Here is a 72,089-nt window from a genome sequence, read left to right on the forward strand (position 1 = left end):
TATTGCAATATTATACTAAAAACTTACTTTATGATCCTCACTCCATCCAGATTCTCCAGGTGAAAATTTTGTAGGGTGAATGGGAGGATGTGCCTTGTCATCATGCCCACCGCTACTTGGATTCCTCCAGAGTCCCGATGAAGGATCCAAGAGTCGTTGAGCATGTGCGCCCCACACAGGATGCCCCTGTTGTTCTTGTACAAGTATCTAAAACCATCCAAAACACAATCACAGCCAAAAACAAAGATTAGATACCTTTGTGGATTTGCTAAATTAGAAAGCCATTATAGATTAACAAAAACACCAAAACGCTATCCATAATTATAATCAAATTGAATATAAAAAAAGTATCTGGATCATTAAAAGAGTATGAAATAAATGGCACCCTGTCAACTAGAATGTGGTAAACAAGAAAACTTATGTGAAATACTGGAACGATAACAATATCTTTACACAAAGAAAATGATAACTCAAAGTTTGTGAAAATAATAAGTTTGTCAAAGGTAACAACATGCAAGAGGGTGTATCTAGAGTTAATATCTTCTTGATGACACCAAGAACATGACTTTGATTTAATAAACAACACTGTTGTTTTGGTTACTATGTTTACTATTATAAAGTATAATCATGTGGTATTCATATCCTTCAAGTTGCTTATGACATAAATTATCAATATTAGATAAGTAAGACTGCAAATTGTAAAAGAAAAACTTAAAAGATGAATACCCACATGTAAGTCGGTCCTTGTTGAAAAGGAATCAGTTTCCGTACGAGGATAACTGATAAAACCAGATTGATACAAGTCTTCTGCAACCTACAAAAAGAAATTATGCAGTAAACAACATGAAAAGGGATTTATTTTAACAGAAAAAACTGAAGTACCATTTAAGTCTTATAATTCAAACGAAATATTTAGTATACTTGAAAACTACCTCGTATAAAGAAGAAACTAACCTTCATAGTTTGTTCAGAACTCATCCTAAAATAGCGTGATGCTCGTTTCTCAAGCTCAATAGTATTTAAAGGATGTGGAGGATATTTTAGCTTCTCCTGTTGTCTAACTTTTGTGACCTGAATTCAAACAAATATATAAAACTTGATTTTAGCTTTAGAAACTTAGAAACTCATATATTCAGAGGACATGCATATTTTACAACTTACAGTTGCAATGGGCTCTTTAAAACACATCTCATAAAATAAAACTGCACAGGTATAATCAAACAAATGTCCACGCCTGTAGAAAACGAAATGAATTAAATCACCAACACACATATCCAAAATAAATAATAATAATAATAATAATAACAACAACAACATGAAAAGACGACAAGTAGTAAAAACTTTACATCCAATTAAAGTTAGCAGTGCCTTCATCAGTTGTATGAGAACACTGAATCTTCCAGAACTCTTCAGGTTCGTGTGCTTGTATTTCCCAGTATCGTTCGACAACAAATCCAAGTGTAGGAAACTGCAACGCACAATAATCTCACAGAATTATAGATATTGTTATTTGAATTTCACTTTTGTAATACATTGAATTCCTTCTTAAAATGCCCGTATACCTGACAAGGACCATAACTTAAAACAAGGTTTCTACCGTCTGTAGAAAAATTAAAAACAAACGCGCCTTTCAGTAACATTGTTTGAAATCTCGTGAAGGAAGCCCCAATTCGGAGGTCAATTTCCTGCATATGGCTCCAAATTAGTCCAGTAACGTAACTAATTAGTATATATCTCGATTTCAGCCTATGTACTTATGAACGGGTTGAATCAGGTAATGCCTCTTACAAGTCAAAAAGGTAAATTAAAATAAAATGGCTTCAAAAGAAACAGAACATGTTCAAGAAACTAGATTATTACCAAAAAAAACTACAATTTTCCTATTGTTCGACACTAATTACTTTTCTAAAGTTGGAGCAAAACTGTTTTGCATGAACCCGTCCCAACTCGACCTGTTTCAACTTTCAACCCATACTCAAGTTACAAGCTTTAACCCAACCCGCTCATGTTGCCACATTTAGTAAGTAGTAACTACTATTATAGAAAACAGAAAGTAAGGTTTTCAAGAGAAATAAAATAGGCAGACAATATCTAAATATAATGTGTCTTAAAGTCCATAATTATCATGCAAACATATGTAAAAACAAAAAAAAAACATTGATTAGCCAATTAGAACGTCATGGGAGTACTCACTTGCCTAACATCCACAGCGTCAGAAAATAACTGATTAGGCCGTGCAAGTTGTTGGGCAGCTTGATGGATTTCCCTGCCAATAAAAATTAAAATTTGTAAAACGAATTAAATAATTGTGTAAGGATCAAAATATGACCACAATAGTCCATACCTATCAATTAAAGAAGAAAACCGAGCCCTCCAAATATTGAGGTGAGAATTGGCACCTGAGCAAACTTCTACAACTTCATACGCAATGTTTTCCCCTTCTCTATCGCAATCAAGCCACAAGACAAGCCACTGGCATTTTCTGGCTTCTTCTTGTAATGTCCTTCTAATGTCCAACTTGTCCTTGATTATCAAATTCACAGGAATATGAAGTATTTCAAAAACATTAAAACTGAATACAAAAACAAAAAGGAAAAAGAAAAACACTGAACATAACAAGTATAAAATGAACATTGACACCATTGTTAGAAACTTAGAATTCTTTAAGTTAAACTTAACATGACAGTAAGATTACATCCTAACCTCATACTGCATAGAAAAGTGTTAACAAAACTATTGTTTGTTGATAGAAGAACACTAAATTAAAAATGTTATTTTATTCAGTACAAGTCAGTGAGTCACTAAATCATATTGTTAAACAAACAAAGCCACATTTTAATATTTAGTGTCAATCAAAGTATCCTAGTGCAAAACTGATGTTTTAAAACCAATTTTATCCGAGCCTTTCCAGTTATTCTACCGGTTTTCTTCATGAACTTAAAATACATTAAAGAAAAAACAAAAACAAAAAACCTAATTTATTAAGCAGTTTATAGCACAGCTTCCATCCGAATAAAACCATAAAAACTGAATAAAAAACAAAAGAACAATGGACAGAACAAGCATAAAAATGAATAATTATTTCAGTTCAACTTAATTTGGTGCCACACCAATGTTATAATTGTTAAGTTAACCTTAGTGTGACAGCAGGATTACATCCTAACCTCATATTGCATAGAAAAGTGAACAAAAATATAGTTTGTTGATAGCACAATTCTAAATTAACAAATGCCATTTTATTCAATACAAGTCATGTTTATTTAAACAAAGCAAAGCCACGTTGTGATTTTAAATGCCAAGCCAAGTATCCTGGTGCATAACTGATGTTCTAACACAGATTTCACAGGAAGATATATATCATTTCAAAGACATTAACACAAATATAAAAACTAAAAAAAAAACACCGAACATAGCAGGTAGAAAAAAAACATTGACTTAAGGATGCATAATTAGTTCAGTTCCACCTTATTTGGTGCAACACCATCTTAGTATAATACTTATAGTCATACTGTTGTTAATATTCTTAAGTTAAACTTAGCATGACAGTAAGATTACATTCTAACCTCATATTGCAGAAAAAGGTGTAGAAAAACAAAACTATTGTTTGTTGATAGCATATTAGGCTATTAGCAGAACCATAAATTAAAAATGTCATTTTATTCAATACAAGTCTAAAGTTTTCAAACTTAAAAAAAAAAGCTGCATTTCGATTTTAATTGCCAAGCCATGCATCCTAATTCAATACTGACAAGTAAATAAGTATAATCCTTCATCTAAATTTTAATTATTTACCGATTTTCTACATAAACTTAAATTCCAAAAGTTACAGAATAACCATTTGACCCCAAAGTCAAACCACCATAAACACAAAAACAAAAACCCTAATTCATTAAACTGTTATTATGAACAAAATAACATAATTAAACAAACCTCGGGAACGTGTTTGCGAATCGGAGCTTCGAACAGATCAACGGGATCGCAAGAATGCCATTTCCTATACCGATCAACGAACTCGATCTCCATAAGGTGTCCGGTGACGGAAGAAAACATCATTTGGAAAGGCTGGCCCTGAATGATGTAATTGAACTCGAATATTTTGTTGTAGCGTGACCTGCCCTCTCGCATTCTTAAACCCTGGTTCCTCGATAATATTCCGGATACCGTCTTCGCAACCGATGGCTTCTCAGCTACATTCAGAACCCTAATCACCATTTCGTGGCCGGATAATTGATGTCCGAGTGACTGCAAATGCAAACCCTTGTGGGTTTTGGGGGTTTATTGTTTTAAACCAGTACCATTTTATTTTCCCGCCTTTATGTTCAAATAACCAGCATTCACAAAGGGGTAATATATTTTTTACTTTGATTGAAATTTAATTTTTACTTTTCCTAATACATAACTAATAGGACAAAGGAGTAAATGGTTTTTAAGTGTTCTGTTGTTTGAGATTGAGAAACTGAAATTATCCTTTCAAGTGGTATTCCAAGTAAGCAAAATGTAGACATTTGTGATGACTAGATCCGTCATCTGAGATGGCTGGATCCAAGGTCACTCCCTTCCGTCACATTAATTGTAGGTTAATATGAAAGCCTCCATCTGAGATGGAAATATTGAACTTCGTATTTTTAGTTTTGGCAAACTCACGAATTTGCGAAGTATAATGAAAATGATTTGAAATGTTGTTGGTATGTAAGTTGGAAATGAATCACAGTGAAAAGTTAGAAAAATATGACTTGACATGTATGCATAGGGTGTAAGATGATATTATTACATATGTGTTAAACAATATATTTTCATTCTTTGTCATGTATAGAATAAGTCACGAGTGATAAAACTTTTGAAGAATGCAACCTCATAACACTATCTTACCATTCTTCACTTTCATATATTAATCCAACATCTTTCTCAACTTACTATCATTTTTCATTCTCATCTAACTTTCCAATAACCTACACACTCCTTTATCTAAGTTAAAAATTATCAGTCAAAACAATGGTCCGCTTATTGATTATCTTTTATATTTGTATGTTTTTAAAGCTCACACTAGCATGCATTTAACGTCATCTTTGCATTTCTTTAAGAAATACACCGCTCGTAAGTTTGTAAAAAATGAAATATGAACAGTGAACTTCATTCCCTCCATCGTAGACAAGGGTTCCATTCATTTTAATAGCGTGTATCGAAGTTGTTATCACTAGTGTAAAAAAATAAAAGTCAATGATCAATGTAATTATAATATGTTATAAAGCACCGACGCTTTCACTTTTTGGATGACCACTTTTTCAACGTACGATTTTATCCATGTTTTTGGATGACCATTTCTTCAAAGCAATCATATACGTTTGTTCCCCAAATAGTCACCTCAATAGTAGTTTGAAATAGTAAAGTTTGTACTATAAATATTAACGCATGTAATAATAATGAAGACCATCAACAAAAGTTACTGAATAACATATTCCATCTTCTCTTATTGCATATTGCTACAGATAGTGGTGATCTCTTTATTATCTTCAAATTCTCACATTACCCTAATAATCTTGTTATAGTTAGGGCTAATATTATAACACGTTATCAGCACGAGCCGCTTATATCCTAACCAAGAAAGGTAATAGACACAAAGGTATCTACATAAGCATCATAAACACTTCTTTAATTATGTACATTAGATATATATCTATGCATATACATATACTAACTAATATACTGAGTAATAGCAATAATGTGTATAAACATTGTTATTAAAATTTGATAACTATTCTAACTTTTATTTATATATGCACACTAATATCTCATTTAGAAGTTAGATTTATTTACACTAACAATTCTATTCTTATTATTGTGCATACTAATTATATATATTTTATAAAATAAACTGTATTTAATATCTTATTTATTATCTTACTTTAAATAATTAATATTATATATTATATATATACACACACACAAACGGTAATATAACCGTTATAAAAGGGTTATAAATTTTCACTATAAATAACCAATCATTAACCCCATTTCATTTACAACAAACATTCTTCTTATTAAATTTATCCAAGATAAAATTCTCAAAATGATTCACTCGGTTTTGATGTTGGTCACTATAATGCTTATACTACTTCTCATTCTAATTTTTAATCTCCCATCTGAAGATTTCGTCATTTTCTTTTTCTTTTATATGTTTATAGCTCTACCAATATATTGTATCTCATTGTTGATTGATATATATGGATTCTAATATTTATCTTATTATTTGCTCTATTATGTTTAGCAACAAAATGTCAAATATAGCAAAACTCGAATTCCCTGCACTCAACATTTCTGGAGAAAATTATATGTCTTTGACAGCAAATGTCAAAAGACATTTAAAATCTATGGATGTGTTAGACGCAATCCAAGAATACAATGATTGCTCTGACCAGGATAAAGCAAGAGCTGATGCTTTCATCCATAAACATATTGATGAATTACTACAGCATGAGTATTTTAATTATGATAACCCATATATGATATGGGAAGATTTGAAAAGCAGATTCAGTTATCTAAAGGAAGTTTTACTTCCTACTTCTAGAGATGAATGGAACAGTCTTAGGTTCCAAGATTTTAAGAGGGTAAATGATTACACCTCTGCTTTATACCGAATTTGTTCAAAGCTAGAATTTTGTGGGTATCCCGTAACAGAGGAAGAAAAGTTAGAGAAAACTTTCTCCACGTTTCATGCATCAAATATAAACTTGCAAACACATTATCGTTTGCAGAATTTTAAGAGATACTCCGATCTAAATGCATTACTCCTTGTAGCAGAGAAAAATAATGAATTATTGATGAAAAATCATCAATCTCGTCCCACAGGTTCATTAGCCATACCAGAAGCACATGTTGCTCACAAAAGTTCTCATAAAAATTCTGATCATAAATGGGAACAAAGTAGAGGACGAGGGCGTGGACGTGGACGTGGTCATTTTGACAAAAGGCATTTTAATGATCGTAAGCATCCATTCAAATGGAACAATAACTCTTACGGTCGTGGTCGTGGCCGTAGTCGTGGTCGTAACCAGAGAGCCAATAATTATCATGTCCCACACAATACCATTTCCAACCACCAAAATAAATGGAATGAAGCTGGTAGGTCCGAAAACAATGGCACTTCATGTTTTATATGTGGAGTATAAACCACTGGGCAAAGGCTTGTCGCACAGCTCCACATCTGTGTGAACTGTACCAAGCCTCTCTAAAAGGAAAAGAGAAAGAAGTGAACCATGTTGATAACTTTAATAATATCAATGCTGAGCTGAGCGTTTAAGACTTTTGGGTAGAACTTTGAAACAAAGTTGCTTGACTACTATAATTAGATGCAGTTATTAAGTGTGTTCTCATTATCTTTAATTATGTAGTTTCTCTTTCATGTACTACTTGTGTTTCAATTAAATAAAGTTCTTATTAAAATATCATATGTCTTCGTTATACACTTATTTTTTCTTTCTTAATATTTTTCAAGATTTAAAATGAAAATCACCGGAGCACAAGATCAAACAAATGAAGAAGATATATGTATAGCGGATAGTGGAGCCACGCATACTATACTTAGATCTAAAAAATATTTTTATAAACTGAAACCAACAAAAGGGATCATCAATACAATATCAGGTCCTACAAACTTGATAGAAGGAGTGGGAAAAGCTAATTTAGCATTACCAAATGGTACAAAGCTCAAAATAGAAAATGCTTTATTTTCCCCAAAATCAACAAGAAATTTGTTGAGTTTCATAAACATATATCATAATGGATATGATACTCAGTCAATGACTGTTAGTAATGAAAAATATTTGCATATCATAAGCAAAGATCAAATATTGGAAAAATTGCCAATGCTCCATTCTGGTTTGCATTATACATATATAAATGTGCCTCAAGCACATATGGCAGTCAAAGAAAATTGTTGCGATTCTGGTATTATAAACTTATGGCATGACAGATTAGGCCATCCAGGATCCACAATGATGAAAGGGATCATTGAAAATACACATGGGCATCCACTGAAAGGTCAAAAGATCCATAAAATAGATAAAATGCCTCAATGTACATCTTGTTCTCTTGGAAAATTAATTACAAGGCCTTCGCCATTAAAAGTCGATAAAGAAATACCAATGTTTCTTGAAAGAATTAAAGGTGACATATGTGGACCAATTCATCCACCATGTGGACCATTTAGATACTTCATGGTCTTAATAGACGCATCCAGCAGATGGTCTAATATCTCTTTATTATCGACTCGTAATGTTGCTTTTGCAAAATTTCTTGCTCAAATTATCAAATTACGTGCACATTTTCCGGATTATACCATTAAAAGAGTAAGGCTTGATAATGCGGGAGAATTTACATCACATGCTTTTGATGATTATTGCATGTCTGTGGGGATTGTTGTAGAACACCCTGTTGCTCATGTACACACACAAAATGGCTTAGCCGAGTCGTTGATCAAACGTCTACAGCTAATAGCTAGACCATTAATAATGAGGACAAAACTCCCTGTTTCTATTTGGGGCCATGCAATTATGCATGCTGGATCATTAATCCGCGTGAGACCAAGTGCAAATCATAAATTCTCTCCCACACAACTTGTTTCTGGAAATGAGCCAAATATCTCTCATCTTAGAATTTTTGGTTGTGCTGTGTATGTTCCTATTGCACCACCACAACGCACAAAAATGGGTCCCCAAAGAAGGTTGGGAATATATGTTGGATGTGAAACATCTTCCATCATAAGATACCTTGAACCTTTAACAGGTGATGTATTTACAGCACGTTTTGCTAATTGTCATTTTAACGAGACAATGTTCCCGACATTAGGGGGAGAAATGAAAAAGCAAGAAAGAGATATATCATGGTGTGTGCCATCATTGTTACACCTAGACCCAATATCAAAACAAAGTGAGACAGAGGTTCAAAAAATAATACATCTACAAGAAATTGCAAATCAGTTACCTGATGCATTTACTGATATAAACAGGGTCACTAAATCTCATATACCAGCTGCTAATGCTCCAGCTCGAGTTGAGATTCCAAGCAAGCAAAACCATAATAATGCACCTCATGAATCTCAAAAACGTTTAAAACGTGGAAGGCCAATCGGTTCAAAGGATAAAAATCATCGAAAAAGAAAGGGTTCTGAGAAGGATACTGACCCTAAGGAAGGAATGATTGACAAAACCTTCCCTCGGGAAAGAATAAATGATATAACATTTTCTCAGGAAGAAATAAATGATTCCAATAAAGAATTGTCAATAAACTATGGTAAATCACATATAATGTGGGATCGAGATGAAATGGAAAATATTGATGATATATTTTCTTATTCTGTGGCAAGCGATATCATGGAAGAAAATGATGACCCTGAACCAAAATCTGTAGATGATTGTAAAAATCGACAAGATTGGAACAAATGGAAAGATGCTATGCAAGCTGAATTAAACTCACTAAACAATCGAAAAGTTTTTGGACCTATTGTCATTACACCAAAGTCAATGAAACCTGTAGGATATAAATGGGTTTTTGTGAGAAAACGAAATGAGAAAAATGAAGTTACAAGATATAAAGCAAGACTTGTAGCTCGAGGTTTTTCTCAAAGGCCAGGAATTGACTATGAAGAAACGTATTCTCCTGTCATGGATGCTATTACGTCTAGATATTTAATCAGCTTAGCAGTCTCTAAAAATTTAGAGATGCACCTTATGGATGTTGTCACAGCTTACTTGTATGGATCACTAGATAGTGACATCTATATGAAAATTCCCGAAGGATTTAAACTCCCCGATGCAATAAGCTCAAAGCCTAAGGAAATGTATTCCATCAAATTACAAAGATCCTTGTATGGACTAAAACAATCTGGAAGGATGTGGTACAATTATTTGAGTGATTATTTGATAAGCAAAGGATACACAAATAATCTTATTTGTCCATGTGTCTTCATCAAGAAGACAACATCAGGATATGTGATCATAGCTGTGTATGTTGACGATCTAAATTTAATTAGTACACAAAAAGAAATTAATGAAGCAATTGCTCTTTTAAAGAAAGAATTCGAAATGAAAGATCTTGGAAAAACCAAATATTGTCTTGGTTTACAAATTGAGCATATGCATAATGGAATACTTGTGCATCAGTCAACTTGTAACATCCCGACCAAAGGCGGATTATACATCGGGGCGCCACATATTGTTTCATTACTCGTGACACTATTTGGGTGTCAATATTTAATAAATACATTCATTCGCGCACGCGCAAAGTAAACACAAGATAACATAAAGCAACATAATTCATTATATTATAAGGCAAAATATTCGAACAACAATAACTTGTCGTGATACATTTTAATCTAGGTCCAAAAGTAAAAACGTCCTACGTGTCCACAAGCTCCAAATGTAGCTACAGCAAACCTGAACATGTGTTAAAATAAAACGTCAAACACTTGCGTGTTGGTGAGAAATCAAGTTTAATACAATACATAGATAACAATAAATCTGCGCGCAACACGTGTATGTCTGGTGTTTAACAAGGGTGCAATCAGATTGTGATCAAGCCTAAATAGATCATAGCTCATAGTTCATAGTTCAATCCGTGCTCCCATTTGAGCACAAAAACAAGAAAACATCTGTGCAAGTGTAAACAAAGAAAACCGTAAACGATAGGTCTCCCGTGTTCATCTAATGGATCCATGAAAACTTCGGAATAGGCCGAACAAAGCGGTTAATGATGCACACACACAAATAAACAGCCAAGTAAACGTCCTCAACACATGGGATACTGCGCGACTAAAGTTCATAAATAAGTTTAAGACTCTAAGTTTGTATGAACACATGAACATCCCAAAACATTGAAAATAAAAAGGGATTAGGTACGAGATTACTCACTTAATCAACGATGTGAAGATAGGTAAAGCAAGAACCAAACAAGCAAGGTTAACCTATAATTAAAGATTATTGTTTTAATGATTTGTTTTAATGTCTTGATTATAAGTTAGCATAATTAATAAGTAAATTATTATATATAATATATATTACCGGAAAAGCAGGACAGAACAGGGAGGAAGACGGAGGCAGAGAGTGAGGCGGCAGAGAGAGCAAGGAGGAGGTTAAATTAAGTGTTTGTGTGTGATGTGTTAGAAAGAAAATAAGATTATTATTTATAGGGAAACCCTAGGGAACACAATCCCTAGAAAAGGGGAAAAGATCTCAAAAAGCAAAAGATTCCAAAAGCAAAAGATATCAAAAGATATGGCAGCTGCAGGGGGCAAGGAAAAGCTGACAGGTAACAGTAAAAACATGGGCGGGTCAGATAAAGGTACTGGTCAAGCATGGAAAAGCAGATCTCCAAAGATAATGTCAGTCACTTTTTCTGCCAACCAATAGGGTTGGTGCGCATGCTGCGCCGAAAGTAACTTTTCGGACATAAGGCAGGTTAGGTCAACAGTACAGAAGATAAGACAACACAAAAGCAAACGGCTAGATTAAACAGAAGAAAACTCAAAGGGTTTAGCGCGAGAAGGCTTGAGCGCACGCGCGAGGGCGAAGGCTGACAGAGCAAACCTTAGCGCGCCGCGGGAAGAACTATTATCCTTAGCGCGCCGCGAGAAGAATTACCATTCATAGCGCGCCGCGGGAAGAACTTCCGTTCTTAGCGCGTCGCGAGAAGAACTACAATTCTTAGCGCGTCGCGGGAAGAACTACCGTTCTTAGCGCGCTGCGAGAAGAACTACAATTCTTAGCGCGCTGCGGGAAGAACTACAATTCTTAGCGCGCTGCGAGAACAGTTCGCCTCGCGTATCGCAGGAACAACTGGTCTTCGCGCAGGCTTCCTTGCAAGGAGTCTGGCGCGTGGAGCTGCGCAGACAACCTTAGGCGGGAAGAAACAAAGGACAAGCAAAGAGTTAAGAGAAAAAGGGGTTCAAGGCGTAAGGGCGGAACGACGACAAGAGAGAGAAAGAGGCGGGACGGCAACAAGAGGGAAAAGAAGGCGGAAAGAGAGAAGAAGAGGGACGGGACGGCGGGAAGGAAAAGAGAGGAAGAGGCGGGAAGGAAAATATTATTATTATAAAAAAATAAAGTATAAGTATAAATAAATATTAAATCATAAAAGAAAGAGATCGGATCGGAGAAACGGGTACCTGGGTCGGGTCGGATCGGGTCAGATGTCACAGTCTCCCCTACTTTAAGAAATTTCGTCCCGAAATTTATCTCGAAGTAGGTTGCGCAGAGAACAGGTGCGGGTACTTGATCTTCATTTGATCTTCCCTTTCCCATGTAAACTCGGCTCCGCGCTTGGACTCCCAGCGAACTTTCACGATAGGGATGCGACTGCGCTTGGTTTGCTTAACCTCGCGATCCATAATCTCAACAGGCTTCTCAACGAAATGCATGGATTCGTCAACTTGAACTTCATCAAGTGGAATGTGAAGGTTCTCGTCAGCTAAACATTTCTTGAGATTGGATACATGGAACGTTGGATGCACATTACTGAGCGCGGGCGGCAGGTCAAGTCTGTAGGCAACTTTTCCTACACGCGCGAGAATCTTAAATGGTCCAACATATCGAGGAGCAAGCTTACCTTTCTTCCCAAAGCGGACAACACCTTTCCAGGGCGACACTTTGAGGAGAACAAGATCACCAACTTGAAATTCGAGAGGCTTTCGCCTGCGATCTGCGTAACTCTTCTGTCGGCTTCTGGCAGTCAGCAGATGATCACGGATCTTGGCGATTTTATCGGTTGTCTCTTGAACAAGTTCGGGTCCTGTGATTTGAGTTTCACCCACTCCGCTCCAACAAATCGGGGAGCGGCACTTACGACCGTAAAGTGCTTCATACCAATACTGGAATGATAGCTGTTATTATAAGAGAACTCGATCAAAGGCAGGTGCGAATCCCAATTACCTCCAAAATCAAGAACACAAGATCGGAGCATATCCTCAAGAGTTTGAATAGTTCGCTCAGACTGTCCGTCAGTCTGAGGATGATATGCAGTACTCATGTCCAAGCGAGTTCCTAACGCAGATTGGAGAGATTTCCAAAAGCGGGATATAAAACGGCCATCGCGATCGGATATGATGCTCAAAGGAGTACCATGACGGCAGACAATCTCTTTGACATAAAGCTGCGCGAGTTGCTCAACACGGTAGTTTTCACGAATGGGCAGAAAGTGAGCAGACTTAGTCAAACGATCCACTATTACCCAAATGCTATCATGTTTGCTTGCTGTCAAAGGTAACTTGGTAATAAAGTCCATCGCTATACCTTCCCATTTCCACGTAGGAATTTCTGGTTGTTCGAGCAAACCAGATGGGCGTTGGTGTTCAGCTTTTACTTTAGAACAAGTCAGGCATTTAGCTACGAACACAGCAATATCCTTTTTCATACCGGGCCACCAATAAGTAATGCGCAAATCCTTGTACATCTTATCAGCGCCGGGATGAATAGAATACCGAGATTTATGCGCTTCACTCAGGATATCAGCGCGAAGATTCTCATCAAAGGGAATCCAGATGCGATTGAGATAGCAGAGAATTCCACTCAGATTAGGGACAAAGTGCGCTTCCGCGCCACACGCTAACTCGGCGCGAAGGTTACCATTACTGATGGATGCGCGCTGCGCGTCACGAATGCGCGATTCAAGGTTGCTTTGGATCGGCGCGAAGTGAAGCTGCGTGCGCGGCAAGATACAGTTAAGCTGGCTGGGTTTTCGGCTGAGCGCATCGGCTACCACATTAGCCTTACCAGGATGATACCGGATCTCACAATCGTAATCGCTGATGAGTTCGTTCCATCGGCGTTGCCTCATGTTGAGTTCCTTTTGATCAAAGATATGCTGAAGGCTTTTATGGTCAGTGTAGAGGATACACTTAGTACCATAAAGGTAGTGTCTCCAGATCTTCAAGGCAAATACCACTGCGCCTAGTTCGAGGTCGTGAGTTGTATAATTCTTCTCGTGAACCTTGAGTTGCCTTGATGCGTAAGCGATAACCTTGCCTCGTTGCATAAGAACACAACCGAGACCTTGGTTGGATGCATCGCAATACACGACAAAATCTTCATTACCCTCAGGTAGCGCAAGAACAGGAGCTTCACACAACAAACGCTTGAGCGTCAGAAAGGCTTCTTCTTGCTTCGAGCCCCAAATATACGGTTTACCTTTGTGCGTTAGAGCTGTTAAAGGCAAAGCGATCTTTGAGAAGTTCGAAATGAAGCGCCGGTAATAACCAGCTAAGCCCAGAAAGGAACGGATCTCGGTAGGAGTGGATGGCGTAATCCAGTTCTCGATTGCTTCAATTTTGGATGGGTCGACATGGATACCCATCTTGTTAACAACATGGCCAAGGAACTGTACTTCATCCGACCAAAATTCACACTTGGAGAGCTTAGCATAAAGCTGCTCGGTTCGAAGCTTTTGCAACACCAACCGAAGATGTTGCTCATGCTCGGCCTTGGTCTTAGAATAAATCAGAACGTCATCGATAAACACAATCACGAATTTATCCAAGAAAGGCCTACACACCCGATTCATTAGATCCATGAAAACGGCGGGTGCGTTGGTTAAACCGAAGGACATGACCAAGAATTCAAAATGGCCATAACGAGTTCGAAAAACAGTCTTCGGAACATCTTCATCGCGGAAGCGCAACTGGTGATAGCCAGAGCGGAGATCGATCTTGGAGAAACAAGAGGCACCTTGGAGTTGATCAAAGAGGTCGTCAATACGCGGTAAGGGATACCGGTTCTTAATGGTGAGTTTGTTCAACTCGCGGTAATCGATACACATGCGAACGAACCATCTTTCTTTTTAACGAACAACACCGGAGCACCCCAGGGCGAAGAGCTAGGGCGAATGAATCCTTTAGCGGTCAACTCTTGAAGTTGACTTGCCAATTCTTGCATCTCAGCGGGCGCAAGACGGTAAGGAGATTTAGCTACGGGGGAAGCACCAGGGACAAGATCAATACGGAACTCGACTTCACGAGCGGGAGGGATACCAGGAAGATCATCAGGAAAAACTTCAGGGAAATCACGCACAACAGGGATATCGCGAAGCTTCTTTTCTTCAGCAGGTTTAACCACATGGGCTAAAAATGCAATACACTTCTTCCGCATGAGTCTTTGGGCTTCGGCGCAAGACATAAGCTTAAGACCACTGGAGGGTTTTTCGCCGTAGATATGAAGATCACCATTTTCTCGAGGAATGCGAATCAACTTCTTGGCGCAAATAACTTCGGCGCGATTATTCGAGAGCCAGTCCATACCAATAATAACATCAAAACTTCCAAGAGGCATGGGGATGAGGTCGATCAGAAAATCATTTTCGTTAAGGTTAAGCGTGCAATCTTTAATCACTGAGTTAATTAAAACAGTTTCACCATTAGCCAATTCAACTGAAAAATTTTCTTTTAAATCGCTGCGCGGTCGCGCAAGCTTCTGCTCAAACGCGCGAGAAATAAAACTTCGATCGGCGCCAGTATCAAAAAGTACAGAAGCATAAAATCCGTTAAGCAAAAATGTACCATTAACTACGTCATTATTCGCTTGCGCTTGGTGCGCGGTTATATTAAAAGCTCGTCCGCGCGTCACTTGGTTCGAAATCTGGTTCACCGGATTCGCTTGCGTAATCTGAACTTGTAGTCTCGGGCACGCGTTCCGGAAATGACTGGGATCACCGCAGTTAAAGCACGATCTGGGTCGTGGGTTTTGGTAGGTTGGTTGTGGGTTCTGCGGGTAGACTGGTGGTATTGGCGCAATAGGATTGGCGGGAGGGACTCTACAGTATTCGGCTGAGTGACCAACGCGGCCACATCGGTTACATTGTCGACACAGGGTTTGAGTTGGGTGGTGAAGTCTACAGGTTGGGCAAAAGGGTTGGTTTCCTGTGTAAGGTTTCTTAGTTGGCGGGGCAGGGAGTGCGGGATTGGTTAAGGCATAGTTGTGGACTATAGGGGGAGTTGGGTAGGCTGATAGTGGGTTAGGCGCGTAAACTGGGGGTTGGTAGGTGGGTTGCTGGACAATGGGCGGGTTGGTAAGCGCATAGGCTTTGCGCCTGCGCTTGAGGTTGTTACGGTTTGAGGGTTCTGGTTTGGTTTCTGTTGGTTCAGGGGCAGTCTTGGTGGGTTTGGTCTTCTCAGCTCCCCGCAGGAACAGGGTTCCTGCCCTGACATGGTTGTCGCTGAGCACAGCGGCCAACTCGATGGCGTCAGAGAGGGTTGCTGGGTTTCTAGCCCATACAGAATCTTGAATTTCCATGGGGAGGCCCCCAAGGAATTTCTCTATGGCTCGGCGGGAAGGGGTAACAAGGTGAGGGACAAGCAGGCTTAGTTCATGGAAGCGCGTCGCGTACCCGCGCGCTTCACCGCTGTATTGCTTAAGATTCCAAAATTCCTCCTCCAGGCGCTTAACTTCGTTGGGAGGGCAGAATTCCCGCGTCAAGAGATCCTTAAATTCCTCCCAGAGCATGCTGGTAGCAGCCTCTGCGCCACGCGCATGAGCTACTCCATTCCACCATGTAAGCGCTCTGGATTCCAGGACACTGGAAGCATATAGGGTTCGTCTGTCTGAGGGGCATTGGGTGTGGAGGAAAGTGTTTTCAATCTTCTCGAGCCATTGGAGCATCACGGTGGCTCCTTCAAGACCTGTGAACTTTGGAGGGTTACCCGCATTAAAGGACTTAATGTTATAACTGGAGGTATTAGCATTGTTTTGGTTTAAGGCTTGGGCTATTGCGGCGGCCATTTCCTGGGAACGTTGCTGCGATCGTCTGTGCGAGGCTTCTCTCCTCTGATGACGGCGAGATAGCGGAGGCATTCTATAAAAGTTTTAATTTTTAGTTAATATCTTGGTTTTAGCGCAAAGTATAATCTTATAAAGCTTGGTTTCGCGGGGTTAGATACCATCAACAGTTAAAGTAAAACATGAATTTGAATGCAAACTTAATACAGATAACAAATTCGAATCGAGAATCGACAATTCATGTATCACCATGACTTTCCGAATTCTCAATTTAAAATGACTAGTAAACGAGTATTGGAGATTGACGATTCATGTATCACCATGACTTTTCAATCTTCAATATAAAATATACAAGAAAATGAGTATTGGAGGTTGACAATTCATGTATCACCATGACTTTTCAAGTCTCCAACCTCAGAACATAATCGTAAATGGAAATTGAAAATCAACTATTCATGTATCACCATGACTTTTCGAATTTTCAAATCCAACAAACGAACATGTAAGTAAAATCAATAATAAAAAAAATCGAAATTCAACAAAAATCGAAATATCGCGAAATAAATCATAAAATCATATACTGCGCAAGCGCGAGCATATTCATAAATAACGAGTAATTAACAATAAGCGCGCAAACATGAGATTTCTCTCATGCGCGAGAAGGGACTCTTAGGTATTCTAGGCCGTTACGTCTAACCACCTATCCTAAAGTCAACGAGCTCTGATACCAATCTGTAACACCCCGACCAAAGGCGGATTATACATCGGGGCGCCACATATTGTTTCATTACTCGTGACACTATTTGGGTGTCAATATTTAATAAATACATTCATTCGCGCACGCGCAAAGTAAACACAAGATAACATAAAGCAACATAATTCATTATATTATAAGGCAAAATATTCGAACAACAATAACTTGTCTTGATACATTTTAATCTAGGTCCAAAAGTAAAAACGTCCTACGTGTCCACAAGCTCCAAATGTAGCTACAGCAAACCTGAACATGTGTTAAAATAAAACGTCAAACACTTGCGTGTTGGTGAGAAATCAAGTTTAATACAATACATAGATAACAATAAATCTGCACGCAACACGTGTATGTCTGGTGTTTAACAAGGGTGCAATCAGATTGTGATCAAGCCTAAATAGATCATAGCTCATAGTTCATAGTTCAATCCGTGCTCCCATTTGAGCACAAAAACAAGAAAACATCTGTGCAAGTGTAAACAAAGAAAACCGTAAACGATAGGTCTCCCGTGTTCATCTAATGGATCCATGAAAACTTCGGAATAGGCCGAACAAAGCGGTTAATGATGCACACACACAAATAAACAGCCAAGTAAACGTCCTCAACACATGGGATACTGCGCGACTAAAGTTCATAAATAAGTTTAAGACTCTAAGTTTGTATGAAAACATGAACATCCCAAAACATTGAAAATAAAAAGGGATTAGGTACGAGATTACTCACTTGATAAACGATGTGAAGATAGGTAAAGCAAGAACCAAACAAGCAAGGTTAACCTATAATTAAAGATTATTGTTTTAATGATTTGTTTTAATGTCTTGATTATAAGTTAGCATAATTAATAAGTAAATTATTATATATAATATATATTACCGGAAAAGCAGGACAGAACAGGGAGGAAGACGGAGGCAGAGAGGGAGGCGGCAGAGAGAGCAAGGAGGAGGTTAAATTAAGTGTTTGTGTGTGATGTGTTAGAAAGAAAATAAGATTATTATTTATAGGGAAACCCTAGGGAACACAATCCCTAGAAAAGGGGAAAAGATCTCAAAAAGCAAAAGATTCAAAAAGCAAAAGATATCAAAAGATATGGCAGCTGCAGGGGGCAAGGAAAAGCTGACAGGTAACAGTAAAAACATGGGCGGGTCAGATAAAGGTACTGGTCAAGCATGGAAAAGCAGATCTCCAAAGATAATGTCAGTCACTTTTTCTGCCAACCAATGGGGTTGGTGCGCATGCTGCGCCGAAAGTAACTTTTCGGACATAAGGCAGGTTAGGTCAACAGTACAGAAGATAAGACAACACAAAAGCAAATGGCTAGATTAAACAGAAGAAAACTCAAAGGGTTTAGCGCGAGAAGGCTTGAGCGCACGCGCGAGGGCGAAGGCTGACAGAGCAAACCTTAGCGCGCCGCGGGAAGAACTATTATCCTTAGCGCGCCGCGGGAAGAATTACCATTCATAGCGCGCCGCGGGAAGAACTTCCGTTCTTAGCGCGTCGCGAGAAGAACTACAATTCTTAGCGCGTCGCGGGAAGAACTACCGTTCTTAGCGCGCTGCGAGAAGAACTACAATTCTTAGCGCGCTGCGGGAAGAACTACAATTCTTAGCGCGCTGCGAGAACAGTTCGCCTCGCGTATCGCAGGAACAACTGGTCTTCGCGCAGGCTTCCTTGCAAGGAGTCTGGCGCGTGGAGCTGCGCAGACAACCTTAGGCGGGAAGAAACAAAGGACAAGCAAAGAGTTAAGAGAAAAAGGGGTTCAAGGCGTAAGGGCGGAACGACGACAAGAGAGAGAAAGAGGCGGGACGGCAACAAGAGGGAAAAGAAGGCGGAAAGAGAGAAGAAGAGGGACGGGACGGCGGGAAGGAAAAGAGAGGAAGAGGCTGGAAGGAAAATATTATTATTATAAAAAAATAAAGTATAAGTATAAATAAATATTAAATCATAAAAGAAAGAGATCGGATCGGAGAAACGGGTACCTGGGTCGGGTCGGATCGGGTCAGATGTCACACAACTTATACTGAGAAACTCTTAAAACGTTTCAATATGGACAAAGCAAATCCTTTAAGCACACCGATGGTTGTTAGATCACTTAATGTTGACAATGATCCATTTCGTCCTTGCGAAGATAATGAAGAGATTCTTGGTCCCGAAGTACCATACCTCAGTGCAATTGGAGCACTTATGTATCTTACTGACTGTACAAGACCTGACATTTCTTTTGCAGTTAATTTATTGGCAAGATTCAGTTCATCCCCTACTAAAAGACATTGGAATGGCATTAAACATATTTTTCGGTATTTAAAAAGAACTGTTGATTTAGGTTTATTTTATCCTAACGATTCAAAAGAATGGTTAGTTGGTTATGCAGATGCAGGTTATTTATCTGATCGCCATAAAGCAAAATCTCAAACTGGATATGTATTTAAGAATGGAGGAACTGCGATTTCATGACGTTCTCAGAAATAAACACTCACTGCAACATCTTCAAATCATGCTGAAGTCATTGCATTGCATGAAGCTTCAAGAGAATGTGTATGGTTAAGATCTATGTCACGACACATATTGATTTCTTGTGGACTAGAGAAAGATCGAATTCCAACTCCTATCTATGAAGATAATGCAGCTTGTGTCTCTCAAATGAAGGAAGGATATATCAAAAGTGACAGAACAAAGCACATACCACCAAGATACTTTGAGTATACTCGAGACCTTATTAAAGACAATCAGGTTGAAATGAGATATGTCCAGTCCAGCAACAACTCAGCTGATCTTTTCACAAAAGCACTTCCCACAGCAACATTCAGGAAACATGTTCATGATATTGGCATGCGCCATGTACGAACAATGTAACGACCTGCAATTTGAGGGGGAGCTATATACTGCACTCTTTTTCCCTTAGCTAAAGCTTTTTCCCATTGGGTTTTTCTTTAGCAAGGTTTTTAATGAGGCGGTACTTCAAGACCCCGAAGTTTTGAAAAAGTGTCATCCAAGGGGGAGTGTTATAAAGCACCGACGCTTTCACTTTTTGGATGACCACTTTTTCAACGTACGATTTTATCCATGTTTTTGGATGACCATTTATTCAAAGCAATCATATACGTTTGTTCCCCAAATAGTCACCTCAATAGTAGTTTGAAATAGTAAAGTTTGTACTATAAATATTAACGCATGTAACAATAATGAAGACCATCAACAAAAGTTACTGAATAACAAATTCCATCTTCTCTTATGCATATTGCTACAGATAGTGATGATCTCTTTATTATCTTCGAATTCTCACATTACCCTAATAATCTTGTTATAGTTAGGGCTAATATTATAACATAATATAAATATTTTACGACCACAATATATTAAAAAAGATAAAAAAAAAAAACACGTATTCCAATTCCGACTATTCCAGTAATCAAAACCCGTACACTCGCCGGATCTTGAATCACCGCCGGTGATGATTACCAACATGTTCACATCCACTCTCATAATAATATTAATATTAATACTCTCTCTTCTCACCTTCACAACCCTCTCCGACCAGCAACAACAACCTATGACTGATGTCTGCATCATCGGATCCGGCATCGGCGGCTCCTCCGTCGCCCACTTCCTCCGCCAATACTCTCCAACCACCACTGTCTCCCGTATCCGAATCTTCGAACGTCACTCCGTCGTCGGCGGCCGTATGGCCACCGTCACCATCGCCGGAGATACTTTCGAAGCCGGTGCTTCTATTCTCCACCCGAAAAATTACCATGCTTTGAACTTTACCCATATGTTGAATCTCAAAGTCAACGGGCCTTCAGCTTCTGAAAGCTCGATTTCGCTTGGGATTTGGGATGGTGAAAATTTTTTGTTCAAGACGATTGATTCGGGTTCCAAGAGTCAGGTGGTGCAGTACTTTGTGTCGCTTATGAATTCGATTCGGATGCTGTTTCGATATGGGGTTTCGCTTCTCAAGATGAACAATTTTGTTGAGGTAGTTTTTTAGTTGTGGCAAACGGGTCGGGTTGGGTTGGTGCGGGTCTTGGGTCAAAACGGGTCTATTAAAAAATGTTTTTTTTGTTGGGTTCGGGTTGGAACTTATCCGGGTCAAAACGGATCGGGTCGGGTTGGTTCGGGTCACGGGTTTGGGTCGAAATGGGTCAATTAGAAAAGGGTTTTTTTTGTTCGGGTCGGAACGGGTTGGATTAAAATAACTGCAGTTGGTAATTTGAAATTATATTACCCTAGTGAAGTTCAGCTTGTATGCAGTTGTGATATTGATGGATTAACATATTTAGTGATAGGTGGCTTATCAGTTTCAGTTTCCATGGCTATATGATATAGGTTACAGTTGATAGTTTGAAATTATATTTTAATCTAATGATGTTCAGTAAGGTTGTGAACAAACCGAACCAGACAAGGCATTGTTCATGTTTGTGCATTAAGTTTTTATCGGACAAGCGGACGGTTCATGAACACCTAACGAACGAAATTTCTTGTTCGTGTTTGTTCATTAAGGAAATGAGCTTGTTCGTAAACGGTTCACGAACACAAATTAGCACAAACAATCTTTATTTGATATGGCTAACCGAGAATGGCGTGTGTTAACGGTTCAGTCCTGTTACCACGTTTGTGTTGTTTTTTAACGTTCTTTAACATTCATATGCATATGTTATCCTCGTATAAATTTTGGTTTTATAGTTAATAATTTTTGCTTAAACCTATATGATAAGATAAGAATAGTCTTTAAAATTAATTAATTATAAAAAACTTCTCATGAACAAACATATGCAAACAAACATGAATGAACATAAACAGACGTAAACGAGAAGACCTATATCAAATGTTAGCTTATCAGTTTCAGTTTCCATGGTTATATGACAGGTTACAGTTGATAATTTCTTAAGGTATTATGAAAGCAAGGAGTCTAGACCAGTTTTTAGCAATGTGGAGGATATGCTCAAATGGGCAGACTTGTACAACTTGACAACACAGACATTGGAAGAAGAATTATTAGGTCTTAAATTCTCTCCTCTGCTCATACAAGAGCTTATTACTGTAAGTTATATGTTTTCATAAAACCAACTTTTTTTATGAATATATGTTGTGTGGTTTGATCTAGTCTGAGAAACTTACGATGCTATGTGATATTGTTTTGGTGATGATTATAATCATCTTGAAGTAGAAATATAAGCATTTTGCAGGTTATAACAAGAATCAACTACTGTCAAAGTGTAAAAATCAGTGGACTTGCCGGTGCTGTTTCTTTGGCTGGATCAGGAGGAGATTTATGGTCAGTTGAAGGAGGAAACTGGCAGATGGCTGCTGGATTAATCAACCAATCGGATGTTACTCTGCATCTTCAAGAAGAAATATCATCAGTCACAAATGTTGGTGGCTTTTACGAGCTCAACTCCACCAATGGAAACAGCTACACGTGCCAAATCACGGTTGTTGCCACCCCTTTAGATGAACTGACCACTCAGTTCACCCCTCAAGTTTATATCCCAGAAAGAAAATTACAACATACACATGCTACCTTTGTTAGAGGCTGCTTAAATCCAGTGAGTTCTTTATTATTTTTCAGATTTATTATAATCAATTTACAAACTTGCATACATAATAATGTTTATTCTTTTGCATAGGCATACTTTGGATTAAATTCAGTATCAGACATTCCAGAATTGGTTGGGACCATAGAGAGCGACAATCTTCCATTTACATGCATTTCTGTGCTAAAAGAACACAGCGCGAATGACTTTACTTACAAGTTATTCTCCCGTCAAAGTTTGACCGATGCATTGTTGGATCAAATATTTAGGTAACCCTAGATCACATTTTTAATTAATTAATTAATTTATTTATTGTACATATGACCATGGACTTGAATCATTGATATATGTTAATACTGCGATTTACTTGATACATTATTGGCAGTATAAGGAACGAGACAATGAGAATCAACTGGGGTGCATACCCTCATTATCATGCTCCTGAGGAGTTTGCTCCGTTTATATTGGATGACATGCATTTGTATTATGTAAACGCGTTTGAGAATGCAGCCAGCACCATGGAAACTAGTGCTGTTGCAGCTGAGAACATAGCTCGGTTGATCCTGTCAAGGTTAGCCAGTGAGCAGCCATTGGGTTCGTATAGGTTGAAGAGTTCTACCTCTGATTCAAACCTTCAGCATCCAGAGTTGTGATGATATAAATACATGATTTTGTAACATTAATGTAATTTTGATGTTCCACATACATAAATGTACTAAAGAGTCCAGGCTATGTTGGTATTAATAGATCTTTGGATGTGGTTATGATGTAAAATAATGATGTTTTGGGTAGTTAAAAGACACTATTTGGGCTTGTTATTTGGATGTGGTTATGATGTAAAATATATACATATACAAATAACTCACCACCACACATACTTGTGAAGACCTCTCATTCTAATATAAAATTAATCAATTAAAAAACAGATATTCAAAATAAATATTTTGGATTAGAAATAACAATCTCCCCATGCCTAACCTCAACAAATAATAAAATAATTCCCATTGACCAAACAAAAACACACAATAATAAAAGAATCCACCATATAAATAAAATCCCATAATCAGACAAACACTAACCACTTCTAACATCAGCTATCTGACTCAATAAAACACCCCCTATCCCCTTGTCCTCATTCACATATCACAATTTGTATAAAAGAAAAACAATTCATATTCAACATATACATACTTTCACCATGGTCATAACCCCAAACATCAAAACCACATCATAAACTTTGACTTCTTGTTGCATCAATCACTAAAGTAAAAACTGCCACTGCGAGAACTGCTGGCGTTTCGGCTGTGTAAAGAGAGACCCCTCATGTGACCGCCAAGGGCAGAACCGTCATTCTTGTTTTCTTGGAAGAATCTCTCCCTTTCAACATGTTTTGCAGGTGGGGGTGGGAGTGATACAGCTGCAGATGGTAGGGCTGTGGTTGGTTCTTGTTTTGGCTCCAGACTGATGGGCCTGATAAATGGTCGGTTAAGCCTGTCTGGTGGGACTGAGGACCCAAGCAATCCTAAAGGACGGTCTGGTTGGTGATTCTCAGACTCGGGTCTTACACAAGCTTTTCCTTTTCTCATTCTGTCAAGGTTGCAGTTGTTTAGTTAAAAAAAATATGAACTTTAGATGTATAACAAGAAGATATTCAAAGAGAGAATATTAAACTAGAGGTGACTAATGGGTCAAGACTGGTAACTGGTTTGGACAAAAATGGGCCAATTTTAGCGTGGTTTGAAAAAGATAAGGTCGGGTTGGGTTGCACGGAAATTAATTTACCGTATTTCTTTATCGAATTTTGGAAGTAATTAATGTGACAACTTTCATTGTAAAGAGCTACAATATTACAATAAATATCTAATTTATTTTCAAAAGCCGATTTACATGTATAAAATAGACTCCCATTAAACCCTTTCCATTCTAGGCAAAATTTTCAGGTCTACCCAATACCCATTTTGACTAATATTGTTAAAAACAACCCATTTATCATAAACGGTTCAATTGCCACCACTACATTATCGGATCACATATGTTAGTCAGGGTTTGTTGTAATTATCTATATCAGTTAGGGTTTATGATAATAATCTCGTATCGTGATTTACATTACTTGAAAAATGTCAATTTGGGTTATATTTTATTACGAACTTGTAAAATTGGGATACTTTCATATATCCACACAAGAAAAAAAATCATAATATCAAATATACCCATTTTTAGATTTATGATATTTATACCCTTCTATTAAATCATGTATTAGGATATAAGAGTTTGGAGGGTAAGGAAAACGAGAAGGGTATAATGGTTATATTATAAACTGCACTTAATGAAATGAGTAAACACTGGGTATATTTGATATTAATCTTTTTGGTTGCATAAAAATGATAATATAAAAGTTTTCATGGGTAAGTGGCAGGTCAACCCAACCCAACCCGCTATGAAACAAACTTTATTTATATTAGTATAAATAACAGTATTATCCGTACCTTCTGAAGAGTTGTTCGGGATCTTCTTCTTCTTCTGCCTGTTCATGATCAACATGTGCTAGTGTAGACATCGGTCTACCAGAAACAAGGTCATCATGTCTTGTAAGCGCCTTCTGTAGCTGATCATTTAACTCTATTGCTTAAGATATTGTTTTCTCATCCCTAAAACAACCAAACAAAATAATCAAAAGGTATGACTTCGTGTGTCTTTGCACTTTATAAAACATCAATGTTAGCATTTTAATATTTCTTCTTAGTATATGTATATCCACACAAAAACAACTTACCGAGATGTAACTGCAAGATGCATCACCCGTTGCTTATGAAATGAACACTGTTCAACTAGATCAAGGGTGAACTCATCTTTGGCTTGCTGTGCAAAATAATACAAATAAAAATAACATTAGTATCAATATATTAATATTAAAATGTAAAAAACAACCCGACTCGAGTACCTCTGGATATCTGGCATCAATGGCATCAAGAACATCTCTTAAGACTTCAAGTGCAGATCCAGCTTTTTGAACAATACTGTTTAAAGATAGACGGTAACAAATATGTAATTAATCAAGCAGACAGAAATATTAGTATATTACAATAATAGTAATAATTGATAAGCCTCATTTATTTTATTCTGTTACTGTTTTATACATAATTACTGGGACACGTACCTAGATTCAGGAACCGGTGGTGGGGCCTCCTGTGGTGCACTCCGGTCATGCACAGCGGTTGCAGGTTCACCGTTGCTCGAGTTGCTTTTACTGCTATCTGAAGTTGAACGGTTTTTTGGAAGAACTTCAGGTCTCGGGTTCTGAGAGAAAGTTACTCCAGAACTCTGGCAACACAATAATATCAAGAGAAGATGATTACATTTTACCATATGATAGTCAAATATGTGGCAGCTCAAATGTATATAAACCTACCACCAAATCATAATATGCATTGTAATACTGAGGGAACCTTCCGGAAGCTCCGCCAACAGATGTCTGTGTTGCATCTAGAAGAAGAAATATTTTCTCTCGTACAGGCAGATCAGACTGATGAAAGAATAGAAAAAAGAACTTAAATGCGTAGATCTGAAATTCCAAATATAACACTACATCACAGTTAGAAGGAATAAATATACCTTTTTCTTTACTATTTTAACAAGTACAGGGAGGATCCCGTTGTCAATCACTTGTGTGTGAATTGGTTCTCCAATATTATTCATCAACATTTCTAGCAACTGAAAAAAAATCAATAAAAGCCGAAACATTAGTCGGAAAACTCAAGATATAAAAGGCAACATGTTCATGAAATTATACACAGATTTAATAACTCACCATAACAGCATATAGTTGAGTGTCTTTGCTCTTACTTCCCAGTCGCTTTTTGATGGCTTTAATGACGTCTTTAGCTTGCCTGTAAAGTTAAACACATCGATATGGCAAGTAAATTGTATGTGTAAGCAATGTTAGGCATATCTATAACTGGACAGTATGTTGTTTTTGAAAAATCCAATACGAATTAGCGGGCATAATAAGGATGTATGTCATTTTAAAGTTTTCCTTTATAGTTTAAACCACAAAATTTTGACTATTCGGGCTTAAAACATAAACTTTTACTGATATATAGACTTTATTGGAAGATGAAGGTGGAGCATAACTTTGTGTATTAATATTAGGACACGGAGGATTCTATATAGTATTAGTATCATGATAATACCAAAATAGATTAATCGACTTTCAAAGAGGTGGATTGGCTCTCTCATGTTTTACTTTCGAGAGGTAACCAACTCTCCAAAGATATCAGAATCACTAATCAATAATCAAAATGACAAACCAGAAGCCCTATCCTAAATAAATCTATACCCTACTCTTTTATCTAAAATAAACTTATCTAATAATTAATAAACAATATTAAACTTATCTAATAAAATATTAATATACTTATCTCCTAATAACCGATGCGTAACATATTATAAGTCTTGCTCACAACATTAATACCAACAGGCATGAAAATAAAATATTTGTCAAATCACAATGGATATAGAAGTATTTATTATTCAAGTTATGACAAAAAATAGAAGTGAACTCAGATTTGTGTTTATTTTGTCATGCTCCCTTGCTTTGTTTTTCTCTTTTGTTGCAGTCAGTGTTTCAATTACAAAAGGTTTACAAAAAAGGTTTATATGAATATTTTTAATAACATATTACACATTAAGAAACAAAGTAGACCAATATGTATACCGAAATACAGCGAGTTAATTGTGAGCTAAAAGAGCAATGACTGTATATTCAAGAGATTACCGCAACAGTGTAGGTTTCGAATGTTATATGTAGAATTAACATACCAATCATTGAATATCATCAAAAAGGAAAAAAGAAGACAATTATGCGGGACATCATAATAAAGGGTATTAATAGAATCGAAATAAATTTCACGCATTATGAGATATGAATGATCTCAAACCCTGAAACCCTAAACTGATGGCACAAATAAATTTACAAAATCGGTCCCTTTTTATATGGTAAAAAAGCCATTCCGTATTTATAACATACACATAACAGGACACTATACTAATTAACTCCTCAAAATGGAAAATTTTCAAGTATCATGGAATCAAACTAAATTTCCATAACATTTCTAATGATGCAAATACGTCTACATTGACATCCCTTTATACATAATAAGCAATTACTCTGCGCATATAATAACAAAAACATCAAAAGTATTCCCATATAGTCATCCTATTTGGATCATATCAAAAATAACATCAAAGACAACTGCCTGCAAACACATGATTTTAGATTTATTAACCAACACAACCACACACAGGAGGATAAGTTTCGACCGTTACCTATGATCACGCGCGACTAGTTCACAAATTTCAATGCTTTTTGTCCAATCCATTTCCGTTAGCTTATCGCTTGTTGCTGCATTCACAAGTTCGGCCGCCATTTCTAGTAGTATCTGAGCTTAACAACAAGCAACAAAAAAAAAAAAAACACCACAAATATATTACAAAGACACAATCTTTAACATATAACAACTATAGATATATGTATACAAATACAACCAAATAATGAAACTCTTATACACAAGATCAAAATATTTAAGCAATCTAATTAAAATAATAAAAACTGATCAAATCAAGTACTGATAAACCTAAAAAAATTGGGGGATTTGAATCAGTAAAGAAAACCCATATGAAATAAAAGTGACCCATGATAAATAAACTTGAATCAATCAAAGAAAGGGGGTTAATTTGTTGATGCGTACCTTATAAAACCCTAATAATTGAATAAGTGATTCATCAAAGTCTGAAAGAGGGGACGGAAAGAAAGGGGGGGTGATATAGATGATGAATCAGGACAGGACAGGACAGGACAGGACAGATAGATATACAGATGTGTATGTATCTAATTTATGTAATATTATTATTATAATAATAATGTTTTGAGGGTTTTATTTATATATTTATTTTTGTGACACTGAATAGCACAAGTAAAGTACTGATGATGCTGCTACTGTCTGTTTCTTTTGCTACCGTCACCTGCGGGTTATTTTTATTTTGTTTTATTTGACACGCGTCCTTTTCACCATCCACTTTATCTTTTTCTTTTTTTTGTGTGGTTGTACACCCACGCGCCAATCCTCGTTTCCGCATAGCTTTTTAACTGTAAATTAATATAGATAACAACTACAAACTTTGGTGCCGTTAAATTACGAGGTTATTTGGCGTTACCGTATTAGTTATGATACTGTGACTAATATAATAGAAACTGAATAAATTCGTGTAGATACAATCATAATGACCAGGATCGGCAATGCTTAAGTTTTACAAACACTCGAATTATACCAACCAACGTCACCTGATATTAATATTTAAACTAAACTTTATACTAAGTATAGGGGTCTTATTGTAATTATTGTATTTAGTAGGGTTAATATGTAATTATTTGGTCTATAAATAGGGAATGATGTCAGACAAATTAACATTCACGTATTCAGTATATTTAATCGCATATCTTCAGTATTTTAATTCAAGAATCAGTTTGTGCATATCATCTTGTTCTTATTCAATTGTGTATCGTGTGATTTGTTCGCTGATTACCAACAGTAAAAAAAAACGGTTGTTTTTAGTGTTTAGAATAGTCTTCTTAGGCAACGGATAAACCCGAGTACTGTTGTTGGTTGAGACAAACAGTTGGTTTTGGCTTGCCTTGTTAAACCCGTGTACTATTCATCTCGGTTAAAAAAACAGTTGTTTTTAGTGTTTAGAATAGTCTTCTTAGGCAACGGATAAACCCGAGTAATATTGTTGGTTGAAACAAACAGTTGGTTTTGCCTTGCATTGGTAAACCCGTGTACTATTCTTGGTAGAAAACGGTCTGGTTTTGATTTACATTGTGATCAGAAAACCCGAGTACCATTGTTGTTGAAATAGTTGGTTTAAAAAAACCCGTTCACTATTTCTGGGATTAACAGTTGGTTTGTTTATAACCGAATACTGTTTAGATTAAAGTTGACAACAAATTTTTCTAAATTTGTAATTGTCAATTTATCAAGATTGGGAAAAAGAAAACTCGTAAAATGGTCGAGTCCAAGGATAAAGAAGTTGTGACTTCAAAGGAAGGAGGGACATCAATGAGTTTTCAATGCCCTGTGTTAAACTCCACAAATTACACCATTTGGGCTATAAAGATCAGATCGATCTTTAACGTCCATGGAATTTGGGAAGCCATCGAACCAAAAGAGGGCAGCGAAGTTAATGAGAAAAAAGATAATCAATTGCATTACTATTCCAAGCGATTCTAGAAAACATGGTATTGCAAATTGCTAATTTTACTTCGGCCAAAGAAATTTGGGACGCATTAAAGGTTCGACATGTTGGAGTTGACAGAGTTAAAGAAGCGCGCTTTGGAAACACTCGAGTCAGATTTTGAGTCTCTAAAAATGGGTGTTGACGAGTCGCTTGATGTGTATGCCGGGAAAATAAGTGAGGTTGCATTACAAGCGAGCAATCTTGGGCATACCATGAATGACAAGAAACTGGTCCGAAAGCTACTCAATTCTGTGCCAGAAAAATTCATACAGATTGTTCCTGCGATCGAGCAGTTTGTGGATCTTGGTGTAATGCCATTCCAAGAAGCCGTTGGAAGGTTAAAGGCTTTCGAGGAACGCACCAAGAAGAAAAACAAGGAGGTAGACATGCATGACAGACTTTTGTTCACTAAAGAAGAAGGAAAAGAGAAAGTAAAGGAACAAAAGTGGGAACATTGCGGTCATGAAAGTTCAAAACAAGGAAACAAAGAATGCTGTCGAGTCAAGTATGAGAAGACTTGGAAGAATAAACTAGGAAATCAAGCCCAACAGGACAAGGATCACATAAAATGTTTCAAGTGTAATGAACGTGGGCATTTCAGGCATGAATGTCCAAATTGGAAAAGAAGGGAGGAGACAAACTTGATACGGGATGAAGATGACGAACCAACGCTACTGTGATTGCAACCAGATCTTGAAGAAACGAAGACCTCACTTAAACTAATTTTAGTTTAAGGGGGAGTATTGATATTTAAACTAAACTTTATATTAAGTATAGGAGTCTTATTGTAATTATTGTATTTAGTAGGGTTAATATGTAAGTATTTGGTTTATAAATAAGGAATGATGTCAGACAAATTAACATTCATGTATTCAGTATGTTCAATCGCATATTTTCAGTATTTTAATTCAAGAATCAGTTTGTGTATATCATCTTGTTCTTATTCAATTGTGTATTGTGTGATTTGTTCGCTGATTACCAACAGGTCAACCTCATTTTTCAATATTTTGTTTCCATTTTTTAGCTCCAGTACCGTAACGAAAGTAACCGAAACCGACCAAACTCGTGTCGAGTTACGGCTTCAAAGCCCGGAATTGACAACGCTTGGTTTTACAACCGCCATGGTTTAGCGATTAAAGAAACATCGAGTATTTATTTTTTTTATATGTTAATTCTTAATTTAACGAATTTATTTTTAATGTTTTAACGCTTAAGTTTTGCTGACGGTTTCTATACTGTAACGAGAATAAACGATAAAGTCCGTATTCGCATCGACTCACCATTATAACGTTTGGGTTTTACCAACACCCGAGTTTCAACGTTGGGGTTTCACAACATTTTGCTTCTTCTTTTTTTACTTCTGGTATCATAATGAAACTGTCTGAATGCCATTTTTGTTTTAGTTCCGGTATCATAACAAACGCGACACAAACCGACCAAATTTGCGTAGATTTACGACATTTTGTTTTAATTCTGGTACATTGAACGTAATGAAAACCTACTTAATGCCAATTTTGTTTTTGTTTTAGTTTCAGTATAGTAACCAATGTGACGGAAATCGGCCGAATTTGCGTAGACTCACCGCCTCAACTTCCGGGATCAATAATGCTCCGATATTCCGGATCCAACGCCCGAGTTTTACCGACTGACGCCACTCAATTGATCCACCTCAAAGTTTATATGTTTATTATTAGTTTTTAGTTCTGGTATCATAACACACTTAACCGAAACCGACCAAATTTGCGTCGACTTACCGCATTAACGTCCAGGACCGACAACGTTTGGGTGTATCATTGCCCGGGTTTTACCAACCTAACATGTCTCAATGCAGCGCGCCGGATAAACCACTAATTTTATTTATATCTTAAAGGAGAGTGGTCGTCCCACCCCTAACCGTCTTTCTCACTTATCTCTACTTCATGTTATAGTCACATCTATTCAAAAGTGAAAGGCGTTAATTAGGATTCACCGGTGTTCAAAACTCTCATTCATGACTTATGTAAAACTTATCTCAAAACGGTGATTCAATGACTTGATTTTTGTTAATTGGAAATTCAAAACACCTGAATTGAAACATTATTTCGTCATTAGATCATCATTTCAAGATAAGTTTTATATCAGTCGACTCGCATCCTTCTTCCGATCAAAAGCCTTAAAACATCGGTTTGAAACTCGGAAAAAACTTAACGACGTTAAGTGTTTTTTGACGGTGGTCCATTGAGACAAAAAATAATTTAAAGATTGAATAGTTGATAGTGATTTTTAAATGAGAAATTATTATCTGCATTGAAGTAAGAGTATTTAAGGGGTGTTTGGGATTCCTTATTTTACCTCCTTTACCTTATATAAGACATAAGATATAAGTTACAATGTTGTAACTTATACCTTATACACTCACAATACCCAACTTTTCAAATATCTTATAAGTTATAACCCATAAGTTATAAGTTATAAGAAGCAAAAATAAGAAATCTCAAATAACCCCTTATTTTTAATTTGACAAGAAAAATTCAAATGCCAAGACTAGGAAATAGAATTTGAAATCTTTGATACTTTAGTTGAATGGTTATTGCTTTTCTTTAAAAAAGGTTTGTAGTGGTTTTAACTCAATAAATGAAGCTAAAGTAAACTACACAGTTCTGATTTTGAGATTGTATATATGTTTTCACTTGGGTTCAAATTTTACTTTATTTTGCAAGCGATTAGGCATGCATGATTAGAAATTATAAAATTTTACTTTTTTTTCCATCTTTGGTTAATTATTAGTTTATTACTTTTAACGAAATCATCATACATTTGTAATATGTCCATTAATTTTATTAATTGAAAAGCGACAATCATGAGTTTTGGAAGTTTTTCATCTGTTGTTCATGGAAACCTGCAAGTAAAAGATGGGTAGGTTCCATGAAACTACAGTTGACCTGTCTTCCATTTTCCTTGATAAACATATTCATTTATGTTCGTATGAATCTTATCCTTTTCTCTGTGATCAATCATACCTTCCAATAATTCCTAATGGTTCTTCTCAGTACCGAAACTTCATCTTCTTCATCCACAAACGATAACTATCAATACGACGTGTTTTTAAGTTTTCGAGGGGTTGACACACGTCTTAGTTTCATCAGCCACCTCTATGATGCACTCCGGAATGCTAATCTCGCAACCTTTTTGATGATGAAGAAATTGAAACTGGACTGCAGCTGAGACCAGAATTGGAAAGTGCCATCAAGTCATCTAGAGCTTCTATTATCGTTTTGTCCAAGAATTACGCTTCATCAACATGGTGCCTAGATGAATTGGTATTAATCCTCGAGCAACGGAGGAGCTTTAACCAAATTGTTATCCCCATCTTCTATCATGTCGAGCCAACCGATGTCAGAAAGCAACTTAACTGCTTCGGGGAAGCAATGGAGGCACATAAACAGAGGATGGAGACAGAAACAAATGCAACGGAAAGGAATCAGTGGACTCAAAAGATCGAGTTATGGAAGAGAGCACTCAAAGAAGTTGCTGATTTAAAAGGGAAAGATGCAAAGAGCAGGTAATCATTTGTTTTTTCTTTTAGATGTTTGGATATTGGTTTGGATGTTTGAATTGTCATATCTCTTTAGATTTGATTGTCTAGTATCACAATCATATTTCCCATTGAAATCAATTTTTAGGAAAGAGAGAGAGCTTATTGAAGAAGTTGTGTTACCGACATCCACCACAGACTAGGCGTGCGCTTAAGTAATACTCCAATCGGGAGGAACTATTACATCAATCTCATTAAGTCATGGTTGACAGATGGTTCCTGTCATGCTGCTGATATTCTTACAGTTGTAGGAATGGGTGGGATTGGGAAAACATCTTTAGCGAAATATGTTTTTGAGATACAATCTTGTAAATTCCACAAAAGCAGCTTTATTGAAGGCATCAATGCAAAGCGTAACGAAAGCTTTAGTGGATTGCTTGATTTACAAAAGCAGCTTTACAGAGACATTTCAAAAATAAATTCATTACAAGTTAATGATGTCTCTGTATACACCTCTAAGTTTGAGAATGCATTAGCCCGTAAAAGGGTGTTTGTAGTGCTTGACGATATTGGTAGTCCCGACCAGTTGGATGCTCTACTTGGAAACAAATGTTTACATCCAGGAAGCAAAATCATAATTACGACCAAGGATGCATCTTTAACAGAAAGTTGCGCATTATTTAACCCAGAAGTCCAACCTAAGCATATTAAGGTCTTAATTAATGGCTTACACGAGGTTGAATCGCTAGAGCTTTTATGCATTCATGCATTCAAGAGCCAAAAGCCAAAAGAAGGTTATACAAGGGTTTCAGAAAAGCTCGTGAAGTATTGTCAAGGACATCCGTTGGCTCTTAAGCTTTTGGGAAGTTCGCTGCATAATAGAGACGTGGCATATTGGGAAGAGTGTATAAAAGTTCTAAAGAAAGAACCTCATTCTCATATTAACATGGCATTGAAGAGGAGCTTTGACTCTTTGCCATTCCAAAATAATAAGGACTTGTTTAAGCACATTGCGTGTTTTTTTGTGGGAATGGACAGAGATGTGACTGAAACAATACTGAATGCATTTGATATAAACACAAGATTTGGGATCACAAAACTCATTGACAGATGCCTTCTTAGTATCGGGCGGTACAACGAGTTGATGATGCATCAATTGGTTCAAGAGATGGGTAGAGATTTAGTGCGCCAGGAAGCTCCTGACAAGCCATGGGAGCGTAGTAGATTATGCTGTCACGAGGAGTCACTCAAAGTGCTGAAACAAAAAAAAGCAAGAGCCATGTATATGTTTTTGTAGTTTTGCATGTTCCAAGTAATTTCTTTGTTTATATATGTGTAAACGATTTTTTTCCCTTGTTCTCGGGGCACAGAAAATGTTCTTGGGCTTACTCTTGACATGAGAATGCTTGAGAAAGAACAGTTAAGTGGGTCATTACAGCTGAAAACAGATGCATTGAGCAAGATGGATAATTTAAAACTTCTACAACTCAATTATGTGGAAATGAATGGGTCTTTTAAGGATATTTCGAAAGAACTTAGATGGTTGTGTATGAATGGTTTTCATTTAAAGTCTGTACCTTCAGAACTACCGATGGAGAATCTGGTTATTCTTGACATGTCACATAGCAATATCCAGTCATTTGACATGTCTTACAGTAGCTCACAACGACTTCTGAGCAGACTAAAGGTAACTAATAGATTTTGATCAATTACTTCACTTTTTATTGATATTCTTTATTAAGTAAATGAAATTCACTCACTATGTACAAAAACTCATCTCTACTTCAGGGGTTGAGTGGATCAAGCTCAAATGAAACGCGATTGCTTGGATCACTGAAGATTCTTGTTCTGAGTTTCTGTGACCAACTTCACAGTATTGGTGGCTTTTATGAACTCCCGGTACTTGAGAGGCTGATAATTTCAAACTGCACAAGTTTAATTCAGGTTTGTGAATCCATAAAACATTGTGTTGAACTAGTCTTCATTGATCTGAGTAACTGCAAGAAGCTTAAAAAGCTCCCTAAAACTATTAGTATGTTAAAGAAGGTCAGAACAATTTTATCAAATGGTTGTGATCTATCTGTTTTCCCCATTGAGACAAGGGATATGGATTCGCTACAAGTGATTGAGGTGAACAACATTGCCATAAACTCACAAATCTCTTCCTCTGCCAGTGTTGAGGTTATACCAATAGATCTTAGGTCCTTCGTGAATTGTTTACCGATATCATTAGTACACTTGTCGCTTAGAAATAATAACTTGTCAAACAAATCCTTTCCCATGGACTTCAGTAGCCTATCCAATTTAAAGGAATTAAGGTTAGATGGTAATCCAATTGTTTCAATGCCCAGTTGTGTGAGAACCCTTCCTAGGCTTGAGAAACTTAGTATGGAAAAATGTAAGTTGCTAGAGACAGTCGAGCATCCTCCAAGTTCACTAAGACAGTTGCAATGTGGAAAGCTGGATAGGCTGCAGGAAATGAAATTTAATCCAGAGATGTCCCCACTCAATCTGGATTTGAATGCACCAGAGCATGCCGCTTTGGTAGTTGAAGGCGTTATTGAAATCCAAGAATTAGCACGTGTTAAGGATGAGGTGTTATGTAGTTTGGGATGGGCTAATTTTGAGATGATAAAATATCAACACTTGACGTTTATAGACAGATTAGGAAAAAAGAGATGCGGAATCCAGGTTTCTTCTGATTAACTATCTATCCATATGTGAATTGAATGTTATATGTGTTTTGAACTAATGAATTCAGATTTTACTTGACAGATGTATTATGAATTGGGAATATTCAGCACAATTTATAAGGGGAAAGAGATGTCAAACTGGATTAGTTGCAGAAGCAAGGGATCATCACTATCATTTACCATCCCATCATCTCCTAACAAACTTAGAGGGTTGAATTTCTGTTGTATACTAGACAACTTATCATCATACTCAAATAACATTTACGTGTTACCAAAGATAGTAATTCGGAATTTAACAAAGAACAATAGCTGGTCATACCTCCGTCATCCTTTCGATATCAGGGTAGCTGAAGACCGTCTAATATATCTAAGCCACTGGATGTTTGGGAAGAATGAGATGGAAGATGGTGACCAACTTACTATTTCCTTATCAGAACAGCACAACTGGTATCCGCTTGCTATTATTGGCGAGTATGGGGTAGGCATTGTTTATGATAATGGAAGAATGAATGAAGATGTGTTGGGTTATTACAAGTCATGGAATCACATCATTGGTGGAGATCTCTCTGCTTTTCAAACAACCACGGGAGAATACATCCTACAGCACAGTGGCCCCCTACGTTCTGTCTGTATGTTTATAATAAATATAGAACTGCGGTTTTCATTCATGTGGTTTGTTCAAATTCGCTATTTCAGTCCAAAAGTTAATATTTTTTATTTTGGTCCTTAAGGTTTCATTTACGTTGCAAATTTCCTGAATAAGGTTTCGTTTTCATTGCGATTTTTGTCCCCTGGTTTGTTTAAATATGTTATTTCAGTTCAAAATATGTTAACGAAAAGGACGAAAATTGCAATGAAAATGAAACACTAGTTATGAAAATAGCAAATTTTATACTTTTGGACTGAAATAGCAAATTTAAACAAACCACAATGACGAAAATCGCAGTTCACTCTAAATATATTGATACACTATTATATAATATTACACTTGGGTTAGCCTAAAGGAGATATATACACTTGTCTCATTTTGATAAATCGTTTAAACAATCATTTCTTCGCATAGCAATATGCTATTACAACTTCATCCAAAATGGATTTTCATGAATGCTAATTAACATATTACCTTTTCTCTTTTCGTATCAGTTAGAGGAGAAATAAGCAAATTTAGAGCTTTCTCCCAACAAAAGTACGATTTGGTGCTGCACCCAAGGTACTTATCTGTTGAAATATCAATTTAGGCTTATAACTTTCTTTGTTTAAGACTTATTTTGTTGAATTTTATTTTTGTATTTGGGGCATAACAATAAAAAAGGGAAAGCGGAAGCGGTGCCCAGGAAACGAAGAAATTTAGAAGCGCTGCAGTGAAGATGATCAAAAGCTTGAGGACTAAAGCCATTGTGGAGTTCGTATATAGTATGTTCAAGTGTTCCAAAGTGGAAACAAAGAGTCATCTTTGTTTCTCCTTGAAGCTTTACACATACACTCGTATTCTCTATATACTGTTTTTTTTGTTGGTTCTTCAATGTTACAACTGAGAGAAGTTAGAATACTGAAATACTAATAACCTTTATGTTTGTTGAAGAATTATAGGCATACGAGTACCCCTAGTATTTAATTGTAAGGGTTGTTGAGGGTTTTCATCTTGTTCTAAGTCTGATTTATTTCTTGTTACGCAAGAACTAATCCTGTCATTTGTCTTTTGGACCGATGGGTTTCAATTCCAACCCTTTAGTCTGTTTCTGTGTTGCAACGAAGTTCTTGTTTGCTTTAAGCATGTTCAGGGATTTCTTGTAGTTTGAGGAGGTTAATCAAGTCTTTCTCGTTCATTTAGGAATGAGATTTGCATTAATGTAATAATGTTATACAAAATTGATAAAACAATTAAGTTGATATTATAAACGTACCATTATCGAGTTGTTACTAACTCTCCACTTCTAATTGGCTTAGCACTCCTGTATCACTGAAAAGATTTGAAATCTCACCTCACTTAGCATTCCAGTGTTCTAATCCATAAATAATAGAGTGAAATCATAATGATTGATGTAAGCAACACACATAATGCAGTTACCCCCAGTGTACACATGGATGTTGCAGCTTGCAATCAATAAAAAACAAGCTTGATTACAGGCCATTAACTCAAATGTATGAATAGTATGAAAATACAAATCTAACTCCCAACTTAGATAACAAAAGCCATAAATGTCAAACTTGTTGCATATACCAAGGTTTCAAAGATCTTGTAAGATACCAGAACTAGTGCGTCAGTCAAACTTTAGCCCATTTATGTATGTGGCGAAATATCTAAACTGCATTAATGTTATAAAATCATACATGTGTGCTATCACAACTCTGAATGCTGAAGGTTTGAATCAGAGGTAGATCTCTTTGGTCCACATGAACCCAAAGGCTGCTGACCGGTTAAACTTGACAGGATCAATCAAGCCATGTTCTCAGCTGCAGCCGCATGCATCATCCAACCCAAAGGTTGCTGACCAGTTTCCTCGGTGCTGGCTGTATTCTCGAATGCATTTACATAATACAAATGCATGACATCCAAAATTTACAAAAAGTCAACTTTGACCAGAATTTGTTTTGTCCGGACTCATTAACAAATGGCATTTATAACCCCGGCTCTATGACTTTCAAATTTCTGCAAATGACCAATTTTCCCATCAAATTTAAGAGCCATTTATTTAAATTGTACTTTATGTTCGTTTTTGCTGTAAAAATAGGTGTCGATGGCTGTTACTCAGGTTTTTTGTTGCAAAAATACAGCTTATATTGCTGTTACTGCAACATCGATCTAATCGATTGGCCTTGGGTTAAAAGTTTACTTTCATAGCCATCCATAGAACAAACCCGTGCCGAGGAATATTATTGCTAAACCAAACTTTCTTGGTCCATAAAACTTTGGTGCCTTCCATGAGTTGAGAGACTTCTTGATGGTTAAATCAAGATTGGGTCTATCCAGCTAAGAATTAAACTCCCGAAAAGGAATAGGTACAAAATCCAATGGATCCATAACCAATACAATAGGGGAGTGGTCGAATAAATACCGTGGAAGAGCAGTGAGACAATGAACTGGTGAGTGGTGACATATTAGAAAACGATCGATTTTGCTCAATTTCACCCTTGAGCTATTACCTTTGCGGAATCTAAACGTCTACCTTTAATAGTGTATTCCAGGAGACCTGAAGAAAAATATGAAGTTATTAAAGTAATTAGCTTCTAAAGGATTAAAACCCGAATTTCGCCTGTCCTCGGTGCATTAAAATCCCCGAATATAACCCAAAACCCGGAAGAGAGTTCTTTAACGTCTGAATATCTTCCCATAGACGCCTCTTAGCCCTAGCACATTGCTGGGCATACACGTTGAAAATATTGAAATCCAAGTTGTGCCGCCCTTTCAGAGATCCAGAAATAAGCAAACAGTTTCTATTTTTAACCATTCGGCATGTCCAAAATATTGGGATCCCAAATACTAATAATGCCGCCAGACCTTCCCAAGGCTTCAACGAAATCAAACTGGAAATTACGGTTTCCCAGAAATCCCAAAGATTAACCGGTCAATCTCCCAAGAAGATAGACAATTTTCTAATTATTAGTCCAAACTCAAATGTGCTTATAAAACAAAACAAACTTAATTGGGAAACTAGAAACAAATCTTTTAGAAACTATTGAGAAATTCAGTTTATCAAAAATAAAGAATTCAAATAATAACTTAATCTTGAGAGATCTTCATTTAACCTTGAAGTCGGTTTGTGTAATGGATAAACGGGTCACCCATTTGGACTTGTGGTTTGATTTTGGGCCTGCAGGGTTTCCACTCGGGTCTGCACCGGTTGGGCCAATCACCAATGGGGCTCGCTACATTTGAATCGAGCGTTTCATAACACCTGTATAAGGCAACGAAAAGGCTAGAAATAATAACGTAAAGACTAGAGCGTTTCGACCATTGTAAAGATCTACAAATGTAAAAATGTAGGAAGGATATAAATGGCCACAAAGTCAGCAAGACACTGTTTCATGTAATAATGTTTACATTACTCTTCAAGAATATTATTATAATCATCACCAAGAAAAAATCACATACCATAGTAGGCTTCTAAGACAGCAGATTAATATTCATAACAAAGTTTTAGTCTATGAAAACAAATAACATTCACTAATAAGCTCCTATTAAGATTTCCAACATCTTATGAAGTTCAAGGGGTTGACTGAGAATCTATGGGTTTAAACAGGATTCAGCTATTAAAATTCCCAATATTTTATATCATAGTTATATGTATAGTCTCGGTAGTTAGGCTAAAATTGTCTATTTAAGCCAAAAGTTTGTTTTATTTTATTATTACCTTTTCTTTTCCTAAAAGACATTGTGGTTTGTATGTTTTTGCTATCGCAATTCACGTATGTCGGTTGTTATAGCGAAGGTTGGTACCGCACAGGCGCAACAAAGAAACAAACCAAGACTTACTAAGCTTTCTCAGCATGCTTCCAACGCAACGCACGGGTAAAATCCCACCAGTACGTTAACATAAAAATTAAGGGACTTTCTAGTAATTTTCCATTCTTTTTTATATGAACCATACATTTTATTTTGTTATCTTTTGTAATAAGTACATTTCCACACAATTTCCTGATCGACATTACTGATGACGACATTTCGGTCTTGGTCAATCTCCCTTACAATAAAACACTGGATCTTATAATAATTGAAACACTCCATCCATCAAACCACTCATCCCTTCCCAGTTCTAGTTCACCACAATGGTAATTCTCAATGATGTTTTCGGAGAATCATCATCAAGTAATATATCATATGATGTATTTTTAAGTTTTCGAGGTGTTGATACCCGTCTTAGTTTCGTCGATCACCTCTACAACGCTCTCCTGGAGGCTAATCTCAAAACCTTTTTGGATGATGATGAGATCGAGACCGGAGAAGATCTGAAACCGGAATTGGAGAGGGCTATTAAAGCATCCAAGGCTTCCGTTATAGTGTTGTCTCGGTCTTCAACATGGTGTCTTGATGAACTTGTGCTGATCCTTGAGCAACGTTTGACCTCCAACCATCTGGTTATCCCCATCTGTTGAGCCCACTCATGTCAGGAAGCAAGAAGGTAGCTTTGGCGAGGCAATGGCGACAGAGAATGGAGGTGGAAGCAAACCCAGAGAAAAGATGTCAATGGGCTCAAAAGATCGATCGATCGATGGAGCATAGCGCTTACGGAAGTTGCTCAGTTAAAAGGGCAGGTAACTCACTTCCTTACATTTATTTTCAGAATTATGTTTCGGTATATATAAATACATTTAAAAAATCGTCCCAAAGCATAACCGTGAGTTTCTAGATAGGCAATCCATTGGGGGCAAAGAGACAACATCCTGGCACGGTTTACTCTGGTTGTTAGTACGAATAGTTTTTGTTTACAACATCAACCAATTAAGAATCCTATTTAAACGGAATGAACAGGTGTGAACTACCCAAACTTAATGTTAATTAAAATAAACATTACATAATAATTATACACACCAAATATCATCTATATTAATCAAAAGTTATTATGTAAAACATAATATAATTATACACACCAAATATCATCTATATTAATCAAATGTTATTTAGTACCATATAGGGGTATGGTACTAAAACTCGGTTCTACGACCCTAAATCTATTATGTTTGGCCTATTTTATCGCATGGACTAATACAATGTTATTGGGCCAAGGGGGTTTTGTGGAGGTAACCTTAACTGGGCTAGGCCCATTAGGGTACCATGATGGTGGCCATGAGACTCTATATAAGGAGGTCTCCACCTCCTTACCATGGGTCATGCTCAATAAGAGCCACCACCACTTTTTGTGTCTGTGAACAAGAAATCCTCAGGATATCTTAGCAGTCGCCTCCACACCCCCGAAACCATTGCAGGTCTCGACATTGCAGGTCGCCGGCGCAGCCGCAGAAGAAGAAGAAGATCAAGACGTGGTTCGTTCATCTCGAAAATCCGTGGAAACATCGTCATGGATCAGGTAAGATTCGTTTCGTGTTTCGACATTGGCGCCATCCGTGGGACGGCAACGAACTGCCCTTCGATCTTCATCTCGGCTGTCAGATCTCTCCCAAGAAAAACACAGATTTGGAAGTTTACAGAAAAAGGCTTCAAAGCTTGTTCTATTAAAGCTCAAAAGATCCATAGATCTAAAAAGAGGCTTCCAGATCTGGGCAAGAAGGAAAATCCGTGATTCGAATGATCAGATCTCCGAATCTGTGAATCTGTGATTCAGGATCTCCGAATCTGTGATGGTTTTAAATCTGCTCCGGGCTTCAGATCTGTCCAGATCTGATTTACAGATCTAGGTCTAGATTACAGACCTGGATTTTAGGTCTAAAGTTGCAGATCTGACTCTTAAATTGCAGATCCAGAAGTTACTAGACTTCCGCCGCCATGTACGCACGCCCGGGGGTTCTCACTCCGCAGCCGTGCATGTGCCGCCGCGGAAACCACCATCTGGGTTTTGCGCAAGAGACCTCCGCCATGCACACGCACTTGCGAGTCACCACTCTATCGCCGTGCATGCGCGCATCAGGCTACGCGCCAAAACTTCAAGGTCGGGAATCCTCCTAATATCCCATATGGCTACGCGCCAAACTTCAAGGTTGGGAATCCTCCTAATATCCCATATGGCTACGCGCCAAACTTTAAGGTCGGGAATCCTCCTAATATCCCATATGGCTACGCGCCAAACTTCAAGGTCGGGAATCCTCCTAATATCCCATATGGCTACGCGCCAAACTTCAAGGTCGGGAATCCTCCTAATATCCCATATGGCTACGCGCCAAACTTCAAGGTCGGGAATCCTCCTAATATCCCAAATGGCTACGCGCCAAACTTCAAGGTCGGGAATCCTCCTAATATCCCATATGGATACGCGCCAAACTTCAAGGTTGGGAATCCTCCTAATATCCCATATGGCTACGCGCCAAGGTTGGGAATCATCCTAATATCCCATATGGCTACGCGCCAAACTTCAAGGTTGGGAATCCTAATATCCCATATGCTACGCGCCAAACTGCAAGGTTGGGAATCCTCCCAATATCCCATATGGCTACGCGCCAAGGTTGGGAATCCTCCTAATATCCCATATGGCTACGCGCCAAACTGCAAGGTTGGGAATCCTAATATCCCATATGGCTACGCGCCAAACTTAGGGGTTGGGAATCCTCATACCATATGTTCACGCATCACATATGCTCACGCATATTACACATGCTTACGCATCACATGCTCGCACATGTCACAGTCTACACGCACGCAACATCTGCGCGTGGCGCATAACACAAAACCAAAGTCTACGCGTACGTGCATGCAACATCTGCACGTGGCGCGTGACATAAAGTAGCTCGTAAGCCGCCTCACGCGCAGGCTTTTATTATTCACAGCTCATAAGACGCCTCGCGCGCAAGCTGTTATTATTCTTACAGCCCGTAAGTCGCCTCACGCGCAGGCTTTATTATTCACACAGCTCATAAGACGCCTCGCGCGCAAGCTGTTATTATTCTTACAGCCCGTAAGTCGCCTCACGCGCAGGCTTTTATTATTCACAGCTCATAAGACGCCTCGCGCGCAAGCTGTTATTATTCTTACAGCCCGTAAGTCGCCTCACGCGCAGGCTTTATTATTCACACAGCTCATAAGACGCCTCGCGCGCAAGCTGTTATTATTCTTATAGCCCGTAAGTCGCCTCACGCGCAGGCTTTATTATTCACAGCTCATAAGACGCCTCGCGTGCAAGCTGTTATTATTCTTACAGCCCGTAAGTCGCCTCACGCGCAGGCTTTATTATTCACACAGCTCATAAGACGCTTCGCGCGCAAGCTGTTATTATTCTTACAGCCCGTAAGTCGCCTCACGCGCAGGCTTTTATTATTCACAGCTCATGAGACGCCTCGCGCGCAAGCTGTTATTATTCTTACAGCCCGTAAGTCACCTCACGCGCAGGCTTTTATTATTCACAGCTCATAAGACGCCTCGCGCGCAAGCTGTTATTATTCTTAAAGCCCGTAAGTCGCCTCACGCGCAGGCTTTATTATTCACACAGCTCATATGACGCCTCGCGCGCAAGCTGTTATTATTCTTACAGCCCGTAAGTCGCCTCACGCGCAGGCTTTATTATTCACACAGCTCATAAGACGCCTCGCGCGCAAGCTGTTATTATTCTTACAGCCCGTAAGTCGCCTCACGCGCAGGCTTTATTATTCACAGCTCATAAGACGCCTCGCGCGCAAGCTGTTATTATTCTTACAGCCCGTAAGTCGCCTCACGCGCAGGCTTTATTATTCACACAGCTCATAAGACGCCTCGCGCGCAAGCTGTTATTATTCTTACAGCCCGTAAGTCGCCTCACGCGCAGGCTTTATTATTCACACAGCTCATAAGACGCCTCGCGCGAAAGCTTTATTACTTTCACAGCTCGTAAGTCGCCTCACGCGCCAGCTCAATTATTGTTCTTAGCTCGTAAGTCGCCTTTCGCGCGCAGGCATTATTATTCTCAAAGCTCGTAAGACGCCTCTCGCGCGCAGGCTTTTATTATTCTTAGCTCGTAAGACGCCTCACGCGCAAGCTTTATTATGCTACAGCTCGTAAGACGCCCCTCGCGCGCAGGCTTTATTATTCTCAGCTCGTAAGTCGCCCCGCGCGCCAGCTTAATTATTATTCTCAAAGCTCGTAAGACGCCTCTCGCGCGCAGGCTTTTATTATTCTTAGCTCGTAAGACGCCTCACGCGCAAGCTTTATTATGCTACAGCTCGTAAGACGCCTCTCGCGCGCAGGCATTATTATTATTATAGCTCGTAAGTCGCTTCTCGCGCCAGCTTCATTATTATTTTAGCTCGTAAGTCGCTTCTCGCGCCAGCATCATTATTATTTTAGCTCGTAAGTCGCCTCTCGCGCCAGCTTCATTATTATTTTAGCTCGTAAGTCGCTTCTCGCGCTAGCTTCATTATTATTACAGCTCATAAGTCGCCATGCGCGCTAGCTTCATTATTATTTTAGCTCGTAAGTCGCTTCTCGCGCTAGCTTCATTATTATTACAGCTCATAAGTCGCCATGCGCGCAAGCTTCGTTATTATTATAGCTCGTAAGTCGCCTCGCGCGCAGGCTTTTATTACAACATGTCACCATCATGAAGAAAACCTCTCAAAACTCAAAAGACAATAAAGACAAGGCCAAAGAAAAGGGGAAAAAACCGCCTCACACCTTATAAAGTCCAGCGCTCCACCTAGACGCTTGCGCGCCCAGGAGCAACACTGGACTTGGGGGGCTTGTAGGGGTATGGTACTAAAACCCGGTTCTACGACCCTAAATCTATTATGTTTGGCCTATTTTATCGCATGGACTAATACAATGTTATTGGGCCGATGGGGTTTTGTAGAGGTAACCTTAACTGGGCTAGGCCCATTAGGGTACCATGATTGTGGCCATGAGACTCTATATAAGGAGGTCTCCACCTCCTTACCATGGGTCATGCTCAATAAGAGCCACCATCACTTTTTGTGTCTGTGAACAAGAAATCCTCAGGATATCTTAGCAGTCGCCTCCACACCCCCGAAACCATTGCAGGTCTCGACATTGCAGGTCGCCGGCGCAGCCGCAGAAGAAGAAGAAGATCAAGACGTGGTTCGTTCATCTCGAAAATCCGTGGAAACATCGTCATGGATCAGGTAAGATTCGTTTCGTGTTTCGACATCACTGAACCATTATTTCTCAGGAAAGAGACTGAGTTTATCAGAGAGATCGTAACAAACATCCATCGTAGTTTATGTGGACACTTACAAAGTGTGCTACCATTACTTTTTGGGATGGAAGATTCCATGTTAGGATCAGACGGGTCACACACACGAACACAAGTCACACACCACTCAACTCACAATCAAGAACAACACGAAGATTTATAGTGGTTCGGTCCGGCTCTGACCTACGTCCACTCTCGGTAACTAGGAGGTTTTATTACTTGTTGATGGTGCAATCAAACTGATACAAGATCAATCTCTTATATAGAGATTAAATATGAATTTGTCAAACAAAGAAATTAATGTTGCAGATAACACACAGTGACTTCAGCCACTTCTTTTGACAGCCTGCAAACATGGTTGCAGGTTCACACTTGTTTTTTCTGCTGCTGCTTTTTGACAAACCACAAGAGTGGCTTCACACTCAACAATCTCCCACTTGAAGCCACGGAACAATCTTCACCTGCGCTTCAACTGTGTATCTGTATTTCTGTAAGAAACTTATGATCTTAGTATCTTCCTAGTTACCCGCCCTTCTCTTCAATTATCCTGAAGGCCAGTTGAAGCCATGCAAAGCTTCAACTTCTCTAAGGTGACAACCTTAGTCAACATATCAGCTGAATTTTCAGTTCCTTTGATCTTCTTCAACTTCAGAGTGCCATCACTAACTTTGTCTCCGATGAAGTGATATCTCAGCTGTATGTGTTTCGTCTTCGAATGGAAGATAGGATTCTTTGCAAAATGAATTGCACTTTGATTATCACAAAATAGTGCACAATCATCTTGTTCTTTGCCAAGTTCGTTCAGAGAATTTTTCAACCATATAAGCTCTTTACTTGCTTCAGCAACTGCCATATACTCTGCTTCAGTGGTTGAAAGGGCAACACTTTTCTGTAGTTTAGACATCCAACTTACCGCAGTGCCTCCCACTGTAAAGATATACCCAGTAGTGCTTTTGAATGATTCTTTGCAACCACCAAGGTCTGCATCTGCAAAGCCTTTCAGAATAACATCTTTCCCCTTAAAATGCAATGCCACTTTTGAAGTCCCCTTCAAATATCTTAGCAACCACTTTACTGCTTCCCAATGTTCTCTACCCGGATTAGACATAAATCGACTAACAACTCCCACTGCATGAGCAATATCTGGTCTTGTGCATACCATTGCATACATGAGGCTGCCAACTGCAGATGGATATGGAACTTTAGCCATTTCTGCTTTGTCTTCTTCTGATTTGGGTGACTGATCTTTGGAAAGCTTAAAGTGACTTCCCAATGGCGTGCTTCTAATCTTGGCATCTTTAAGGCTGAATTTCTCTAACACATTCTCAATGTACTTCTCTTGAGAGAGTGTCAAAGAACCACTTCTTTGTTTCTGAAAATACTCATCCCGAGTATTTGGTTTGCAACTCCTAAGTCTTTCATTCCGAACTCTTCAGACATTTGCTTCTTTAACTTCTTGATTTCTGCCATGTCTGAACCTGCAATCAACATATCATCTACATAGAGTAGTAGAATGATATAAGAACCCTTGAACTTCTTTATGTAACAAAAATGGTCATTGTCATATCTCTTGTAACCAACTCTTCCCATGAAGTTATCAAACTTCAAGTACCATTGTCTGGGCGCTTGCTTCAGACCATACAAAATTTTCTTCAGTTTACACACCAAGTTTTCTTTACCTTTAACCTGAAAACCTTCTGGTTGTGTCATGTAGATTTCTTCTTCTAGGTCACCATGTAGAAAAGCTGTCTTGACATCTAGTTGCTCTAGATGCAAGCCTTCTGCGACTACAATACTGAGAACAAGTCTGATAGCTAGTGGTCATAGTCACTACTGGAGAGAATATCTCATTGAAATCGATTCCCTCTTTCTGCTGAAAACCCTTGACTACTAATCTTGCTTTGTACTGTTTGGTACCATCATGTTCATCCTTGACCCTGAAAACCCATTTGTTTTGAAGAGCCTTCTTCCCAGCTGGAAGTTTTGTTAAGTGCCAGGTCTTGTTCTTCTCAAGCGACTTCATTTCATCTTTCATTGCTATCTCCCACTGCAATGAATCTTTCAACACCATAGCTTCAGAGTAACACTGAGGTTCACCATTTTTAGTCAAAAGAATGTAGTTGACTGATGGTGAGTACCGGTTTGGCGGTCTAATGGCTCTAGACGATCTTCTTGATTGATTTTGAGGTGTTTCTGGGGATTCTAGAGTTTGAGGAGCAACTTCTACTTATTCTTCCTCAGAATCATTACTAGAGTCATCCCTGAGCTCCCACTGTCGGTTGACTCATTTCCATTTTCTGGAATGTCGACTGAAGCTTCTTTCCTTTTTTCACTTTCAAACTCAACACTTTCTTTTTGATCTTCATGTTTCTTGGTGTTTCTGTTTTTGTATAATTCGTTTTCATTGAAGTCGACATTCTTGCTTCTGTTACTTTTCTGCCTTCATTATCCCAAAGCATGTAACCCATTTCTTCTGACCCATAACCAATGAATGTGCACTTCTTGGATTTTGAGTCTAACTTGTCTCTTTCACCACTTTCTAACAAATCATAAGCACTACAACCAAAGACTCGTAAGTGTTCGAGACTTACCTCCTTTCCTTGCCACATTTCTTCTGGCAATTTGAAATCTAAGGGAACGGTTGGTGAACGGTTGATCAAGTAGGTTGCAGTGTTAACTGCATCGGCCCAGAATGTCTTGGGCATCCCGGCATTCAGCCTCATGCTTCTAGCCCTTTCATTCAATGTTCTGTTCATTCTCTCAGCTACACCATTCTGCTGAGGAGTTCCGGAAACTGTCCTTATCATCTTTACCCCTTCCTTGGCACAATAGTCAGTGAACTGCTTGCTTATGTATTCACCACCATTGTCCGACTTTAAGCACTTTACCTTCAAATTAGTTTCATTTTCAACAACAGATTTCCATATCTTAAAAGCATCAAATACACCAGATTTATGTTTAAGAAAATATACCAATACCTTGTGTGTTGAATCATCGATGAAGGTAACATAATATCTCGAGCCTCCTAGAGATGAAACTGAAGTTGGTCCATATACATCTGAGTGAACAAGCTCCAACTTCTGAGCTTTCGGTGTCCTCCCTGTCTTCACAAAAGTAACCCTCTTTTGCTTTCCAAGAACACAAGGTTCACAAAATTCAGTTTCCACTTTCTTCAAGTCTGGAAACTTTCCTTTCTGAGCCAACATCTTCAATCCCTTCTCGCTCATGTGTCCGAGTCGGTTGTGCCATAAATTTGATGGACTCGGACCGGTGGTCATTGCGTGAACACCTTCAGCAGAAACTTCTACCATGTATAGAGTGCCTTTCTTCTTTCCTTTGGCAATCACCAAGTTACCTTTGATCACTTTCCATTGTCCACCCCCAAAGTGAACATTAAACCCTTCATCATCCAGTTTACTAACTGAAATCAAATTTCTCCTCAAGTTAGGAATAATCCTGACATTTTTCAATGTCCATATAGTTCCTAATGAGGTCTTCAAGTCTACATCTCCAATACCTGTAATATCAAGCATCTGATCATCTGCTAAACGAACTTTACCAAAGTTACCTGTTCGTAGATTCTTGACCAGATCTGGGCATGAGATAGCATGGAAAGAAGCACCCGAATCCATAATCCAAGATTCAACTGAATCTTCAACAGAACAGATGAGAGCATCACCTAATTCTTCCGAGGATACATTGTTTACTTCTTTCTTTGCAGCTGGGTTTGTACATTGGCTTCTAAAGTGACCTTTTTCTTTGCAATTCCAACATTCAATGTCTTTTCTCTCTTTTCTGTACTTTGATTAACTCCTTCTTCTGGACTTTGATCTGCCTCGACTATGTCCTCTTTCGTTTCTTCTTCCTCTACTTTCTGTATGCAATAGAGAACTAGAATTAGAAGTCTCACCGTTGCTTCTCCTCCTGATATCTTCATTTACAATCAAGTCACGATACTCTCGAAAGTGAGTTTGATAGTGCCGGATGCACTACTAACAGCTGTGACTGTGCCTGATCAACTGTTGGGCAAAGATGATAAAAGGAGGAGCGCTTGTACTTCGTCTTCAAACTTTATTGCAACTGAGACTAAACGAGAGATAATCGAGTTAAACTCGTTTATGTGAGCGGTAACTAACATGCCTTCCTTCATCTTGGTGTTAACCAATTGTTTGATGAGGAACACTTTGTTGGAAGAGGACGACTTCTCGTACATGTTGGATAAATCCTTAAATACTCCATAAGTAGTTGTTTCATTGACAATGTTATACGCAACACTCTTTGCCAATGAAAGCCTAATTAACTACACCCAAGGCTTGTCGATCCAACACCCAATGCAAATGCAAACTTTTCTGGTATAATAAATCTTCAATTTGCATCTTCCAAAATCCATAATCGGTTCCATCAAATTTATCAATCTTGATTTTACCGTCTTCAGCCATTTTAAAAAATTACCAAATTATTACCAAACAGGTTCGTACTGTAAAGTGGTAATTTATACGAGTGGAAGCAACAACTGAAACAAGAAATTTATCTTTTTCGTGAGTTAACGGTGATGGATGGAATTTGATGAAATCTTGTTAAATGGTTGAGGGGTGGTTTTTGTCAAAGCATGAAACTTGTGGACAAAAAAGAAATAATAGAAGGAATCTTGACTTTTCAAAGAAACGTGTTCTTCTTCTTCTTCTTGCTTGAGCAGACAACCATAAAAAAGATAACTTTTTCTTTTAATCTCCAATAAAACACTCTGCTTCTATTTGTGCTTCTGCATATATGCGATCTTTGATTTCTGGTTCTGGCCAAAGAAACAAATCAAGACGGGTTGCGGCTAGGGCGACGATGATCGGAGAAAAATCATTGGCAGCGGCGGCGGCGGCGGCGATTCTGATCAGCGGCGGAGGTTCTTGTCACACCCCCATACTAGGCCTAGGCGTGTGACTCGATAGTTGGTACCACATTTGTAAATAAATAAGAGTTACGGTTAATTAGCGGAAGACTTATAAAATATAAGGATCAAAGTTATACAATATTTACATTACAAAAGATGGAAACAAGTTCCATTTGTGTTTACTTGTTTTAAGTTTACAAAACCACCATTTTAGTTATATTAATATTTAACAAAAATTATCCGAGCCATCGGATTCTTGAGCCTTCGTCCCTTAGCTCTAATCTTGGTTACCTGCAAAATGTTATAAAAATACGTCAGCAACGAATGCTGGTGAATATGCTGACGCAAAAACATTTTCTTTTACTTTGTTACCCCTCGAGGGTTACGCGTGCCTCGGCCCATCTTGGCTTAGGAATAACAAAGTTAAAACAACATCATTATAAACTCGAGCCTCTACCTAGGTTACCCCGGCAAGACACCGCAGCGTCCCGACGTACTTAGGTACCATAAATATACACAAGGTCATTCTCACTCGAACATACTTTGGTTCGGCTCATCGTGGCTGGAGGTCGTGACCAGGCGTGGTGCGATGTGCCCACCGCATTTTACCACATATGTAAGGATCCAGACAAACGTATACTACAGCCTGAGGGCTAGGCTTTTATTCTTATTAATAATGTTTTTAGAGACACTTAGTCTCATGTAAAGTTTTACACATAACACGTTTATTTATTTGAAAACAAGTTTGTAAAAGTGGGGCGTATTCACCTTTGATCGGGATCGGTTTCCAACACCGTCCTTGCGTAATCTTTCTTGCTATCTCACACCTATAGTACGAGTATAACTTTTATTAGTCGGATATACAATCCGGCTTAAGACCTTTAGTCTTATTATCTCGATGAGCCTTTAGTTCATTTCTTTAACTTTAAAACCTTTAGTTTTAAAAGCAATATTTATAAAGCTTTAGTTTATTATAAAAACCCGACGTTTCTTCTTTTCTAAGAAACGTATTCTTTTTCTTTTATCATATAAGAATATCCTTTATTACTTATATAATATTCATAACAAAGAATTATATATATTTCACACACACATATATATATATACACACTTCCATATTTCTTTATTTTCTTTTCTTTGTTATATAATTTCTTTCCATAAACATCGAGCATAATTCCGACTTAGGGCATTAAGCCTTTATAATATTTTATTATTATTTTAGTCGGGTAGTAAGCCTTACCTTTTCTAGGCTTATTATTCCCTAGATACTCGAGCAGCACTTCTACGCCGCTTAGCCTTTTCAACACTTGCCTTGATCGTCACTTCACTTCGGCACGCAAATTGAGACACCTAATCTTCTCGGCATGCACTTCGAGGTGATCGTCGGGTTGTAAAACGGCACCACCTTCTTGCTCGGAACGTCGTCGGGGAGTGGTACGGATATCGAGGTATGGCACGTTTATCGAGGAATCGCGGCACGGTTTTCGAGGTGGATCGTTGGCACGAATTTCGAGGTTTAAAGAGATGTTTAGAGAGAGAGTTGTAGGCTGAGTTTGGTGTGAATTGTGAAGACCCCGGATCTGCTATTTATAGGCAAAAATTTTGATACTATCGCGATACGCGATAGGCTCCTTGTCACCCATCGCGTAGCGCGATGTAGCTTTGCATCGTCACCACGTAGGTTTGCCACGTGTTGCTACGTGGCAGATGGTGTGCCATGTGCCAGGACACGTGGCGAGAGGTGTGCCACGTGTGGACGCGTGGCGGTCTTGTGCCAGAGGTGTCGGGACACGTCATCGCGATACGCGATGACGTAGGTTCAACCAGCGATCCCGTATCGCTGTTGACCCTTCCAGAAGGTTTGACCAAGCCCCATCGCGATACGTGATGGCTTGTCCCTTGTCCCCATCGCGTAGCGCGATAGGACAAGAAAACAGATTTTTTATTTTTAACTTTGGAGTTTGAATTTGGTAGGATTAGTCTCTTAACTTTGGAGAGTTGTCATTTTTGGCCCAAAATTCCCGTGATGTTACAGTTCTGGTCAGTGGTTTTGGTCGGCGGCGCGCGGTGCTGGTCGGCGGCGCATGGCAGATCTGATTGGAACTCAAGTTCCGGTTTGACAGGTCATTATCTTCTCGCCTCTAACCTGGTTCGTGTGATTCAATCGATCCTGCGCTCTGATGCCAGTTGTTAGGATTAGACGGGTCACACACACGAACACAAGTCACACACCACTTAACTCACAATCAAGAACAACACGAAGATTTATAGTGGTTCGGTCCGGCTCTGACCTACGTCTACTCTCGGTAACTAGGAGGTTTTATTACTTGTTGATGGTGCAATCAAACTGATACAAGATCAATCTCTTATATAGAGATAAAATATGAATTTGTCAAACAAAGAAATTAATGTTGCAGATAACACACAGTGACTTCAGCCACTTCTTTTGACAGCCTGCAAACATGGTTGCAGGTTCACACTTGTTTTTTCTGCTGCTGCTTTTTGACAAACCACAAGAGTGGCTTCACACTCAACATTCCATTGACTTCATTACCTTATGGTTGAAAGATGGATCCTCATATAAAGCAGACATTCTCACTATCTTGGGTATGGGCGGGATCGGCAAGACATCTTTGGCCAGATATGTCCACGGGTCACATTATCATTTATTCACCAAAAACAGCTTTATCGAATGTATTGGTGAGAAATGTGCTGCACACGTTAGTGGACTACTTGATCTACAAAAACAACTTTTTGATGACATTTCAAAAGCAAGTCAGATTCAACCTCGTGATAGTTTGGCGTACACATCTATGATTCAGAATGGACTAAATCGTAAGAAGGTGTTTATAGTTCTTGATAATATTGATAGTGTCGACTAGCTGCACGTGTTACTTGGAAAGAAAGGTTTTTATCCAAGAATCAAAATAATAATAACCACCAAAGACGCATCATTGATAGAGAAATATGCACCAATCAATCCGTCAGTTAGACCGAAGCATACAGAGCTCTTACTTGAAGGCCTACAAAAGAAAGCAGCATTACAACTTTTAAGTCATCATGCATTCATGAGCAATGGTCCCAAAGAGGGTTATGCAGTAGTATCAAAACAGCTTATGGCATATTGTAAAGGACATCCCTTGGCTATTAAAGTTTTGGGTGAGTCTTTGTGTAACAAAACTATAGCTGAATGGGAGGATTGTGTGGAAGGACTGAAGGAAGAAACTAATTCACGTATTATGGGCGTCTTGAAGATGAGCTTTGACGCTCTACAATCCAACAATGACAAGGAATTGTTTAAGCATATTGCATGCTTTTTCGTCCAGAAAGACAGAGTCTTTGCTGAAACATTATTGAATTCATGTGGTATCCGCACAACAGGGATCAGAAATCTTATTGATATATGCCTTGTTACGATTGGCCCAGATAACATTTTAATGATGCATCAACTGATTCAGGAGATGGGAAGATATGTAGTACGCCAAGAATCACCTCACAAGCCTGAGGAGCGAAGCCGATTATGGTGTCATGAAGAGTCATTCAATGTGTTGGAAGAAAACAAGGTAAGTAGTCATGAGGAGCGAAGTCGATTATGGTGCAAGTTGCAAGTCTTTTCATTCTAAATCTATTAATTTACTTAAGGTTTTTAATCTTTTAGTCTTGGATTTCTTTTTAGGGTACAAGAAATATCAAGGGCCTTGTCCTAGACATGAACATACTTGCGATGGAGATGTTATGTGGATCAATTAAATTAGAGACATCTGCATTGAGTAAGATGCCTAATCTAATGCTACTACAGCTCAATTTTGTGCAACTTAGTGGGTCTTATAAGAACTTTCTTAAAAAATTAAGATGGTTATGTATGCATGGGTTCCCTTTAAAGTCTATACCTTTAGACTTACCAATGGAGAATCTGGTTTTTCTTGACATGTCCTACAGCAATATTGAAACTTTTGACATGACTTGCTACTCACAACCCTTTGCGAAGAGGCAAAAGGTGAGAAATTTGAAGCATCTACACCGACTTTTAATACTCATTCCTCCATGTTAGGTTAATACAATTTACTAAAATGTTTACTTATCTCTAATTCTATAGGTAATCGGATCGTGCTCAAGACTAAAAGTTGCTTGGATCATTGAAGTCTCTTACTTTGAGTTTCTTTGGACAACTTCGGAGAATCGGAGGCTTTTCCGAACTCCCTGCACTTCAGAGGATAATTGCTATAAAATGCAGAGGTTTGATAGATATATGTGAATCAATTGACCAATGTGTTGAACTTGTCTACATTGATTTGAGTTATTGCAAAAAGCTTAAAAGGGTTCCAAACACTATAGGTAGGTTACATAAGATCAAAACATTATTATTAGATGGTTGTGATCTTCTCGAGCTTTCAATAAAGAAGAGGGATATGCATTCGTTTGAAGTATCACAAAACAATTCATGTGCTACTGTCGAGGCTATACCGAGTGACTCGAAGTTCTTAGTGGTATCTTTACCTAGCTCATTAGGAAGGTTGTCTCTTGCAAATAACAATCTATCCAATGAATCATTTCCCATGGACTTCAGTTGCCTATCCATGTTAAAGGATTTATGTTTGGATGGCAATCCAGTCGTTTCTTTGTCCAATTTTGTGAGAACCCTTCCTAGTATTGAGACACTTGGTATGAGCAACTGTCGGAAGCTGATGTCAATCGAGCATCCTCCATGCACGCTAAGAAAGCTGAATCTCTATAATAATTGTTGCAAACCAGGCTATAAGAACTTGCTACGGAAAATTGCCTTCGATCCAGAAATGGCCCCACTCGAGTTAATAGCAGACGGGAATTTACTAGCACCTTCTTCATTTGAAATTGAAGGCATGGTTAAAATCCAACCAATGGCAGGTGTTGATAGAAAGGTATTGCGCAGTTTGGGCTGGCCAAATTCTTGGCCCACTGAAGAAAGGTGCATGGTAACTAGTTATAATTATGGAGGAGAAGAGGAATCTCATATCCAGGTATTCCATGGTTAACTATCTGACTTTTGTGTGAATCTATAGATATTTCTTTATGTTTTGGTGTTTAGAGTAGCGCTGACATATCATATATATACACGTACACGATAAGACATGAACACGAAATGTGTATACCTCTGTACACGACACGAAAACTTATCGTGTACCTGTATCCCAAACACGAACACGAACCTGTTACTACATGGTATACACGATAAGAGCTATTTAGAAACATATATTCGACAACCTGTTTAGAGAAACAAAAGCCGGAGAGGGAATGTTCGTGAGTGGTGAGTAGTGACAGCTAAGAAACAGAGAGTGAGAATGTTTTAGGAATTTAGGGTTTATGATAACTTATAATTATATATATATTTAATTATAAAAATCTAACAAGGTACTTAACATGTACTTAACAGGTAAACAAGTATTTTACCTGTTTAGACACCAAAATTAACATGTAAATTCGTGTCTACCTGTTTAGTACACGAAACCTGTTAAGGCCTTACCTTTTACCTGTTAAAGTCGTGTAGGTACGTGCCGTGTATTCGCGTCTCGTGTGTAAATTGCCGGCCCTAGTTTAGAGGAAATCGTACTAAATTACACAAGTGAATCTAAGACAATATTAAGGCCATTAATCCAATATTGTTACAAGCCAAACAGAAGAACTCAACCCCAAAGACTAGTCTGATAGGTGAGGGAACCCATTTGGCTTATAAACCTCACATCAGTTGCCCATACAACAGATGTGGGATAAGTCCCATACCTTGCAATGGTTTCAATCCGTAACAATGCACCCCCTTAAGGGCCAACGTCCTCGTTGGTCACGGCCGGCTCACTCCAGGCCACCACTCCGTGGGCCACCACTACGAGTCCTCGTTGGTCATGGACACGTTGGTCATGGCTGTTTTCCTCCATCCGTGGGCCACCACTCCGATGTTGGCTCTGATACCAATGTTACAAGCCAAACAGAAGAACTCAACCCAAGAGACTAGTCTGATAGGTGAGGGGACCCATTTGGCTTATAAACCTCACATCAGTTGCCCATACAACCGATATGGGACAAGTCATGAATGGTTTCAGTTCGTAACAAATATCCATACCCAACCTGTCAAAATAGTATCGAATACCAAGAACAAGTCAAATCAAAGATGCATAATTCAATGGTTCTACATTTGACTCCATAAATGTTTCCCAGAATATTAGTCTTGTATTTAACGCTCTTAATTTCTATTAGTATATTTTATTGGTATTTAAGTCTTGTAATAGGAAATAGAGAAAACATGAATGAATAAAAATTCCTTAGTCTCTTATTTAATCTATTATGACATTCTTGGAGAGTGGTTATCTTGGATCAGCCGTATCAATTAGTGCTTTCATTCTCAAACCATATCCTCTGCCTACTATCATGTCTTCCGGTCGTGTGAAACTGACGGTCGCAGAATCGATGGTTTTATTAGCGGAAACCCTCGTAAACAACTACAAAGAGCAATCTTTGAAGTTAGATCTGCTCACTACCCTCGTTGCTACTCAGTTTGATCAAACCCAAGCCATAATCGATGCGCTAGCCAAAACTGCAACTACATCATTCCTCCCTTTCACAACCACAAATACACATGAACCTGATATACAAGCCAATTTGGTTACTGCCACCAATCCCAAACCCCTAACCATCTGTACTAATTTCACAGACGATACCACCGTCAATCCCAATCCACCATCCTTCGAAAACGTCATGACTACCAAAAGTGTCGTGCCTGTAACTTCTAGAAAAGATAATGATCAACATTCGGATTTTCCTCCACCCCACACTACCATCTATGTCACCCAAACCAACCTGCAATTCAGCACATGCACTGAGGGCCACGGGATCGATTAAACGAACAATAATACGTAAATAACAACAATTATAATAAATGAATCTTTGTATTATTGATTTGTAATGAAACAGATGATTTACAATGATGGTGGTCGGAGGTATTTATACCCACCGGTGGTTACAATATACCGTCGCGATGGTTCGTATAAACGACGCAAACTTCGTTTATTTTCTAACTAATTACAACAATATACACCAACTATTAACTAATTACACTTTGTACCCTAACTTTGTTAACAGAACATTCTAACAAAGTTTATCTATTCTATAATAACTAACGAAATATTTAACGAAACTTTAACGAGATCGATGATTAACTAACAATCACCCCCTTAATCTCGATCTTCAACATGGCTTGCTTTGTCTTCATAGTAGTGTGGTTAAACTATGTATGAGATGAGCCTCCGGATCTTATTTTTCTTTGTTTTTCCACTTTGGGCATTCATATGCGAAGTGACCATATTCATTACATTCATAGCACTTGAGATCACTTTTGTCTTTGTATCCGCGACTCGCATTTCCACGTCTTCTTTCTTCTTTGAAAAGTTCTCTTCCTTGATCTTTGTCTTGGCTTCTATTACCACGACCTTTTCCATGACGTCAACTCTTAGGATGATTACTAGCCATCAAAAGCTTTCTTTCGTTATCATCTTCTGGTTCGTCTTGACTTTTAAGGCGTTCTTCAAAAGCTATTATTCTTCCTACCGCTTCTTCAAATGGCATTTTGTCAATTTCCAAATATTGCTCGATAGATGCCACACTTGGTAGAAATTTATTTGGAACTGAATTGAGCAATTTCCTTACAATTATCTTATACTTGAGATTGGAACCAAAACTTTTAAATTCGGCTCTTATGTTTCCCAATTTTCCAGAGAAATCACTCACAGTTTCATTTTCTTTCATCTTTAACTTCTCCAACTCGCTCCTTAATGTCTGTAGACGTGCTATCTGAACTAGATCCGCTCCTAGATGTCGAACTTTTATCACGTCCCACATTTCTTTTGTTGTCGGGTGTTGTGCCACTTGCATCAAAATATCTTCTAGCAACGTTTGTAGGATCATTGCCTTGGTCGTATATGCCTTCTTTTCATCAACTTCTTCTTCTGAGCTTACCGCTTCCCATAGACCATAAGCTTTAAGATTGTCTCCATCAATAATGCCTATGTCGTATAGTTTGACTCAGTCAATTTTGGACATTGAAGAGATATATTCCCTTGTGTCACACCCCTATCTTAGGCCTAGGAGTATGATCCATAGTTGGTACCACATTTGTAATTAAATCAGAGTTGCGGGTTAATGCGGAAGACTTTAATAAACATGTGGATTTAAAATATTTACATTACAAAAGACGAGACAAAAAGTCTCGTTTAGATTTACTTGTTTATAAGTTTAACCTAAAACATCATATTTTAATATTTAAACAAAATATCCGAGCCATCGGATTCTTGAGCTATTCGTCCTTCAAGCTCTAATCTTGGTTACCTGAAAAATATTAGAAAATACGTCAGCAACGAATGCCGGTAAATATGCTGATGCAAAAAGATTTCTTTACTTAATTACCCATCGTGACTACGTAAGCCTCGACCCATCTTGGCTTAGGAATAATCAAGTTAAAACAAATACCATTATAAATTCGAGTCTCTACACTAGGTCACCCCAGCAAAACACCGCAGCGTTTCGACGTACTTAGGTACCATAAATATACACAAGGTCATTCTCACTCGAACATACTTTGGTTCGGCCCATCGTGGCTGGAGGTCGTGACCAGGCGTGGTGCGATGTGCCCACCGCATACCACATATGTAAGGATCCAGACAAACGTATACTACAGCCTGAGGGCTAGGCTCATACTCTTATTTACAATGTTTTTAGAGACACGTATCCTCATGTAAAGTTTTACGCATAACACGTTTGATTTGTTTGAAAACAAGTTTGTAAAAAGTGGGGCGTATTCACCTTTCAAATGGGATCGGCTTCCAACACCGTCCATGAGTCTTTCCTTGCTATCTCGCACCTATAGTACGAGTATAACTTTTATTAGTCGGATAAACAATCCGGCTTAAGACCTTTAGTCTTATTTATCTCGATGAACCTTTAGTTCATAATCTCATTTACTTTAAAACCCTTAGTTAAAAAGTAACATTTATAAACCTTTAGTTTATTCATAAAACCCTACGTTTCTTCTCTCTTAAGAAACGTATTCTTTTCTTTATTATTCAAGAATACTCATTATTCTTAAATAATATATTTTATAACAAAGATTAATTTTATACCTATATATACTCACATATATGTTTTCATTTTTCTTTTCTTTATTTTCTTTGTTATAGGTTTCGTTGTTTATCGAGAATAACTTTGACTTGGGGTATTAAGCCTTTATAATATTTTATTATTATTTCAATCGGGCATTATGCCTACCTTATTTGGCTTATAATAACCCTAGTCACTTGGGCAGCACTTCGACGCCACTTGCTTTTCAACACTTCACTTCGGCACGCTTCTCGAGACACTCTTCTACGTCGACACGCTTTACAAGGTAACTTGTCGGGACATTACTCCAATACCATCTTCTTGCTTAACATCATCGAGAGGTGGCACGATTATCGAGGTACGACACGAATTACGAGAAACCGGGTACGCAAAACGAGGTGGATTGAGGGCAGGCATTTCGAGGTAGTAAGAGAGATGTTAGTGAGAGAAAGTAAACTTGATTTGGTGTGATGGAAGTAAAATCCTGTGGCCGCTATTTATAGGCCTGATTTTGGATCCCATCGCGGTACGCGGCGGGTCCCTTGGCAAGCCCGTCGCGTACCGCGACTTAGCCTTGTTGAGTCAGAGAGTAGACCTGCCACGTGTCACCACGTGGCGACACGTGGCAGACGTGTTGCCACGTGGCGGCAGACGATGCCACTGTGTGCCACGTGTCACAACGTGTCAGACACTCCATCGCGATACGCGATGGAGGTCTCTCTTGATCCATCGCGTAGCGCGATGGGTCAAGAAAACAGAATTTACATTTTAGACCCTAGAGTTTGGTATTTGGAAAAATTGGTCCCTTGATTTTGGAAACTTGACATTTTTGGCCCGAAATTTACGTGATGTTACACCTTGCTCACGAGTTTTGTTGATCCGCTTGATGAATCTTCTTTGCTAGACATATTTTCTTACTTCTTACTCGACTGAACCACACAGGTTTTTACTCTTACCACACAGGATTTCTACCACACAGGATTTATTTGTCACACAGGTCTTAGATGCCACACAGGTCTTATTGCCACACTGGACTTAGATTGCCACACAGGTCTTATATGCCACAAATGTCTTACTCTTGCTCTACGAATCACGAAGGTTCGGAGGCACTTATTCTCAACGAATTACGAAGGTTCGGAGTCTTGCTATTCGAATCACACAGGTTCGATTTTTTATTTGCTACCTTTTTCAAATAAAACAATTTTCTTTTCTTTTCTTATTCAAATTTCTATATCTTTAAAAAATCTTAAATATAATTTTTAATATTTAAGAAAAACAATTAAGTTTCCTTTCCTTTTCTCGACCACGTTTCTAATTAATATGCAAATATACTTTTATTAAAAGTATAAATGTATGCTTGACTTTTGTATACGTCTTTACAAAATCAAAACAACTTTGTTTCCTCCGTTCACTTTTCCGATCAAAACAAATCACGCATTTCTCCAAACTATCGTTCTGATTTTTATTTTGATCGAAACTTCTTTCAAATGGTGATTCTTCTCCGTCTTCTTCTGGTCCTTCTACGAATTCTAATATACAGGTATGTTCCCCTATTTTGTTCTTACGATTAGGGTTCCAAATTTTGGGGGTTTTTTTAGAGCCTCGCTCTGATACCAATTGAGGGCCAAGAGATCGATTAAACGAACAATAATACGTAAATAATAACAATTATAATAAACGAATCTTTGTATTATTGATTTGTAATGAAACGGATGATTTACAATGATGGTGGTCGGAGGTATTTATACCAACCGGCGGTTACAATATACCGTCGCGATGGTTCGTATAAACGACGCAACCTTCGTTTATTTTCTAACTAATTACAACAATATACACCAACTATTAACTAATTACACTTTGTACCCTAACTTTGTTAACAGAACATTCTAACAAAGTTTATCTATTCTATAATAACTAACGAAATATTTAACGAAACTTTAACGAGATCGATGATTAACCAACATGCACTACCCAAAATCTCATCCACGACAGCCCGCACAACACCAGATTTGCGTCATTGAGCCAAGAGGAACCAAAGACAACCAAAACACGTGAATGACGACCACCATGGCACTACGTAGTACATGTATGTTATATTTGCCTCACCTAATTTCAAAAAAGGTTAACATTTAATTATAAAAAAAATACAGAAATTGAAACCTCCATAATTTGATTGACCTACTGAGTGACTTTAATAGAACACTTGAAAATTTTGGTTATTACTGTATGAAGTTTTCCATGTTATTATTTATGCTAATTAATGTTTTTCATATTTGGTAGATGTATTACGAATTTGGAATATTCAGCACAATCTGTAAGTACATACAAATGCCAGTGTGGAATATTTCGCATATAAGCCACACGCCATCAATACCATTTACCATCCCATGCAAGATTAGAGGACTTAATTTCTTCTATGTGGGGGAATTGTTTGAATTGCCAATGATCAGAATTACTAATAATACAACGAACCGCACATGGATATACAAGCATTGTATTAAATCAATCTCTCTAAGTGGAGGGATGCTACTATTTTTAAGCCATTGGATGTTTGGAATGAATGAGATGGATGTGGGTGATGAGATCACTATAAAACTAGAATCTATGGTAAATATTGTATAGCCGAGTCTGGGGTGGGCCTTTTATATGATGTTGGAAGCATGGAGGTTAGTATTGCTACAGAAAATGGGGTGAAAGAAGATCCTTTAGGTTATTACAAGACATGGAACCACGTCATTGGTGGCGATCTCTCCGCTTTTCAGTTAACATCTGGGGAATACTTCCTACACACAGTGGATTTTTTTAGGAGTTCATTCTTCAATGCCCACTACAAAGGTAGTTCACTTGAAAAAAATCAATTCAGTTATAAAATTACGAAACTTTATAAAGAAATCCAAAAGAAACAAATATAAATAACAACTTGGAGGGACTTTTTTCTACTTTTGGGTTTGAAAATAGTTAATATCACACTTGGTTTCCGAAAGAGAAAACCAAGTGGATTTGAATAATAACTAATGTATTGTTTTTGTTAAATTCTTCTTCAGAACGAATGGTTTCGTTTAATGCTTTATCTCCGAGGAAGTGCGACATACCTGTTCATGCACAAGAGGTATAGTTTCAAGAACGAATTGATAACGGAAACACAAATGAGCACACAATATTTAGGGTAAACTCATGTATTATTATAATCAAGAAACTAGCACAAAACTTGTATACAATAATCCCTCTCACTTATACAATAACCCTAACATAGCTATGTATTTATAGGGAGACCCTAACTTAGTCAACAAGTAATTACCAAATATAAAAGCCCAAATTGTGACCACATAAACCCATTACATCATTAATGAATTCCATAGGCCCAATAGGTCTAACCCGGTCACCAACACGTGACGGGTCTAATAAGATGGAAATTACCAACAATCACCCCTAATTTCCGACTCGAAACTAGGAGATCTTCAACACCGAGCAATCTTCTCATCTCGTCAAACTTGATTCTCGCAAGTGCTTTCGTAAGAATGTCAGCTCGTTGTTCCTTGCCACTAATATGCTCCACCGTTAACAATGTTGAGTTTACATCCACATGATGTGATTGCCATACCTCGGTAGCTGCAATGGCAATGAATATACGTACGGTTTCACGTCTCGCCACCAGAGCAAAGACCGCGTCAAAATAGACTCCGGGTTGTTGCACGTAACCCTTTGTCACGAGTCTTGCTTTATACTTATTAATTGAACCATCTGCATTTCTTTTCACCTTGAAAACCCACTTCAATCTGATAGCTTTAACCCCTCTCGGTAACTCGGTCAACTTCCATGTGTCGTTTCGTTTAACGGATTTGAGTTCCGTTTGCTTAGCCTTTATCCATTCCGGTTTGGATTTTGCTTCACCAAAATTCTTCAGTTCACCTTCTTCTAAAAAAACATGTTCAATGTCCTCCACTTCTGAACATAGGACATAATCATTGAACTTAACCGGTGCGATCGGTACACGTGTAGATCTTCGTAAGTTACTTTCTGGTTCAACAAGTGCTGTTGTCGCTAACTTGTTGCTGAGTTGTTGGAATTAGCGACCAGAGTGTCAGAATCTGTCGCTAAAGGTGCTGATGGGCTGTCGCTAATTTTGTTTCAGAATTTGGAGACAAACCAATGAAGAAACGGAGCTAGCACCGGGTTTATTTTGGGTTGATTGGAACGGGGTTATTGATACCGGAGTTGTTGTGACTGAGCCTATTGGAAGTAACAACATTAGTGACGACAAAGCTGAATAGTCGTCGCTAATGCTGTTACTTCCAATAGGCTCGGTTACAACTTGCCCAACTCCGGTATCAATAACCTCGTTCCAATCAACCCAAAATAAACCCAGTACTAGCTCCGTTTCTTCATTGGTTTGACCTGAATTAGACCAAGCCTACGTCCTCTTGTCGTCAAAAACCACATCACGAGCAATCACAACCTTCTGGGTCTTCGGATCGAACAACCAGTGAGCTTTGGACCCGATCTCAACTCTGATATACACTAAACTCCTCGAAAGCGTCAAGCCTTTTCAAATGAGTGCCTGCTATTTTTGCATACGCCACACAACCGAAAACTTTAAGATGAGCAACATTCGGTTTCTTTACTTTTAACATCTCGTATGGCGTTTTCTCCTTTAGAGCACGTGTAGGAATCCGATTCTCGATGTACGTTGCATGTCGGATTGCCTCGCCCCATAAGTAATTCGGAACACCCATTGCTTTTAACATAATCCGTGTCATCTCGAATAAAGTTCGGTTCCGCTTTCAACCACCCCGTTTTGTTGAGGTGTGTATGGTGCCGTTAGATGTCTTTGAATGCCTTCCATGTCAGAAAACTGGTTGAACTCATGTGAGGTAAACTCACCACCTCGGTCGGTACGAAACGTCTTGATATTTTTCCCAACATCACTTTCAACCAATTCCTTAAATTTCATGAAAGCTTCAAACGCGTCATCTTTAGCCTTCAACAAATACGTCCAAACAAATCGTGAGTAATCATCGATTAAAACAAAAACGTATCAGTTACCTGCTATTGTTGGAGGGGTAATCGGTCCACATAGATCACCGTGCACAAGTTCTAGTGCTCGAGTTGCCCTAAAAGCCACCGAATTAGGAAATGATTGCCTCGTTTGCTTCCCGACCAAACAAGATTCACATAACTTGTTTTCATGGGTAACGCCACGCATCCCTTCAAACATCTCCCTCCTAAACATTAGCTTTATTGACTCAAAGTTCAAGTGGCCAAGCCTAGCATGCAACAACTAACTTGTTTCTTCAATTCGGCTAAGTAAACAAACCGGTTTACCGATCTTTAATTGTATCAGGTATAGCCGATTAGGGAACGAGTTACATTCATCAATAACCTACCTTGCCCATCATGCATCGTAAGGTAGTTATCTTTTATATGAATATCACACCTGTGTTCCGAGGCTTGACCGAGACTAATAATATTGCTTCGAAGACTTGGTATAAAATAAACATCCGTAAGCAAACGATGTTCACCACTTTCAGCCTCAAATAAAATCGACCCCTTACCACTTATATCAACATAAGAGTCATCCCCAAACTTAACTGTAAATATGTGACCCGGTTAATTGACTTAATAAACTGAACTTGATGTATATCATTAACCTTTCCCGTGACACGATTGTTAAGTTCAGAAAAGGAAAATTGTTACCCATCATGTGGTTACTTGTGCTGTTATCTAAGTACCATTCATCACCATCTTTTCATTCAAGAACACCGTTTCTTGAACACACTTCATCATAAACAAAGCAAGATCCCTTGTCTCGGATGCTTCAGCTAGCTTTGCTTCACCTTTAACCCGATTGGGACACTTATGGACAAAGTGTCCAACTCATCACATCGATAACATTGAACCTTTGAGAGGTCCTGGGTTTTGCCTTTATGCTCACAGTTTTCCCGATTCATGGCGTTTCTTGATGACCGCGGTTTTGACCCGACCCGTGACCACCTCGTCCTCGCCCTCCTCCACGTCCACGACCTCCACGGGTGGAATCACGATCGTTGTACCGACTACTTGAGGACTCAGACCTATGAAACATAAGCTTACCTTGGGTTTCGGAATGCATGTCTTCTTCCCGAATCCGCTCCTCGTATGCTTTTAAACGTCCCACCACGTCTTCAAATCCAATAGTTTTGAGATCCAACGTTTGTTCAAGAGATGCAACAATTTGAATAAACTTACTTAGGGGTAGACTTGAAAGGAACTTCTTAACCATCTTAGTTTCCTCGATCATCTCTCCTAAACTCACCGCCTTCGACGCCGTGCACGAGAGTTTCACCACAAACTCATCAATGGTCTCCATCTCTTTCATCCTCATACCATCAAAATCATTCATGAGAGTTTGCAATCTCGCCTCCTTAACCCTATCAGCCCCCAGATTACGAGTCTTAATCGCATTCCAAATCTCCTTGGCCGATTCAAGATTACCCACTTGCATGATTGTCGCTTCCGGGATCGACTGATAAATCAACGCAATCACGATGTTGTTTTTATCATCATCGGTTGCACCTGAATCAATGGTATCCCAAACCTTATGCACGTTCAAGAGTACCTTCATTCGAATAGCCCATACCGTGTAATTTGTAGAGATAAGCATGGGAATTTGGAACGCATTCGGGTTCCCACTCCTGCTTACACCGCTCGTCTTCACTGCTTCTTTATCACCCATATTTCTTTGTCAAACTCTAACCACGAAAAACAAGTTGAACACACCTTGTTGAACAAAAAAAATAATAAGAATAATACGAACTTTTATTATTATTTTTCTTTCTCAGTCTCTCGTCACCAAATAACAACAGAACTACAACTTAAACCACAAATACAAGTTGCTTGAGTTTTCCCAATCGGCATCAAAGAGAAAAAAAACAAATAATATAAATTTTGACTTATTCTCCTAACCAACCAATCAAGAGCCTCCTACACACGTTGAATGGTGGAACAAGTTCCTTTTTTCTTTGCAAAATCAAACAGTGGCAATCACGGCTTTGTTGGCGGCGATATTGAATTCGATGATATAATCAATCACGACTTTGATTGATTGGTAAACACCAAGAGCACAAGGCTCTAATACCAATTCAAGAACGAATTGATAACGAAAACACAAACGAGCACACAATATTTAGGGTAAGCTCACGTATTATTATAATCAAGAAACTAGCACAAAACTTGAATACAATAATCCCTCTCACTTATACAATAACCCTAACATGGCTATGTATTTATAGGGAGACCCTAACTTAGTCAACAAGTAATTATCAAATATAAAAGCCCAAATTGTAACCCCATAAACCCATTACATCATTAATGAATTCCATAGGCCCAATAGGTCTAACCCGGTCACCAACACGTGACGGGTCTAATAAGATGGAAATTACCAACATAGTTTTCATCACACACGCAACTGGATAGTGAGATAAGGTTATGAACAAGAAACTAAAGAGAGAGAAGAAAAAACCAATTTCTGGAATGAATCACCAGACTTCAATACTTGATCGCCGCTAGATATTAATCACAAATCGCCAAAATATTCAAACATGCATAAGACACCCAAACAATATAAAAAGCCATAATGATCCTCGACATATGCACATAAATAACAGACACTAAACTAGGAACTAAGAGCCATTGTTAATATCAATACTCCCTCCTTAACCCATCTTTTGCCCTCGAGAAGTGAGATCGGAAAAATCCTGAAATGCGTCCTTAGCTCATCCAAGAACTCCCACATGACATCTTGTGTTGTCTGCCCCTCGAGCCTATAAAACATAAGCAACTCTCGAAGCTAGGGAGGTTTGGTTCAGTCTCATAGGGGCGGTTTGTCACACCCCAGACCACGGCCTAGGCGTGTGACGCTCATGTTGGTATCGCATTTGTAAATATATCAGAGTTAACAGTTTGAAAGCGGAAGTCTTTAAAACATGTGGATTTAAAATATAATATTTGCATTCACAAAAGACGGGATTCGAAAGGTCCCGTTAAATGTCTTAAGGTTACTTGTTTAATTACAAAACCACCATTCATTTCATATTTAAGTTTAACAAAAAGATCCGAGCCATCGGATATCTTGAGCACTTCGTCATCCCAAGCCCTAATCTTGATTACCTGCAAAATGTTTAGAAAATACGTCAGCAACACATGTTGGTGAATGTGCTGACGCTAAAATATTTTCTTTTACTTAATTACCCCTAGAACATAGTTATGCTCGACCCATCTTGGCTTAGGAATAAACAAGCTTTTAACAACACAATTATAAACTCAAGTCTCGACACTAAATACCTCAGCAAACACCGCGGGGTTCGACATAGTTATGTGCCTGTATGTATACACATGGTCACACTCTTCGCAGGAAAGAATCACTATGACCAAGTGTGGTGCGGTGTGCCCACCGCGTACACCACATATGTAAGGATCCAGACAAACGTATACTATAGCCTGAGGGCTAGGCTTATACTCTTGTTTATAACGTTTTAGAGACACGTAGTCCCGTGTAAATCATTTTCATATAACTCATTTGACTCGTTTAAAAACAAGTTTGTAAAGTTTGAGGGGTATTCACCTTTTTGATTTGGATCGGCTTCAATACACCGTCCGAGGGTCTTTCCCTTGCTATCTCGCACCTATAGTACGAGTATAACTTTTTGTTAGTCGGATATACAATCCGGCTTAAGACCTTTAGTGTTTTTATAATCTTTACTCGATTATAATTTTCTTTACTTTAAAACCTTTAGTTAAAAAGTATTTTTTTTCTTTTATAAAATACAAGTCTTTTTTTTTAAACTTATTTTCTTTCTTTTATAATATCACCTTTAGTTAAATCTTATATTCTTTCAAACCCTATGTTTCTTCTTCTATAAGAAACGCATTATTTTTCTTTTCTTTATTATTTAAGAATATTCATTATTACTTAAACAATAATCTATAACAAAGAAGTATATAATATAATCACATTGATATATATATATATATTTCTTTTCTTTTCTTTGTTGTATTTTCTTTTATTTATCGAGGTATCGAGTATAACCTCGACTTAGGGTTTTAAGCCTTTATAATATTTTATCATTATTTTATTTGGGCATTATACCTACCTTGGTCGGCTTATGAAACCCTACACACTCGAGCAGCACTCCAACGCCGCTTTGTCTTCTTTATCAAACCATTCTTTTCGATATCTTTTCCTTTGCACGAAAAACGATACACCAACACTTATTTCACGTCGGCACGAAAATCAAGAAAACCTTACACGTACTTCGAGGTGGTTCGAGAGCACGATTCTCGGGGTTTAGAGAGATGTATGTGTAATTTTGGTGTGAAGAATGAGATGGCCGGAGTTGCTATTTATTGGCATTTCCAGGAGGCCCATCGCGATACGCGATGACCTCTTGGTCACCCGTCGCGTATCGCGACGTAGCATTCCCAGTCACAACTAGGTCTGCCACATGGCGGACACGGTTCCACGTGGCGACACATAGTGCTACCATGTGACATGTGACGACACGTGTCCTGGCCTGTCAGACCACGTCATCGCGATACGCGATGATGTAGGTCTTTTGGCGATCGCGTATCGCCGTTGACCCTCTTCTAGAATGTTTGACCAAGCCCTTCGCGATACGCGATGGGCATGACCTTTGTCCCGTCGCGTATTGCTATGGGACAGAGAGACAAAATTTTCATTTTAAACCCTAAGGTTTAGATTTTGGCATTTTTGGTCCCTTGACTTTTGGACTTGGCAACTTTGATCCAAAATTTTCACGATGTTACACGGTTGGAGGAGATCAAGGCTTGGTTACTTGGTGACCAAGTTATATATCTTGTTGGTCAAGTTATTTGTTTTTGGAAAAAGAATCGTTCAGATTTAGAATTTGATTATGTTTCTATTTTCCAGTTTTCTTTTTCTTCAAGTTTTGTTTTCCTATATAAGAATTATATCTTTTATTTTCATTGTATTAAATTTTCTTTAGTTGATTAATAACAGAGAAAAGAGTCACTTGATCGTTTAAAGCAAACCTGGTGTTTGTGTTTGTTAGTTTGGTATTCGGTATTCTTGTGTGATTGTTTAACAAGTGGTATCAGAGCCAATTCAACAAAGTGTTCGTCGTACGTGTTCATGTATCGTAATCCAGCCTTTAGAGTATTACTCGATTGATTGCTTCTGGCGATCGATCGACTATAGATCTAAGAACAAATCGGTGAAAAGAAGAAGGAACATACCTGTTAGTTATGGCAAATTTTCAAGGTCGAAGAAGTTGAATGATTCAAATTATAACACATGGTCCACTTGTATGAGTTCGTATCTACTAGGGTCGGATTTATGGGAAGTCGTCAACAGAGATAGCATGGTGGAACCAAGAATTGATACTAACGGGACGATACACAAGTGGAGGGTTAAAGTCAGAAGGACGATGTTCATCTTAAAAAAAATCGTTGAGGATGAATTTCTTGAAAACATCCGAGATCTCGCGACACCAAACTACAACTACTCGAGAACGAGCTCTATTCTGTAAGTAAGTAAGAAAGAACTCTCGATTCCCCATACTTTAACAAGGTTAAACACTGTGTAGGGAAATCGTGGAGTTAGACCAGTGTAACATCCTACTTTCGGTTATATTAATAAAATAAAGTTCGTTTATTTTATAGCAGGTCGTTATCGGTTTAGTTGAATAGAATACGAGATGGACTTGTGTTGGGTAAATGGATATGGGTTATGGACTTGGGTTATGGGGTAATGAAGGAAAGACCATGGGCTTAAGCCCATGATCAAAAATATATATACCCTTAATCCTCCATTTAATTCATTTACACATATCCCTTACACCATCCAAAACACACACTTAAGATTCTCTCTCTAGTTTCTCTCTCACTCTAGCCGAAATATAGAAGAAGAAGCGGATCCCGACCCAAGGTATGATAGTATTTTGTTGTGTGAGCTTAAATCCGTTAGTTATGGTCGCGAAACGACGAGCCGACACCGTTAAACCGTTTAAGTCACGAGATCCGGGTGGAATCGGGTATAAACCGAACCTATGATGAGCTTAGGGGTCACCCTAGCTCAGATCCGGATCGAACGGGACGAAAAACGGTGAAAAACGAGCTAAAACTCGTTTTTCCGACGTGTTCGCGGCTTTCCGGCAAAGGCGGCGCCGGAAAGGCGGCGCCGGAATAGTAGTACGAGAATAAGGAATGTCAGGGAATGTTCTGACATTCCCTGACCTAACCCTAGTTCGCTATGGGGACTTAACGAACTGAGGGTGATTCGCTAGTTGATTCGCATAATGAGGCACAGCGAACTAGCTCTAGTTCGCCTATGATTCGCCTCTGATTCGTTAAGGGAAAAGGGTAACGAATTACCCTTGATTCGTTATGATTAGTTCATTAAAGAAATAACGAATTAGAAGGTCTAATTCGTTATATGGACTAATTCGTTATGAGGACTGATTCGCTAAGAGTTCAATTCGTCCTAGGGTACGATTCGCTAAACAGACCAAACGAATAAGGTCTGATTCGTTATAAGGTAACGAATGGGTTCATTCGTTATGAACCCCATTCGCTAAAGGACTGGGACGAATTAGAAGTTTAACAGAATGACAGAATGGTCCCTGGACTTAGAAAAGAGTGATTTAATTACACATAAACCCTCGAACTTTTAAGTAGCATATTATTCAATGATTCAAAATGCTAATGGAAAATGTGATAAGACAGTTTATGAAAATAAAATTTTTC

General features: G+C 38.3%; 5 protein-coding genes, 1 long non-coding RNA gene and 1 pseudogene across 7 annotated transcripts in view; 4 read left to right on the forward strand and 3 right to left on the reverse strand.

Annotated features, from left to right (window-relative positions):
* LOC143598835 (DNA topoisomerase 3-alpha-like) overlaps nt 1-4,246 on the reverse strand; it is an 8,427-nt gene extending 4,181 nt beyond the window's left edge. Inside the window, exons 1-9 of the mRNA XM_077076948.1 lie at nt 3,931-4,246; nt 2,345-2,523; nt 2,194-2,266; nt 1,563-1,685; nt 1,347-1,468; nt 1,162-1,234; nt 955-1,071; nt 731-814; nt 28-207 (exon numbers count right to left, since the gene is read on the reverse strand). Of these exons, the coding sequence (XP_076933063.1) occupies nt 28-207; nt 731-814; nt 955-1,071; nt 1,162-1,234; nt 1,347-1,468; nt 1,563-1,685; nt 2,194-2,266; nt 2,345-2,523; nt 3,931-4,212 (1,233 nt within the window). The 5' untranslated portion in view covers nt 4,213-4,246. The remainder of the gene's footprint in view (nt 1-27; nt 208-730; nt 815-954; nt 1,072-1,161; nt 1,235-1,346; nt 1,469-1,562; nt 1,686-2,193; nt 2,267-2,344; nt 2,524-3,930) is intronic.
* A 16,719-nt stretch (nt 4,247-20,965) lies between these two features.
* Nucleotides 20,966-23,845, forward strand: LOC143598837 (farnesylcysteine lyase-like). The gene is made up of 5 exons (XM_077076950.1): nt 20,966-21,478; nt 22,369-22,542; nt 22,689-23,048; nt 23,130-23,305; nt 23,422-23,845. Exons 1-5 carry the CDS (start codon nt 20,966-20,968, stop codon nt 23,687-23,689), a joined length of 1,491 nt encoding a protein of 496 aa, XP_076933065.1. The 3' UTR covers nt 23,690-23,845.
* A 165-nt stretch (nt 23,846-24,010) lies between these two features.
* LOC143598838 (TOM1-like protein 5) lies at nt 24,011-28,776 on the reverse strand. The gene is made up of 9 exons (XM_077076951.1): nt 28,362-28,776; nt 26,845-26,923; nt 26,649-26,747; nt 26,446-26,559; nt 26,194-26,357; nt 25,978-26,053; nt 25,810-25,895; nt 25,523-25,684; nt 24,011-24,623 (listed from the first exon to the last, which is right to left on the reverse strand). Exons 1-8 carry the CDS (start codon nt 28,460-28,462, stop codon nt 25,663-25,665), a joined length of 741 nt encoding a protein of 246 aa, XP_076933066.1. The 5' UTR covers nt 28,463-28,776; the 3' UTR covers nt 24,011-24,623; nt 25,523-25,662.
* Nucleotides 28,777-30,391: 1,615 nt separating this feature from the next.
* On the forward strand, nt 30,392-31,009 carry LOC143598833 (uncharacterized). Its single transcript, XM_077076947.1, has one exon. The coding sequence runs from the start codon at nt 30,392-30,394 to the stop codon at nt 31,007-31,009; it is 618 nt and encodes a 205-aa protein (XP_076933062.1).
* Nucleotides 31,010-33,344: 2,335 nt separating this feature from the next.
* Nucleotides 33,345-38,204, forward strand: LOC143598834 (disease resistance protein RML1B-like; annotated as a pseudogene). Its single transcript, XR_013147192.1, has 7 exons — nt 33,345-33,870; nt 33,992-35,112; nt 35,206-35,530; nt 35,632-36,534; nt 36,619-37,165; nt 37,680-37,746; nt 37,849-38,204. The product of XR_013147192.1 is annotated as a disease resistance protein RML1B-like (transcript).
* A 31-nt stretch (nt 38,205-38,235) lies between these two features.
* Nucleotides 38,236-40,479, reverse strand: LOC143598840 (uncharacterized). Its single transcript, XR_013147193.1, has 3 exons — nt 40,447-40,479; nt 40,036-40,256; nt 38,236-39,352 (listed from the first exon to the last, which is right to left on the reverse strand). It is a non-coding gene; the product is annotated as an uncharacterized LOC143598840 (long non-coding RNA).
* Nucleotides 40,480-55,646: 15,167 nt separating this feature from the next.
* LOC143598836 (uncharacterized) overlaps nt 55,647-72,089 on the forward strand; it is a 25,027-nt gene continuing 8,584 nt past the window's right edge. Inside the window, exons 1-3 of the mRNA XM_077076949.1 lie at nt 55,647-56,206; nt 62,610-63,164; nt 63,374-63,438. Coding sequence (XP_076933064.1) covers nt 62,990-63,164; nt 63,374-63,438 — 240 coding nt within the window. The 5' untranslated portion in view covers nt 55,647-56,206; nt 62,610-62,989. The remainder of the gene's footprint in view (nt 56,207-62,609; nt 63,165-63,373; nt 63,439-72,089) is intronic.

The sequence above is a fragment of the Bidens hawaiensis genome, unplaced genomic scaffold (genome assembly GCF_021521415.1).
Source record: "Bidens hawaiensis isolate Kalapana, Puna unplaced genomic scaffold, B.hawaiensis_p1.1 tig00050908_1, whole genome shotgun sequence".
In the NCBI taxonomy this organism is placed as follows: domain Eukaryota; kingdom Viridiplantae; phylum Streptophyta; class Magnoliopsida; order Asterales; family Asteraceae; genus Bidens; species Bidens hawaiensis.

Bases quoted from the DNA above. Each gene is read 5' to 3' on its own strand.
- LOC143598837 (XM_077076950.1), top strand. From the start codon at position 20,966: ATGTTCACATCCACTCTCATAATAATATTAATATTAATACTCTCTCTT. The intron at 22,543-22,688 runs GTAAGTTATATG...AGCATTTTGCAG, and splicing joins TCATACAAGAGCTTATTACT to GTTATAACAAGAATCAACTA. The intron at 23,049-23,129 runs GTGAGTTCTTTA...TCTTTTGCATAG, and splicing joins TTAGAGGCTGCTTAAATCCA to GCATACTTTGGATTAAATTC.
- LOC143598838 (XM_077076951.1), bottom strand. From the start codon at position 28,462: ATGGCGGCCGAACTTGTGAATGCAGCAACAAGCGATAAGCTAACGGAA. The intron at 26,560-26,648 runs GTATATTTATTC...TTCTTTCATCAG, and splicing joins TTAAAATAGTAAAGAAAAAG to TCTGATCTGCCTGTACGAGA. The intron at 25,896-25,977 runs GTACTCGAGTCG...TATTTTGCACAG, and splicing joins TTGATGCCAGATATCCAGAG to CAAGCCAAAGATGAGTTCAC.
- LOC143598833 (XM_077076947.1), top strand. From the start codon at position 30,392: ATGTTGGAGTTGACAGAGTTAAAGAAGCGCGCTTTGGAAACACTCGAG.